The sequence below is a fragment of the Lissotriton vulgaris genome, chromosome 7, assembly GCF_964263255.1.
Source record: "Lissotriton vulgaris chromosome 7, aLisVul1.2, whole genome shotgun sequence".
Classification (NCBI taxonomy): Eukaryota; Metazoa; Chordata; class Amphibia; order Caudata; family Salamandridae; genus Lissotriton; species Lissotriton vulgaris.
Genome location: NC_141695.1, coordinates 1,214,815,187 through 1,214,887,275, shown reverse-complemented (window position 1 = coordinate 1,214,887,275; position 72,089 = coordinate 1,214,815,187). Strand labels below are relative to the sequence as shown.

Here is a 72,089-nt window from a genome sequence, read left to right as displayed (position 1 = left end):
AACTGCCATGTTGTGCAGCATGCAGCACACGATGAAGATGTGACACACCTTGACCGGGGCGTATGGGAGGGATCCGTCAGTCTTATCGAGGCATCAGAATCGGCTCTTTAGGAATCCAAACATCCGCTCTATCACTCGCCTGGTCTGTCCGTGTGCAGTATTGTACCACTGGTCTGCAGCTGTTCTTGGGTTGTGGAGCGGTGTCATGAGCCACAGCATGTTGGGATATCCTGCGTCTCCTACAAATATACATCATGTAAATAAGTGTGTAATGAAATGCCTTCAGAGCAAAACACAAACGAGACAAACAGGAAAAACAGAGTGTACCCACCAACAAGACATGCCCGATCGTTGCGCAGATGCATCATCATCTGTGGTACCCTGCTACACCTCATGATGAATGCATCATGGCATGATCCTGGAAAACGTTTACAAACATGTAAAATCAGCATGTTAGCAAGACACACCACCAGGGCATTTATTGAGGGGTAATGTTTCCTGTTGCGGTAGGCGTGCTCCTGAGCCTGTGGTGGCACCAAAGCCACATGTGTTTCATTAATGGACCCAATGACATGTGGCATCCCTCCCAGGGCATAGAATTCACCCTTAACATCTGTCAACTCTTCAGGAGTAGGGAATTTGAGGAATTCTTCAATGTGCTCCAACATCGCAGCTAAAACATCACGTAGTACATGGCTGAACATGGTTTGTGACATACTCCAACATCAGCAATGGTAAATTGAAACGTACCTGTGGCAAAAAAATGTAGGGCTGCCATCACTTTCAGCTTTGGTGTCAGCGCAGTTGGATACCTGTGTCGTGGTTGGAGATGTGGTTCCAGGCTGTCCGTCAAGTCCTGAATCAACTCTCGAGTGAATCTGTAACGTCGGATGCAATCACGTTCCCTCATGGTCTCCAAGTCTGGAAAAGGCCATGGTAGAGGCTGTGGCCTGCAGGACATATTTGGGAAGAATGGAGAACAACCGTCAGACAAATACAATACCATTGTCCATAGCCCATGCAAAACTGCAACTACACTTCAAGTAACTATGGGGTCTGGCGTGTGTAATACATCCAGGACACATATGCCAGCTTGCTGGCACTACGACAAAAACCCAGATACACCTGTCTTTTGTCAAATGAACATAAAATGCAAGCAAAAAGAGCTGCTGCGCTGATCTGAATGAACTGCCTGAGATATAACTGGAGTGACACCCGTCACCAGACCTGTATTAGAAGGTTGTCATCCCATCAACACAACTAACTGCATGGCACACGCCCAGGTCACATGGTATATGTATTGTACATATCAGACAAATTGCTAATAAGCTTTTCATCTGGCAACACAACACCACAGCCGTTGTCACGATGCAGACATGTATGCCTGGGGATAAATGATGTATGATGCCATCAGACACAAAAACCATGGAAATGCACATGTTGCATGGTGTGTGTAAATGTTAAACCCTTTTAATCACAACACAGACCCAGTACACATGCACCAACAGCACATGCAGTTAACAGAACACAAACAGACACCTCAATCTTTAAAATGATATATTGATGACTGTGCCATCCCAGTGTTTATGTGCATGACAACATGTGCATGATTATACATATGGGAAAAGTGTAAAGGTGATGTGTACCACATAGTGCCCCATCACACATGACATGGGTCAACAGGTCATCACACATCAATTGCGCAACAAGATTAGATGCCCTGTGCTATATCACTGCCTGACACACCTAGGGCCAGCTCCTGTAAGTATGAAATGACAGAAACTTGATAGACATCCTTGTTTTAGCCGTACCCCTACATCCCTGCCATGTGCGCGCCTCGTATCACTATTGTATTGGTGCCATACGTGTGCGTGTGAAATGCACCGTGTAAAATGCACCGTACCCCTGCATTGACTACAGCATGTGAAACACACCGTACCCCGAAATTACGTATGTGTGTGCGCAGCTTCTCACAAGTGTAATCGTGCCATACGCGAGCGAACCGTACCCCGACATTGCGTGCGTGTTTGCGCCTCGTTTCACAAGTGTAATCGTGCCATACGCGAGCGAACCATACCCCAGCATTGCATGCGTGTGTGTGCAGCGTCCGGTGCCATATGCGAGTGAACTGTACCCCGACATTGCGTGCATGTGTGCGCAGTGTCTCACTATTAAAAAGTTGCCATACGCGAGCGAACCGCACCCCGACATTGCGTGCATGTGTGCGCAGCGTCTCACTATTAAAAAGGAACCATATGCGACGTCAAACGCACCGTACACATGTGTGGGTCCCAAAAAATACATAGGGGACTCCTAGGGGACGTGTAGTAGGCTCAGAATGCAGGCTGGTTGTCATGGATACTGAGATTTCAGTGTGTGCTACAGGTATCCAGCAAAAGTCAGTTGGGCAAAACTATACAATGCTGCAAATGTGTTGTGGAGCTGAAGCTCAATTTTTGAAACATGCAAATATGTGTCAGGGCCTTATGTTTGAAGTGATTGGTTAAAACGTAGGATGCAAAGTAAACACTATACTCCTGAGACTGAAAGCCCCTCAACAGCACTGATTTAAGGCTGCATATGGCTGTGAGAGAGCACTTGCCTGTACAACTCTGGGGTGGACCACACTGCTGCTGTCTCTGCATTACCTGGACTCTTATGTCACATATGATGGAGAGGGCACCAGCATTCACTGAGGAGGAAAACCAGGCCCTGCTGGATGCCCTCCTACCACAGTACAGCAAGCTGTATGGGAGACTAGGGAAGCAGATGAGTGTTGACTGCAGTACCTTTGACTGTGCACCTGTTGTGTGAGTGTCACAACAGGCATTGTGAATTTGTGGGACAGAGATGCAATGTGGTTTTTAGAGTGTCCCAGGGGGTGTACATGGTGGTGTCTCTCAGGCAGAGCATGATGTAGTTCATGTGTGTTCAGTCCTCACTAGCATTGTGCTTTCTGTGACATTCACTGCATAGTGCGTGACACATTCAGGCATGCAAGACCTTGGTGGCTTTATTCCAAATTGCCCAGAGGTATAACAGTGTTTACCCCAGAGTGACAGCTGACTGTACTCACAGCTGTGTATGACTTGTGGGGACATGTGGTGATATTGTACAAATGATGTGTTTGATCTCAAGGACATTGCAGTGTGTGAATGTTCCTTGTCATGTGGGTGAGTGTGTATGTGAAGTGTTTCACCACAGATCCATGGTGTTTGCAGCAGCTATAGCCATCTGATGTGACTAGTAAGCACGACACCTGTTACACCTCTTTGTGAAGAGGCACATGTGCAAAGTGAGGGTTGTGTACACTGTTGTCAGTGATGGGCAATTGATCTGTGTAAGGGTGTGTCTGTCTGGTCTGCTGAGGGTTGTTAGTTGGAGTCAGACATGTGACTGCTTGCCACGTGCTGTCCACACCTTGCAGTTGCATGTGTTCTCCAGTGTGTGCCATGATGAGTGTGTGTGTTGCATCTGTTACACCATCTGTTGCCTTTTACTGCCATGTAGTGCATTGGGGTTGGACCACAGGCCTAATTCACATGGACAATGATGCAAGTCCTGTCAGCATTCCTATGCCCCGTTCACTTTATCAATGGTGTTCAAGTGTGTGTCGCCCGGGTCCAGCTCCAGGAAGCTCCACGCTGGCATGTCGGCAGCCATCACCTCACACCCCACATGCTCCGGGTCCTGGCTGTGGTCTTCCCAACCTCAATAGGCAGTTGCAGGAGTTGCAGCAGCAAGGAGGGGTAGGTACATGCCTGTTTGTTGTGTTGTGCGTCCCCTGCTTCTTGGGGTGCTCAGAAGCCTGGAGACACTCCCACAGTTGGGGTGTCTGGTCAGACAGGTCAGATGTGCAGTGTATTTTAAATTCCCCATAATCAGCAGGTACTCGTTTTCATCACTTCCCCTCTTTCACATGTGTCCCCTGGTCAGTGTGTATTCAAAAATGCACATGCTCATCTGGGGTGCAAGTTATTTATACTGTGGATTGATTAGCGCTTCATGTGGGAGGGTGGTCTGTGACATGTGAAGTGACCTTGCCTGTGCCATGACCTGTGCACTGTGTTAGGCCTTCACATTTGTTTGCACTGATGATGAGTCTCAACATATGAGTGTGAGGTATCAACTGCACACCCTTGCAGCATGCATGACCCATGTTGTGTTGTCAGACATGATATACATTATTTAGAAGATATGCATAGTGCCAGGGCGGTTCTTAATGTTACAGTCAGCTCATTCCAGACCCATGGATCAGTGTGCCCACCACAGCCCCCTGACATAACCTGGCATCCTAATCATCTCTGTCATCCAACACTGTGCCCATTCTATGTGTTTTCTGCATAGGTCTGCCTCAGTGGCATTGGTCCCTGGCATGGTTTGTATTTATCCTGTGTCTGCTACGTGTTCCCACTGGACATGGATACACAATTTGGTTGGTGCATACTCACACTGGGCAGTGCCTGTGTGCCTACTCACAACAATCTGTAGTTCGTTGTTAGTGACTAATATGTATTGTCAGCCCCACAAGGTGAGCTTGGGTTACCTTTTACAATGTTGCTGCAAAGTTTTTGTTACCCCGATTCAGAGTTCTCACTTCTTGAGCTGTATATGACACATTGACTGAGGGATGGGGTGTTGTGCTAGAGAGGTCCAATGGGCCTGGCTGATTTGGCATTGGCAGTTGTGACCTGTGTGTGAGAATGTTCTGGACCATGTTTCACCATGCACTTCCTCTGTGATGGTGGGCAGTGCTTCAATTTAGGGCTTGACAGCCTATGTCATTTGTTTCCAGACATGATTGTGCTTGATTCATTTTTGCCACATGTATGTAGTTCTGGTGCAATGCTGTTTTGTGTTATTTTGCACACTTCTGTGTTGCCATTTTGCATGGGGATCATGAGGTGTCCACGATGCAGCAAATATTTTTGTTCATCACAATTGCAGGCCCATTAGCTTGAGCATTGTCCTGATTTGGGACATGTGGGCCACTTCACATGACAGCCAGTGGGTCTTATGTGCTAGCAACTGTTTGATCAGGTAACAGATGCCCCTGTGAGGACTGACACATTTGAAGTTGTCTCACATTGATGAATGTGCCTTGGCACTCCCAACACTTGTTATGAGTTTTTGATGTTTTGAATGTGTTGATATAACAAAATGTGTCAGTTTCACTTATGTGCCTGCATTATAGATTTCCCTCAAGGTATTGCACACAAAACAGCATTTGCAATTTTCAGGCAGAAGCAGGCAGCTTTTGAAGGAGGCCAGTGTTAGTGAATAATATAGTGCCTTGATCTCCATATACATGTCCCCAAAGTGGTCATGAGTGCTTGAGACTCCTTTGTTGTCAATTGTACAAACTAATGTGTCTCAAGCAATCAAGACCTCCGTTGGACCATGTATATGGTATATGGTCCACGCCATTTGTTTCTAACAGTGTTCCATCTGAAAGTGTGCCAGCTGTTTCAATGAATGTGCCTATGTTTTTGGTGTGTATTTTCTTGTGAGAGATTTTTCATGCATGCACATATGTGTTATCTTCACAAGATGGCTAGTTTACACATTCAATACAGTTGAAGGTGTGAAGTATGGTGATTACCAAGATGACAACAATTTGTGACATTAGTTTTCACCAAAATGTACTTACAGGGCTCTGAGTGTGGTGTAACCTTGGGGAGTGAGGTGTGTTAGTTTGCCCTGAGGGGAAACACTACTGTTTATTTCTTTGTGAACTGGAGGTGGCATCACTTCATTGTATAGATTCTCTCTCTCTCTCTCTCTCTCTCTCTCTGTTCTTTGGATACTTGTGTTCAAGTAGCATTGTGTCTATACCAACTGGGCAGTACTAGTCTCAAATATGTGCTGAGATATCTGGCTGTTACTCATGATGCATGCCATGATTTGCAGTGTGTCCATGCATTTTTCTTTCTTCTCCATGCCCACAGTATCATCAACCAACACAGGAGGAGACATGAGCACGGACCAGGAGGAGGGACCCATCCACAGTGCCACCAGCACTGAGGAGTCGGAGGGAGCCAGTGGCACCGAGGGTGAAGGGAGTTAGGCAGCCGGACCTTTGAAAGGCGACACTTCTCACCATGTGGACGGCTCCGCTTCTGACTCCCGGGAGGAGGGGGAATATGCGGCGACACCATCTTACATCACTGTGTCTGTCCCCGCCTCCTCCAGACCTATCTCCACCTTCCCAGTTGCTGGAGTCCCTTCTGTCCGTGCTGCCCACCATGTCTCCTTCGTCCCCGGCACCGCAGCTCCTGCTCCTGTCTCCCCTGCTGTCCTCAGTGCCGAGTCTGTGGACTTACTCTGGCAGATTTATGTTGGTCAGACATCAATGCTGACTGTCCTCAATGGCCACACTACAATACTGACACAGTTGTTGTCATTCATGGAGGGCATGTCAGCTACGATATCTGCCCAATGTCGGATTCTATCGTCTATGGACTCCTCACTGACGGCAGCTGTTGCCCTCCTGCAGGGGTCCGTCCCACCCTCCTTCGGACCCATCCACACCCCCCTCTCCCATACCTGTCCAAAGCACACCCAGACACATATGATCACACACACCATCAGACACAACCAGCACACCACCACGGGAGTGTAAGAGCAGATCTCCTGGCACGCAATCTCAGGGGGATGCAGGCACACCCACAGGGACTGAGGTCAGACAGAAGGCACTCAGACACAGACAAAGTCCACAAGACTCAGAGCCCTCTACCTCCACTCCCATTGTGTCCCCAGGTGCAGGTGGTGGTCTGGCTGAACTGGCAGCAGTGTACAGCATTGAATATATTTCCAGCTTTGGCGCTGCACAAGCCATTGAGGAGGCTTCCCCCCCCCTGCACCCACATCACCTACCCTTTCCTCTACTGTCCCTGTGGTGCCAGACCCTGACCCAGATGATGCCCCCCATGGGTCACCAACCCTTTAACTCCATCATGTGCAGGCAAGTTTGGGGTCGTGAACCTCCCCAACATCCCCCTAACAGACTTTTATGTGGACTGGCCATTGGCCTTGTTTGAGCCACGACTCATTTTTCTAATCATTTTCCTTTGGAGCTGAATAAAGCATTTTATTTTTCATTCAGAACTATTGCATTTCAGGTACTTGCTTTAGGTGCTGTGTGCCTAGGAGTTGGGTCATGCTAATGTTTTGGGACTGTGAAAGATGTCTATTTTATGATGGTGATGAGTTGGCCATGGTATCTATGTGCAATCACAATGTTGCAGCAATTACTCTTTGTTTGTGTGGGTTCACTATGCATACAGACATTGTCCCAAAGAGTGTCCCTACCTCACTGACACATGAGATCTTCACTACAGACAGTTGCACAATTGTTGTTCTGATATGTGTGCAGATTTCCTATTTTGTTGAACGTTCCCTTCAGCAATGTCCATGCCAGCTCACAGATGACTACTGCTCATTAGTCTGTGCCACCCATGCTACTCACTGTACTTGTGTTTTTAGTATGGAGAAATGCATTCTTGGACACATGCTCCCTTTTTCCCGCTATGCAGATGTATATTCACAGCCTTACCCTTATGTTTGTATTTGTTATGCAGGGTATTTCTGTACATGACTCACAATTGTGTGCTTTGTATCTAAGGGGTTTCAACCCTATTCCTTCCATGAGAGACTACATCTTGGTGGTCTGACCACCGCCTGGACATTTATATCAGGCCAGCGATGTACATGACAATGTGTGGGTTCCCTTTTGCTATATTTGTTTAATGGCCTGTTACATGACTATACACTGTTGTGTCATGATGGCAGGGTGTGTAGGTTTCATGCAACCTCCATGGGTGGGTATGCATGTGGGATTTGACATCACACCCACATGTGGTGTGTCGCGCAGTGTGTGACAGAAATCCTTCTTCCTTGTAGTGGGACACTGCTGTGAGTGATGTGTTGCTATGGCAATATCAGGACTCTAAAAGGTTAGGGATGTAAACATGACCCAATGTAGTTGTGGTATGCAGATGAAAATGCCCCCCCATTACTGAGCATAGCTGGGAGTCATATCCACCCACGCCTCTTATGTCTGGGGACTGCTGTGAGTCATACACACCCACCCCTCATATGTCTGGGTACTGCTGGGAGTCATATTCCCCCACTCCCATACTGTCCTGGCACTGCTGGGAGTCATATCCACCCACCCCTCATATGTCTGGGCACTGATGGGAGTCATATTCACCCACCCCCATGTGCCTGGGCACTGCTGGGAGACATGTCTACCCACCCCCATACTGTCTGGCCACTGCTGGGAGTCCTCTGACCCCACCCCATACTGTCTGGGCACTGCTGGCAGTCATATGCACCCACTCCATACTGTCTGGGCACTACTGGGAGTCCTCTGCACCCACCCATCTTATGTCTGGGCACTGCTGGTAGTCATATCCAACCACCTCCATACTGTCTTGGCACTGCTGGGAGTCATATCCACCCACCCCTCTTATGTCTGGGCACTGCTGGGAGTCATATCCACCCACCCCTCATATGTCTGTGCACTGCTGGGAGCCATATTCACCCACCCCTCCTATGTCTGGGCACTGCTGGGACTACACTGCACCCAGCCCTCTTATGTCTGGGCGCTGCTGGGAGTCCTCTGATCCCACCCCATACTGTATTGGCACTGCTGGGAGTCCTCTGCACCCACTCCCATACTGTCTGGGCACTTCTTGGAGTCATATACACCCACCCCTCATATGTCTGTGTCGTAAATTAGCAGCAATGGGTTAGCGTTAGCAGAAGCCATTTTGTATTTCTGGCAGCCATCTTGTCTGCCATGTGCTGCCATGTGCTCACCATGTGCTTTGTCCTACCTTCCTGTTAGCTGCGCCTGAAGTCTGCCCAGTAACAGGATATATTTAGCCTCCTCCACTTTAACGCATGCTCAGAAATGCCCGGTAGGGTCTGCAGCTGTTACTGATTAGTTTCAGATAGGAATGTGTTTACTACGTTCTGAAAACTGTTAGCTACTCCCACTTGGTTGAGCAAGTTGAACTTGCATGTCCATATTAGGAATTTTTGTGTGCTCGCATGAGCCAGGACTGCCCCTTGCATTTATGCTTACTATGTAATTCTAAAACATATAAAAGCCCCAGGCTTCTGCATTCTGCAGACTGCCTCATTCAGTTGCTATGGCTTCTGTGTGACGCAGCCTCAACTCATGTGAGTTTAATAAATGTTTCTTTTGATATTGCAGCTTCTGTGCCAACCTTTTGTTCAGCTTTTGAAGGACTAAGTATCAGCAGGACCCCTGAGAAGGAGTTTTGATTTCCTCAAATGGTGCGCCAACGTGGGGCTCATCAGAGAGGTGGCTATCTGAAGGAGTGATCTTGTCAGGAGACAGAAATCTACGGAGGAAGACAAGACAAGTTTCTACTAAGAAGGTACTCTGTGCAGAGGAGATTCTGGGGATTCTTTGTCTGCAGCCCAGTGTGTTTCTGATCTTCCTGATTTTGATCCTCCACATGATGTCTCCCCTGACTGAGAACATTTTTGGCGTGAGTATTAAAAAAAAGAGAGACCGTTAGGTCATTCAGAACTTGGCAGTTAGAACCTGGACGCTCTGGACTGGTAAGAACTGTTCTACGGTACCTGCTGCAAGCTTTTGGAAGTCTGGATTGGCAAGGCAGTTTTAGGATACGCTTGCTGTGGCTATTTGGTTTTGTGGGGCTAGTCATATTTGGTTTTGGATTTGGGATATATGCGTTGCAACACATATAGGCAGGTAATGAGGAGATTGTTCTCTACTTTGTATGAAATTTGAGCGGTGCACGTACGAAGGGTACTTTAAGCACTACTTTGGGTATAATATTGTATATTCTGCAATATATTTGGCATGCCTGTTTTCAAGCTCACATGAAAGAATGTGTTCCTTTTTGAAGGTACCATAGTGAGATGTGAATTAAAATTAGCTACCTCCCTCAGAGGGAATACCTAAAATAGGTTTAGGTATCAAAACATATTGTTTCCTTGGTGATTTTGTATCCCCAGGGAAATAAAATATGGACATAATACATATAAGGATCTTTTGTTCTGTGCAATTTTATGAATGGTGAAATGCAGAGCGATTTTTGGTGCTCTGCCAGTCAAAATTAGTGAATTGAGTGTATTCTGGCCTCTTGGATACACAGCAGTCTGTTGGACTGATTTTTGAAGTCTTTTGGAACACTATTGAGAAGCTTTTCTTGTAAATATGACTTACAACTAGTATTTACAAATGGTTTGGTTTAAGTACAGTCTGTGGGCTGTCCTTTGTTTCAGTCCTATGTGTTGGTCTGTGGGTTAAATGTGTGTTTAAATGTCTATGTGGTTTTTCCCATTAGTGTAACTTGTGTATGTGAATAACGATGGCACAATTTATGAAACAAATGGCTAAAGAGCTGTATTGTGTGTCCTGAGTGTTTGAACCCTCTCTGTTTATGTCTGAAATTAGCTCAAATGTGTGTTTGTGGGTTCTTGATGTTTTCAGTCTGTTAAGTAAAATGTTAGATTAATTAATATTAGGTAGAAATTAAATAAAAAAGCAGCAATTTACCATGTCACATGCTAAAATCGCTATATGTTGTTATTTAATTTATAGACTAAGCAAAAATGCATATGTGCAAACTGTTAAATGCTTAAAATAGATTAAGTTAAAATTCACATTCACTAGGAATATGAAAGGCCTCAAAAATATATTGTGTGTTTTGTAGAAAAACGAATGTATAGCATTTTTTTTATTTACATGCATTGTATTACATGTAAACAGGCAAATACTTCAGCTAAAGTGAATTTTTGCTAGATTTAAATGCATCTTATTGCACACGCATTTTAAAACTCAAAATGTCTGTTTTAAGTAAGATTGCCAGCGTGATCAGGTTAAAACACTGTGCAGGGCTCTGACTGCCGTTAAGGAAACAGATATTGTTTTTTGAAGGCCAGGAATAACATCAGAATGTTTATTTGGCCAGGACTTAGACGTTAGTTAATCATGGTTCGAATTTTGCATTTCAGAATAGTGTTTTACAGGGTTACAAATGCAAGGTTCATTATTTTGTATCACAGGAAGACATTTAAATTGCAATTTTCCTCTCTTTAAGCATTTTTTTTTAAGCATTCTTGGTTCTCCTGCTAAATAAGAAAAATCCTTTTAAAAAAAGTGGCGCGAAAATCTGTAATTTTTTAAGTTAGGCTTTTGTGCTTAGGCTCATAAATGACTCAGTCTAAAAATGATAGGCAAGAGATGCAGCTTGTTTTTATATGTGGATTTATCACAAATGATTGGGTTTAGTAAAAATAATTATTAATTATGAAAAATGATCATTAAAAAATAAGTGCTTCTAAATTTGTTTTTTGATATTTATAAAGCTTAATACTCATACTATGACCAGCATTACATTTTATTTAAGTTGTGTGTTACTGCATAATCAGGACATTTACATGTTGATTTTCACTTGGCGCAGGAGTAAAAACTCATTTTTCTAAGGAATTACATGAGATGTGTCTAATGTCCAATGTTTGCAATCTGTTAAGAACATTCTGAGGATGAATATAAGTAATGCAATTGAAGGATTTTTATTTTTAAGTGCCCCAGAGATCAAAGTCGAAATTGAGTTAAATGGACTTTTAAACAGTATTCTTGCCATTTACAATAGCTTTGAAGTGTCTCAGGCTTCAGTAAATGCATACATTTTTGTATAATACAAACTTGCGGGTTGTTAATATTCGAGTTTGCTTTTCATAAATCAGTGAGCCAATGTGTCCGGTGCAAGGGTTTGTGTTTAATATCAGGGTTGAAGGTTGTAACTTTAGCTGGGCCTATTGAGACGTTTATCCATTTAAGGTTGATAAAATGAGTACCATTGCATAGGGTGGTAGCAAACATTTGTTCTAAAGCTGGTATGCTATGTTATTATGTTCTGCAAATTATTCACAGTAAATGTTTTAATAATCTAAGAATAAATGAATTTTAGCCCCTAAAAAAAGTCATTTATATAACATGTGTTTTTCAATAGGGTTGATTATTGTAGGTTAGAAAGAGTTGGAAGGCTTTTTGTCTTTGTCAGCTCGAGTGAGGGAATAGAAAGGGGGGCTGAGGAGCGCGGAGTGCGCCAGGCAGATTTTGACCTTAAGGTCAGTGAGATGGGGGTTAGAAGTAAGTGAAAACAGATGGAGAAATCACTGCTTGGTAAAGCTTCTCTGAGGAACAGAAATTAAAGCTTGCACATAAGAGTATTGTGCGAGGCTTTCACGTTGACATCTGCAGCTTATTACATTAGGGCTTTGTCTCTGAGAAGTGCATTCCTGACCAGCCTTGAAGAGAGAAAAATAGCAGGGCCTTAAAGGGGGTTGGCGCACAGGACACGCAGAGTCTCTGTGAAAGAGTTTTATTTTTGCACAGTCAAAATTAAGGTGGTTTAGCATGTATAATAAAGATGGTTGGTTAACAGTTGAGATTTTGTGTATTATGTGCTGTGTCAGCAGTATGTTGAAAAGAGATGTTTTTTATTATGACTTCTTTGAAAAGAAATGTTTGTGTATTTTTTCATGATTTTGAATTTTATCCTTTTTTGAATTGTTCCTGCTTTTCCTGTGTGTCAGAAGCGGCACAGTGTTGTATTTGACAGCTGATCTCCACTGACTGGTGATCTGCTGTCAAACGGCCGGTGAGGAACGTAAAGGAAAGAGATTTTGGTGTAAGTTCGAGTTTAAGCCTGACAAATTAAGCAGGCCAGAATATTGGGTTTTGGGCTGCAGGTTCATAGTGCATAAAGTGCATGCCATGGTGTTGTGTGTCACCGCTTATTTACATATGCTTTTGTTCTTTGTCTATGCTTTTTGTGCTCGATATACAGCGCGTATATCTGATGGCTTGGCATGTGTGTGTTTTTTATGTTATTGCATGTTTTTGTTTTATGTTGTTGCTTTTGATACTATTACAAGTTCCCCTGTGTTGTGAAGGGATTTTTCATGACGATGCATAATCGCTGCACAACAGTTGGGTACATTTTCGTTGATACTAAATCTCACAGATATGATTTTTCATATTGTGAACAATACAGACAACACCTCACCAGTGTATGTCAAATGTGGCTATAAGTATTGAAGAAACATAAAAAAAGATATACAGGATCAAATTGTGTCACCTGTAGTCACGTTACTGCCCTCTCCCTCAAGGAATAGGCAGGCCTAGATTTATATATCCTTGATTGGACCTAAGGATGAAATTATAGATTTGTGGCTCTTGCTAAAGGTGACCTAAACTTTTCATTTTTTTCCCTTGAAGAAGGAACTGGACCATTAACTGAGATTACCGTATATGGTGTAGGGGCCAACGGTAGATTTCAAATTTCTGCACTACTGTGACTTTTGTGTATTACCCATACTCTTGGTATTATGTCACAAACTTGACTATCACTTGAGTAATTGTTTTGTTCTTCCTATAGATTTTCCTTTTGCCACTTTTCCCCTGACTGATGTTGCATTGTGCCTAGTTATTGGGGATTTTAGCTGTGTCCTACTCCTATTTCCCTTTTCCGTATTCCTTTCACCAGTCAACTCATTTTTTTTATGATTGATGTATTGTTAAGGTTCACACTTCCAGACTGCAGTGATGTAACAGGGACCACCATATTATGTATAATTCCCTTTTGTATGACCAGACTGGTTTTCAAGAGATTTCTTTAGGCCTACTTTGATGTTTTCAGTCTAACTGTCAGGGTAGTGATAGACTGGTTAACTGAATTAATAGTATAGTAAGACAAATTTTCCATCTCAATAGGAGATACCTTATGTTTATTTTTTTCAATATGACAAATGCAATGCCTATGCTAAATTGGTTCTCAGTTCTTTTTTCTGATGCTTCAATCTTGTATAGACCAATGTGTTTTAATAGTGGAAGCACCAGGACTCTCTGGTTCTTGTCTTTTTGTTTCCACATTTTGATAATTAGCCTTTGCCTAAATGTCCATGATAATCTGTATTATGCAATTTCACTTTTGAGGTGTTCTAAATAGGGAATTTAGGAACACTTAGACTTAATCATTGACAGAGAAAAATGTTTACCCCATTAGACGATGTCACTATGTGTGAGGACATCCATTCATATAGAATTCTTTTGTAGTTATCTACCCTTAGGTGGTAGAGGATATGCTCTCATATGGAAACCCAATTGAATAGGCTGGAGTCACTTTTGCCTACTGCCTTTGTCTTTGTATTCTTTGAAAATGACAGTGTATTTTAGATCATAATAGTTCCATGGCGTATGGCCACACTTTTGAAGATTGCAGGCCACCTGTTTGCAGTCCCCTTGTTAAATATTGAACTGTTTTTTGTACTAAATTGAAGAAAACTAACAACTGTGTCACATTTCCTACATCACTAGGTTCTGCAGGATCTTCGAGAGTCAAAGGGAGAATGATACCCTGCAGAACAGGTGATCAAGACGAATCCTAACTCCTATCATTGACAGCTACAGATGAAAACAGGAGGTCTTGGCCTACAGTCCCAGCACCCAGAAAGTAGCAAGGTGCCTGCAAGCCATCAATGGTATCTTCAAAGTGTTGTGTTTGCTTCATCACACAGCGTTGAACATCAGAGAAGAAGGAGGATCTGGTTTTGCCACAGAACCAGAGTTTCAGTGCAAAAGAGCAAAAGCTACCTGTCAATTGCTGGTAACCTCTGACAGTGTACAGTCCCTTGAGCCTCTTGGCCTGAGTTTTGGCCACACACTTCCCCTTTTTTCCTTTGCTCCAAAGGAAGGGCAGTGCACCACTGGATCCAAGATTGGCAAAAGAGGCACTATAATATGGTGTCCATGAAAGAGCAGGCTGAGCGTCCTCTGACACTGAATAATGAGTGTTGAAGCTTGAGAATGTAGACCCGAGTTTGCACGAGATGGTCTGCATGAGATGGGGTTGCACAAGATGATCTGTGCCCATAATCAATGAGGAGCACCCTATCTGTAGTGTCTGCCACAGAGGAGAGATACTGATGCACTGCCTTGAGACATTGAGACTTTCGACTGAGCTGTGAGGGTTTGCCAGGAGGGCACTCCAACGGATACTGAGACACATTTCCATGGGAGGCCTGAATCAAGAGGCCCATGCAACAATGGGAGCAGATTTGATGGACGATAGAAGCCTGCCAGAGAGGCTTGGAATGGACTCTGGGCACAGTTGTGGTTGTAAGTGGTTTTTCGTGCGATTGCATAAAATGGGTGTTAGGAGACTGACTCTTATTGTTTTGCTGGCATTGTTTTAGAGTAGTATTCTGTTTAGTAAAGGCAGAAAAAAGCTCATTCTCTGTGGACGAGTATCCCTGTTCAACCTGAGAGCATTGAGGATTGCTACTGTTTCACCTGAGTATATAGTGTTTACTGAAAGATTTTAGGATTTGCTTTTGCTTAGAGTTGTGAAAAATGCTAATTTTCTTTGTAATAGTGGTCATTACTTTCTCCTACTGTCTGTATGTATGTTTATGACCAAATTTTCCGTTCTATTTTGTATTCCTGTTCTTACCCTTAATGAAATGTTTAGAATGGAAAATGCTTATCTAGCAATGAATTAGGAAATTGATAAAATTGTGAAAATTAATGAGCACATGCTTTCTATGTTCCTACTGGATCATGGGAATATCTTCAGCTAACGCTATAACGGCCGTCTGTCGTGAATTAGCAGCAATGGGTTAGAGTTAGCAGAAGCCATTTTGTATTTCTGGCAGCCATCTTGTCTGCCATGTGCTCACCATGTGCTTTGTCCTACCTTCCTGTTAGCTGCGCCTGAAGTCTGCCCAGTAACAGAATATATTTAGCCTCCTCCACTTTAACGCATGCTCAGAAATGCCCGGTAGGGTCTGCAGCTGTTACTGATTAGTTTCAGATAGGAATGTGTTTACTACGTTCTGAAAACTGTTAGCTCCTCCCACTTGGTTGAGCAAGTTGAACTTGCATGTCCATATTAGGCAGTTTTGTGTGCTCGCATGAGCCAGGACTGCCCCTTGATTTATGCTTACTATGTAATTCTAAAACACATAAAAGCTCCAGGTTTCTGCATTCTGCAGACTGCCTCTTTCAGTTGCTATGGCTTCTGTGTGACGCAGCCTCAACTCATGTGAGTTTAATAAATGTTTCTTTTGATATTGCAGCTTCTGTGCCAACCTTCTGTTCAGCTTTTGAAGGACTAAGTATCAGCTTGACCCCTGAGAAGGAGTTTTGATTTCCTCATCTGGGCACTGCTAGGACTCCACTGCACCCACCCCCATACTGTCTGGGCACTGCTGGGAGTCCTATCTAACCACCCCCATACTGTCTGGGCACTGCTGGGATTCCTCTGCACCCACCCCCATACTGTCTGGTCACTGCTGGTAGTCATATCTAACCACCCCCATACTGTGTGGGCACTGCTGGGAGTCCTCTGCACCCAACCCTCTGATGTCTGGGCACTGCTGGGAGTCATATCCACCAACCCCTCATATGTCTTGGCACTGCTGGGAGTCCTCTGCACCCACCCCCATACTGTCTGGGCACTGCTGGGCATCATATTTAACCACCCCTTACTTTCTGGGCACTGCTGGGAGTCCTCTCCACCCACCCCTCATATGTCTAGGCACATCTGGGAGTCCTCTGCACCTACCCCCAGACTGTCTGGGCACTGCTGGGAGTCCTCTGCACCCTCCCCCATACTGTATGGGCACTGCTGGGAGTCATATCCAACCACCCCTATACGGTCTAGGCACTGCTGGGAGTCATATCCATCCACCCCTCTTATGTCTGGGCACTGCTGGGAGTCATATCCACCCACCCCTCATATATGTATGCACTGCTGGGAGTCATATTCACCCACCCCTCTTATGTCTGGGCACTGCTGGGACTCCTCTGAACCCACCCCTCTTATGTCTGGGCACTGCTGGGAGTCCTCTGCACCCACCCCCATACTGTCTGGGCACTGTTGGGAGTCCTCTGCACTCCCCCATACTGTCTGGGCACTGCTGGGAGTCCTCTGCACCCACCACCATACTGTCTCGGCACTGCTGAGACTCATATCCAACCACCACCATACTGTCAGAGCACTGCTGGGAGGCATATCCAACCACCCTCATACTGTATGGGCACTGCTGGGAGTCATATCCAACCACCCCCATACTGTCTGGGCACTGCTGGGAGTCATATCCAAACACGGCCATACTGTCTGGGCACTGCTGGGAGTCGACGGCACTCACCCCATACTGTCTGGGCACTGCTGGGAGTAATATCCAACCACCCCTCTTTTGTCTGGGCACCAACTCCGACGACACCCTCGCACCCGCCGAACACCTGCACTTCCAGATCCACATCAACCCCAAGACCACCCTCAGAGGCACCCTCATCTACAGACCCCCGGGACCACGCACACAATTCAGCGAAGACATCGCCGACTTCATCAGCCCGCACGCCCTCCTCTCCGCTGACTACATCCTCCCGTTTCTCCCCTTTTGCTGCCCTCCCCCTTCCTTGAAGACCGCTCCCGGCTGCCGGATGCCCCAGCCGCCGCTGAGCCGTCCTCAGTCCCCCTTCCCGCCCTGACCTTCGCCGACTCCGCCCACCTCCCGACCATTGGCCGCCCACGCTCCCGCCACCCAGCTGACCCACCCTCCCGGCTCCTTACTTAAGGGGACCGAGGGCAGGGACAGGGAACGACCGCTGAGCCTGTTCCAGGCAAGGTCGCCCCCACTCCGCTGCTCCTGCTCACTGACCTCCTGAGCTGCCCTGACAAGCTGCTCTGCTGCCTCGCTGCTTCCTCCCCACCCAGCTGCCTCGTGGTTGTCTTCGCCGCCGCCTCTGCTGCCGCCTTTGTCTCTCCCCCTTCTTGGGTTCCTTTTACTCGTGTTGCTTGTGCTTTCTTTTACTCGTGTTGCCTGTGCTTTCTTTTACTCTTGTTGCTTGTGCTTTTCCTCTACTCGTGTTGCTTGCGCTCTTCTTTTACTCGTGTTGCTGGTGCTCTTCTTTTTACTCGTGGTGCTTGTGTTTTTATTGTGCCTCCCGTTTCCCCCCCTTCTGCTGCCCTCCCCCTTCCTTGAAGACCGCTCCCGGCCGCCGGATGCCCCAGCCGCCGCTGAGCCGTCCTCAGTCCCCCTTCCCACCCTGACCTTCGCAGACTCCGCCCACCTCCCGCCCATTGGCTGCCCACGCTCCTGCCACCCAGCTGACCCGCCCTCCTGACTCCTTACTTAAGGGGACCGAGGGCAGGGACAGGGAACGACCGCTGAGCCTGTTCCAGGCGAGGTCACCCCCATTCCGCTGCTCCTGCTCGCTGACCTCCTGAGCTGCCCTGACAAGCTGCTCTGATGCCTCGCTGCTTCCTCCCCATCCGGCTGCCTCGTGGTTGCCTTCGCCGCCGCCTCTGCTGCCGCCTTTGTCTCTCCCCCTCCTTGGGTTCCTTTTACTGGTGTTGCTTGTGCTTTCTTTTACTCGTGTTGCCTGTGCTTTCTTTTACTCTTGTTGCTTGTGCTTTTCCTCTACTCGTGTTGCCTGCACTCTTCTTTTACTCGTGTTTCTGGTGCTCTTCTTTTTACTCGTGGTGCTTGTGTTTTTATTGTGCCTCCCGTTTCCCCCCCTTCTGCTGCCCTCCCCCTTCCTTGAAGACAGCTCCCGGCCACCGGAAGCCCCAGCTGCCGCTGAGCCGTCCTCAGTCCCCCTTCCCGCCCTGACCTTCGCCGAGTCCGCCCACCTCCCGCCCAATCACCACCCACGCTCCCGCCACCCAGCTGACCCGCCCTCCCGGCACCTTACTTAAGGGGACCAAGGGCAGGGACAGGGAGCGACCGCTGAGCCTGTTCTACGCGAGGTCGCCCCCACTCCGCTGCTCCTGCTCGCTGACCTCCTGAGCTGCCCTGACAAGCTGCTCTGCTGCCTCGCTGCTTCCTCCCCACCCGGCTGCCTTGTGGTTGCCTTCACCGCCGCCTCCTCTGCCGCCTCTCCGCCCACCTCCCGCCCATTGGCCGCCCACGCTCCCGCCATCCAGCTGACCCGCCCTCCCGGCTCCTTACTTATGACGCCCCCCCGAGCAACCGCGCAGCAGACGCGCGCAGCGGGAGCGCCGATTGAGCGCCGAAGGTGCGCCAAAGGTAAGCCCGTCCGCGCCTGTCCGTGCCTGGACCGCGCCCAGTGCCAGGACCCCTGGTTCCCGCAGACCCCAGCCCACCCGCCGGACCTACGATGTCACCGAACTCTACGCACTCAACGCCGGTCGATTCCAGGGCTGCTACCGGGCCACCCCGAGACGCACCCACGGACCATTCTGCTGCCATTCCTGCAAGTTCACCTGCATCCGGACCTGCGCTACACCAGTTCCGACCAAGCCGGGCACAGGCAGCAACCACCTCAAGTGCATCCTACTCAACACCCGCTCCATCCACAGACACGCCATCGAGCTCTGGAACCTGCTCAACACCACAGCCCCAGACGTCGCCTTCCTCACAGAAACCTGGATGAATGCTTCCTCAGTGCCCGACATCGCCATCGCCATCCTGGGCGGCTACAAGATCATCCGGAAGGACCGCGTCAACCAGACAGGAGGAGGCATCGCCATCATACACAGAAACACCATCCGCATCACGACCAACTCCGACGACACCCTCGCACCCACCGAACACCTGCACTTCCAGATCCACATCAACCCCAAGACCACCCTCAGAGGCACCCTCATCTACAGACCCCCCGGACCACGCACACAATTCAGCGAAGACATCGCCGACTTCATCAGCCCGCACGCCCTCAACTCCGCTGACTAGATCCTCCTCGGGGACCTCAACTTCCACCTGGAGAACAACAACGAGCGCAACACCACCACCCTACTGGACAACCTCGCAAACCTCGGTCTCAAGCAGCTGGTGACCACCCCCACTCACTACGCCGGACACACACTCGAACCTGCGTTCTCATCCAGCAAGGACATCACCTTCAGCCACTCCACCGGACTCCACTGGACAGACCACAGCTGTGTCCACTTCAGCTTCAGAAGGACCACGATCCACCACCACCAGCAACAGGTCGCACACAGAAGCTGGAACAAGATCACAGCGGACCAGCTCGCGACTTCCCTGAGCATGAACCCTCCCACCAGCACAGCGAACCCAAGCCAGGCGGCCACCAACCTCGCAAAGTGGATCAGCGACTGCGCAGACGACCTCGCCCCTCTGAAGACCCCGCCTAGCAGACCCTGCAGCAAGAAAGCCCCATGGTTCACCGACGAACTCAAGAGCTCCAAGAAAAACTGCCGTGACCTCGAGAAAGCCTGGCGCAGAGACCCAACACCGAACAACATGGCTGCCCTCAAGCTCGCCACCCGAAAACACCACCAACTGATTCACGCCACCAAGAAGTCTGCATTCAAGGAACGACTGGACAACAACGCACACAACAGCAAGGAACTCTTCAACATCGTCAAAGAGCTCTCCAACCCCAACGCCGGAAACAATGACATCACCCCATCACAAGACCACTGCAACTCCCTCGCCTCCTACTTCCACAACAAGATCGCGGACATACACAACAGCTTCAGCACCCAACCGACGCACGCCACGACTGAACCACCGCCCCCACCACCACCCTCCGCGCCTGGGCCGCCATCAACACCGAAGACACCATCCGCACGATGAACTCCATCCACTCCGGATCTCCAACCGACCCCTGCCCTCACCACGTCTTCAACAAGGCTGACGCTGTCATCGCACCCCACCTGCGGGACATCGTCAACACCTCCTTCGACACTGCCACCTTCCCGGAGAGCTGGAAGCACGCCAAACTCAGCGCTCTACTAAAGAAGCCATCAGCCAACCCCTCCGACCTCAAGAACTACCGCCCCATCTCGCTGCTCCCGTTTCCCGCAAAAGTCATCGAGAAGACCATCAAAAAGCAGCTGGCCGCCTTCCTCGAGATGAACGGATCCCTCGACATCTCGCAGTCTGGCTTCCGGGCCAACCACAGCACCGAGACCGCCCTGATCGCAGCCACCGATGACATCCGAGCCCTGCTCGACAACGGAGAAACAGCGGCCCTCATCCTCCTAGACCTCTCCGCGGCCTTCGACACTGTCTGCCACTGCACCCTAGTGCAGCGCCTCAGCAACGTCGGAATCCAGTAGAAGGCACTGGAATGGATCATCTTGTTCCTCGCCGGAAGGACACAGAGAGTCCGTTCAGATCAGAAGCCACCAAAGTCATCTGCGGCGTTCCTCAAGGCTCCTCGCTCAGCCCAACCCTCTTCAACGTCTACATGAGCCCCCTTGCGGCCATCGCACGCCAACACAACCTCAACATCATTTCCTACACCGACGACACCCAGCTGATCCTCTCCCTCACCAATGACCCCGCAACCGCCAGAGCCAACCTGCACGAAGGGATGACAGAAGTAACCAAGTGGATGATGAACAGCCGCCTGAAACTGAACTCGGACAAGACGGAAGTCCTCATCCTGGGATCCTCACACTCCACCTGGGACGACTCCTGGTGGCCCCCCGCCCTGGGCAGCACACCCAAACCAACAGACCACGCACGCAACCTGGGCTTCATCCTGGACTCCTCCCTCTCCATGTCCAGACAAGTCAACGCCGTCTCCTCATCGTGCTTCAACATCCTGCGGATGCTACGTAAGATCTTCCGGTGGATCCCCACCAAGACCAGGAAGACGGTCACCCAGGCCCTCATCACCAGCCGCCTGGACTACGGCAACTCCCTCTACGCCGGAACCACCACCAAACTCCAGAAGAGACTCCAGCTGATCCAGAACGCCTCAGCACGACTCATCCTGGACATCCCCCGTCGCAGCCACATCTCCGGACACCTGAGAGATCTACACTGGCTCCCGGTCAACAAGAGAATCACCTTCCGTCTCCTCACCCACGCACACAAAGCCCTGCACAACCAAGGACCAGCATACCTCAACAGCCACCTCAACTTCTACGCTCCCACACGCCAGCTTCGATCGACCAGCCACGCCCTCGCCGTCGTCCCCCAGATCCGAAGGGCCACCACAGGAGGAAGGTCCTTCGCCTACCTGGCCGCCAAGACCTGGAACTCCCTCCCGACGCACCTCCGCCTGACTCAGGACCACCTTGCCTTCAGGAAACAGCTCAAGACCTGGCTGTTCGAGCAGTAGCGGACCCCCCCTCCCCAAGCGCCTTGAGACCCTCTGGGTGAGTAGTGCACTATATAAATGCATTGATTGATTGATTGATTGATTGATTGCTGGGAGTCATATTCACCCACCCCTCTTATGTCTGGGCACTGCAGGGACTCCTCTGCACCCACCCCTCTTATGTCTGGGCACTGCTGGAAGTCCTCTGCACCCACCGCCAAACTGTCTGGGCATTGCTGGGAGTCCTCTGCACCCACCCCCATATTGTCTGGGCACTGCAGGGAGTCATATCCAACCTCCCCCATACTGTCTGGACACTGCTGGGAGTCATATCCAACCACTCCCATACTGTCTGTAAGGCACAAACTTCTCTGCGAGATATGAGGGGCCCAAGTTGGTCATCCCCTTATGGATGATACAACATATTTTAAACTGAATCCTTTTGCAGATCGGGGGCCAGTGCAATTCTCCAAGAGTTGGGAGTCATTGAGCCCTCAGAGAGCCCTTGGGCCAGTCCTGTAGTTCTAGTGCCCAATCCTCACACCCAAGATGGTAAGAGAGAGATGAGGTTTTTCGTAAATTACAGAGGCCTCAATGCTGTCACTAGGACAGATGCCCACCCAATACCAAGAGCAGATGAGGTCATTGACAGATTGGCTTCTGCCAAGTTTTTGAGTACATTTGACTTGACAGCTGGCTACTGGCAGATCAGACTAGCTGCTGATGCAAAAGCTAAAACAGCATTTTCAACCCCAGAAGATCATTATCAATTTGTGGTGATGCCCTTTGGTCTAAAAAATGCACCTGCCTCATTCCAAAGGTTGGTGAACCAAGTCCTCTGAGGTCTGGATGACTACTGTGCAGCTTATCTTGATGATATTGCTGTCTTTAGCTCCACTTGGGAAGATCACCTGATCCACCTAAAAAATGTTTTGGAGGCCCTGCAATAGGCAGGACTAACTATCAAGGCTACCAAGTGCCAGGTAGGGCACAGTAAGGTTGTATACCTGGGTCACCTTGTTGGTGGAGGTCAGGTTCAACCATTGGATAGCAAGATCCAGCCCATAAAGGACTGGACTGCTCCCACAACCCAGACTCAGGTCAGAGCTTTCTTGGGCCTGACTGGGTATTACAGAAAGGTTGTCAAAAGTTATGGGTCCATTTTGACACCTCTCAATGACTTAACTTCCAAGAAAATGTAAAAGAAAGTTCAGGGGACAGTAAGCTGTCAAAAGGCATTTGATAACCTGAAGCAGGCCATGTGCACTGCACCTATTATGCAAAGTACAGACTACTCCAAGGAATTCATTGTTCAAACAGATGCTTCTGAATTGGGTGTGGGTGCTGTTCTTTCACAACTGAATAAAGATGGTCAAGACCATCCAGTAGCTTTTATTAGCAGAAGACTGACCCCTAGAGAGAAACGTTTGTCAGCTATTGAGAGGGAGGCCTTTGCTGTGGTTTGGGCCCTGAAGAAGCTGAGGCCATACTTGTTTGGTACTCACTTCAAGATTCAGACAGACCATAAGCCCCTCTTGTGGCTTAATCAGATAAAGGGTGAAAATCCCAAACTGCCCAGGTGACCTGGGAGTGACCATGCCAATGCAGATGGACTCTCCAGATATTTCCACTAAGAACATGAAGACTCAACTGGTCAAGGTTAGTTTAATGACCCTGCGTTTTGGGGGAGGTGGGGGGGGGGGGTTGTGTAGGAGAGTAGAGTCTGCTTCATATAGTCACTCCCACTTTTTGCTGTGATTTTCTGGTTTTTCGACTTTAGTGTGGCTGTGGGCTCTGTAATCAGACCCACAGCCCAGCTGTTCTCTCTCTAAATTGATACCATGTACATTAGGTACATACCAGATTGGTTACTGGGTCACCCTTGTGAGCCCCTGTATAGTGCACCCTAGGTACCCAGGGCATAGGTGCATCCAAGGCCTGCCAGGGGCTGCAGCATGTATTATGCCACCCCTGGCTGGCCATCTAAACTGACACCACAGGCTGATCGCTCAGCTTGGGCAAGGTGGTGTAATCACCCCTTACTGAGATATAGTATATCTATATCTACCTTATATATAGACACATATACACCTATAAGTCAATGGAGGCAGAGTGCTTGGTTTTATGTGAGAGGGTGCCCTAGCATGAGCTGAGCCCCTCTGCAGCTTTCGGAACCATCACCATCTCCTTATAGCTGTTCTATGATATAGCCATACCATATTCTCTTAAGTGCATTAAAATCCTTGCGGTTAATGCTAACTTTGGTTTGGCTTTATCGAAACATGTCGTGTAAGGTGTCAAACACTTTGGAAAACTACTCCCCCACCAATTTTGGTGATGGGGGTAGCATTCCACCATTCTAGAGGGATAAGACAAGTATGTACTGCTTTAACCGGTTATAGTTAAACAGAGCCTCAGCATCACAAAATGGATGCTGCTGCCACAGACACGAGTCTGACCTCCTGCTGCTAGATGAAACTCCGGCAGGGGAGGCCTGGACAATAGGTTTCCTGTCCAGGGAGGTGCCAGCTCCTTCTCAGACAGGGTTTTGTGTATTGGGGCAGGGAGGGCTGCATCTGAAAATGCTTTTCCAGACACTGCCTGGAGCACAAAAGGTGCTCCATGCATAGGCCTGTTGAAACCATTTGCTGGGGCACTCCTGTCCGCTCTGGCGCAAAACTGGACAAAGGGAAATGGGTGTAACCACCCCCTTCCCCGGTCCACCCATAGGAGGGACCTAGCAGATAATCCAGCCCCTTTTATCAGTATAAAGATAGGAGCTGTGTCTAGAGACTTTAGATTATCCTGGACTTAAACTCTGAAACAAACACTCTTGGACCTTCAATGTTCTATATTGACTAGAAGACTGAATATATCCCCCTTGTGGTCAAGGAGTGACTACCCTGTGCAAACAGGCACCACCAGTTACTTGCCAGTTTGCTTTTTTGATGCTCCTGCCGGAATCAAAAGACTCAGCTACTCAGAAACTTGACTTCCAGACTTATTTGACTCTGATCCACATCCACAGCAAAGCTGAGACCCATGGCGGACACGAGAGACGTGGGACCGGACACCCTGGCCATCCTGCATTTTGCTAACTGCATCGACTCCTGAGGAAACTCAAAGTTGTGCTTTGGGGAACGAGAAGCCCCAGACCAGAGCACTAACTGCACCGAAGCACAGCCCTCCACACTCCACTAGTGCCAGGTGGGGCCTGCCTTTGCATTTCAGCTTGACGTGTTTTCCCAGTTCCTAGTTTGTTGGTTAGTGAGCCCCCTGAAGACTCCATTTTGAATAAACTCCACTTGACTGGTTGCTCCAGGCTTGCTCCTGCTTCCCTGCAAAGGAGAAGCACCCCAGACCTTGCAGGGCTGAACTGAAGCCCATCTTCACTTCCTGTGTGGGTTGCGTTTTCCAAGGCTTGTTGGGTCTAATCCGGATTCCGACACCGCACTCTACTAGATCCTTTGTGGTACAGCTGGAATCCTGCTCCTGGTCATCGTTGATGCCTCCTGGTCCTCGTGGCTGAAGAGACAAGCTTCACCTTCTTCACCTGATTTGACGCAATATCGCCTGGTTCCTTCCTGGTTCCTTCCTGCTCACTGGCTAGTGATCCAGACACTGTCTTCTCTGCTTTCAGGTTCTTCAGATCTTCGATCCACCCTTGGATCCACCTGTACACTTTTTCTCTGGTCGCCTGCAACACTTCTTTGCAGATCTCCACTGAAAACGACGACGAAACCCAACACGAAAAGACACCTATGCACCCGTTTCCCTGGGTGAGGTAACTCGAGTACTCCAGTACTCCCGTGGGTCTTGACTCTCGAAGTGTCCTATTTTAAAAGGGTTCCATCCAAGTCCATCTGGAAGTGTCCTTAAATTGTACTTTGTAACTTCTTCGATTCCCATTCTAAGTCAATGGTAACCAGTGGCTGTGTTTAGACACTGCACGCGTCTCCCGCGGGCCTCCTACTTCCTAACCTTTGGTTGTATAGTGTAGCCCCAGCAATTCCCTAGGCCCTAGGCCTATTCACTATATGTGTAGTGGCTCTTATACCACTATTTTAGTATATGGTTTGTGAGGCCCCTAGGGCAAAACTGTATTTGTGCAACTTATAGTATGCTAATTGAGTAACTTGTGCGCTTTGCCATTTTCTGCGGCTGACTGGAGCCTTTTGAGACACGGACCTGCACGTTCCTAACTCAAGGAGGGGGCACTTACCCTGAATTCCTCCAGTATTTCTTTCTGCTTGTGCCCGGTTCCCGGGGCTACATATTCCAGGCTTCCCTGAAGGGCTTGCACCATTGACGTCATCTGAAGTGCCCGGAGGCGCTTAAATCACCTCGGCGCCTCCCGCGGTGCGGGATGCTGTGCTTTGCAATTTTCTTCGGCTGGCTGGAGCCTTTTGAGACGCGGACTTGCACGTTCCTAGCTCAAGGAGGGAGCCACCCACCTAATTCTTTTATCTAGATTTAAAGTAAGCGAAACTATCTCTTATGACTTTGGACTAAGGGGACATTACTATTACTCTTCCGCAAGTGGGGGAGTTACTGCTGGATAACTGCTGTATACAGTACTGTAATTTGGTGGTTGTTGCTGACCAATATTCATAGCCTGTTTTTACTTGTTTGGAAGTACATCCATAAGCATTTTACATCTAGTGGGCCTGTGAATCAAAAATCCACTTTAAGTGCAATACCAAGCGGGGTTATGGCAACTAAACATAATCTAGTGGGCCAGCCCAGAAGGTAGGGGGGGAAGGGACATTGGATGCCTTTTTGATCAGGGCTGAATCCGTGCTCCAGCATGAGATACAGCTCCTGGAAAAAAGGCTTTCACTAGGAGTGTATGCGAAACACATAAGATCATCTATGGGGGCCATATGTTTGGCCAAGTCACCTGTGGTAGCCGCACAACTTGGAAATTACTTAAGTAAAGACCTATCGGAACGCTCACAGGGGGGCACGGGGGACATGACCCAGAGACCGATTCTGGAATTGGAAAATGGGCATGATTTTTGTCCGGTGGAGGGTATCACCGTTCTGGGTGAGTCCGTACATGATGCTATACACGGGCTCACGGTGGTCCCTAATAACCGCAGGATCCAGTTTCCCCCCTGGTTTAAGACTCACCCCATGTCAAACCCCACACCCCCACTGATAAAGGGGGAGTCTGTGACAACCAATCAACTAGGCCAAAGAGACCCACAAGGGATAGTTTTGGTGTTGTGGGTGGTTTGGGGGAACCATTGGCAAAACGAACAAGGGGCGGTCTAGCTACACAGGACCAAAATAAAGATAAAGGGAAAAGCAGGCACCAGAAAGGAAAATCGACCTGTATACCTGACCCTGGTGTGGTTCAACCTGTAAACTCTAATGTGATTGAGCGATGTGACATGGGGGTAATCAGGCCTACTGGGAACGCATGGAAACCCTAATATTAACTATCCTTGCACCATTCTGGACTAAGTTAGGGGCTATTGAAGACAAAGTTGCCCGTTGAGCAAAAGCCTATGAAGCAAAGGATAATACAAATTTATTGAAAGCCTCAAGGGAAGGCAGTGTACTTAGCACACATTTGGGAAGTAAGGGAGTAGGTGTGACTCAGGACAAGCCGATGACCCATGTGGTAGCTGACAGTTTGAATGTAACAAAACGTATCCCAAATCCATCACCCCAGATTGGAATTTTAGACATGGGGGGTAGACCTCATCACCTAGAATCACACAGCAGACTTTGTTGCCTTGTATAGGTACTCAAAATTTGCAAAGGCTAAATGATCTCCCTGAGTCTCTAAAATGTTCCCACAGTATGCCAAGGAGGTGGCTATAACATGATAAACAATCTAACAAATAATGTACTGCTGAAACCTGCCCAAGATATTATAGATCTCCCGCCTGCGGCCAGCCCCTTGGTTGTTGTCCTGGCTGGTTTTCCTCCGCTGAGATCAGACCAACCGGAATCCTGGACTCAATTAAAAAACAAAACCTTGAACTGGTTGGCCAGACATTAAGGCTTTTGAACTTCAGTAGCTTACAATATTTTCATGGCACGTTGAGTTGGGTGGCTTGGTAAATCGCAAAAAAGGATAGGGAGGGATTGCATCATTGTCAACTTTCGAAGCCCTGTAAATGACACAGAAATTATCCTTGAAGTTCAAGATCATTTTTCCCCCGCCACTTCTATTGTGGCCCTCCCGTTGGGGTATTTTTACAGGCCCCCCTTGAGATCACATGGGGAGTTCACCCCGTTTATTGCGGTCTCAAATAGATTTGAGACCTTGTCCAATTTAGAAGACCAGGGTTGACTGCAAGTAAGGAATGTATCTATAAAGAAGCCACTAATAAAGAGGACACTGGGAGAAAAGGAATAAAGGAATCCTCACTTACAATGCCTTATCCCGTATTGGTAGCTTTACCTTATATTGCAATGCCCAATCCCGGGACTTCAGCAGGCATGGAAGGAAAACAATCGGGGCAGACTGTAACCAGGCCGAAGTTAAGATTCTTTCATGGAACAAAGCCGGTTTGCGGTCAAAAAGGGGGGACACGAATTGGGAGACTTTCCTCTCAATGCACCATATTATCGCCCTGCAGGAAACCTGGGACCCAAATGATTCTTATTATCTGGACGGGTATCGCTCTTTTAGAAGAAACGCAGTACCATCAACAATGGGGAGACCTAGGGGGGGACTCTTGTTATTGATCCGCCTTAAACTACTGTATAAGACTAAGCTGATAGCGACAAGCTCACCAAATATTTTAGTCATTAAACTTACAGGCGATTTTCCTTCTAGGTTTACTGGTTGTAAACTGGAGCATTTAAGATCTCTGGCTACCTTTTGGATGATTATGAGTCCAACAATGACACGCCCTATCATCTATTAATCCTTGGTGATTTTAACATTCATGTTTGTCAATAGAATTGTATGCAAGGAATTGAAGATGAGAACGGCCCGCAGGGGATAATCCATTTTGAACACACAAAGTATGGGGCCTATCTAGAGAGTTTTTTATCTGTTTATAACTTATTCTGCCCGGTACAATCAGAAACCTCTTTCCCGGTTCCAACATATAGTGGGCAAAGACATCAAAGTATTATTGACTACATTTTAGTCTCATGCCCATTGACGGACCTACTAGGCGCTTTTTGCGTAACACATCGTAGTATGAGTGATCAAAACCCTCTTACATTGGCTATTTTTATCCAGGCCTTTGAAATTGTGAAACCTCTGGCACTCATCTCTAATTCCAATATATCCACGAAAGATCAACAGAAGAGGCTAAGATGGGAGGCAATCACCTCGGAAAACTTCCTAGATAATTTATACAAAAGTCAATCAGAGGATTACAGTATATGCTCGAACTTCGATTCTGACCCATCAACAATTTTAGGTGCTTTTGACCGCATAACGAAACAGGTAGCGGACAACTTGACGCTTCACTGTAAACTAAGGCCCAAGAAATATAAAAACTGGTTTGTAAGGATCCCGCAAGGCTTTTAGTCAGAGAGCAACCGGGTGCACAGCCTATGTGAACGCACTGGATAGAGGTATGCTATTATCAAGTGGTGCACTTGGGTGAGTGGAGAGCCCTTGGAACCACTCAAATTATGTAGCTAAGCTACTAGTTGTAGAATTACGTGGTTACCCTATGCACTCAAACAACAGTAGAGCAGTATGTTAAGTAATATTCAAATGTAAAGTACAAAAACAAAGCAACAGAAGATTTTCGGAAACTCCCGAGGTAGAGGTGTCCGTTGGAGTCCTTTATTGTGTTAAACAGCCAACCGACACGTGTTTCATCGCTATTGCGAATCCTCAGGGCTATAGTGGCGGTAGCATAACTAGAAGGTCGCACAGCTGGTGATAATTCCAACCCATCCGGGCCCGGGACCATCCAGGTAGAGAAGAGAACAGGCCACTCTTCTCCGAGCAGTGTGAGGAAGCTGTGAGCAAATTTTTCAGAGTGAGATGGCACGTCGATGGAGGGAGTAGGCTTAAGAAAAGTGGAAATGCCACGTATTGCTGGAAGGAGGTTGCAGTCTTAAGGGATATTGGTCTCTCGTTCCCCAGCCTGAAGTTGGGTACGATGTCAGTTTTAGATGCGATGACGCCAGAGCCTGAGCGTTCTTCAGAGCGGCGTGCAGCGTTTCCTCTCCTGTTTGGACTGGTTTGATCAAGCGTGCGCTACTGCGCTGACTGCACTCCTGGGAGCATTGAAAGAGCCCAATATGGTCATACAGGCTAGGAGGGCCTATAAAATTGCATTTAAAACAAGAAAGACTCAGTTAAAAGAAAAGGCTTGGGACAAACTCAGTCAAGCGAGTGTCTTGTCTAGTAGCACCAGATTCTGGAAAGTGGTTAATAGCCCCAGTTTGACGAGTCAACCAACTCTGTTAAAGACTGTCTTATTTCTCCAAAAAGGTGGGTTGAACACTTTAGTGGCTTATACGCTGATGTGAGCCAGGAGTTGTCTATTTCCCGAGGGGAAAATATCTATGCCTCAAATGTGCTATTTACAGAGGAGGAAGTGACTGAGGCGATCATGTCTACATTAAAGGGAAAAGCACCAGGCCCAGACGGCGTACCAGTCGCTCTTTATAGGGCAGACTCCCCTGTATGGGCTGGGATTTTGACCCTTGTTTTTAATGCCGCGACTAAGGTCGGCTTTCCGATGTCTTGGGCTAAAGCTGTCATAATCCCAATATTTAAAAAGGGCTCAAGAGAGGATACGGCCTGTTATAGACCGATCCCACTCTTGGACTCTGCAGCCAAGATAATGGGGAAGGCCGTACTTGCCCGTCTAACAAGATTGGTTGGACAAAAATAGCATCATCTCGGATCTGCAGTATGGGTTTAGGCCGGGAAAGGGCATGAAGGGACAATGCCTTAATCTACACCTAGTAATAGGGAATTACCGTTTGCTAAGCATGGGGACATCCATTTAGCTTTGATGGATTTATCCACTGCTTTCAACCTTGTAAATAGGCAAAAACGTTTGGCTTCCCTCTACAGTATTGGGTTAGAACAGGCTTTGATCTTCTTCCTGGCAGCCATCCAAGAAAATACTTCGGCGGCGGTTCGCTATAATGAGAAAGGCAGCCTAACTGAGGCATGGCCAGTTAAGCGAGGGGTGCGACAGGGGTGCATTCTTGCACCCCTGCTGTTTACACTTTACATCAGTAAATTGGGAGACACTCTAATCTCCTCTTGTAAGAATGTCCCTAGAGATGGTACAAAAATGATCCCTGCATTATTGTATGCAGATGATGCGGTTTTGTGGCAAGGACGTCGTGAGGGTTACAATCTCTTTTAGATTGTTTTATTGATTTTATGGACTCTCTAGACCTAATTACAAACCTCAAAAAGTTGCATTCTATGTCAATCGGTAAGGGACGGTCATAAAAGGCTAAATTTTATTGCAAGGGATTAGAACTTACGAAAATCCCTGCTTTCCCATATCTAGGCGTCCTTTTTGACAAAAGACGATCATGGGTTATGCAACGTGCAAACAAAAAGAACACCATTGCTAGGGCGACTGGGGCCTTATTAGGGTTTACAATAAGGATAGGCTCTAAACCACTCAAGGCCCTCATGAAGATTTACAACGCTAAGGGCCTCCCAATGGTGATGTACGGAAGTGATGTATGGGGTTATATAGAGACTAACGATATACAGACAGCAGAAAAAAAAAATCTGAAGGTTGTTATCGCTTCCAGCCTCTGCTCCAATTTTTTGCCTTCATGAGGGGCTTTATTTCAGATCAGATTGCGGTTGCCCCATTACTATGTTGGTTAAGAATCTGGGCACAGCTGTCACCTAATCTGAATCAGTTGATCATTCAGGACTGTGTGTCTTTAGACAAAGCACTCAACACGTCGTGGATCTGTTCTATCAAGACACAAATGGACTCACTGGGCTGTTCTGACTTATTTTCAAGTCCTAGGGCTCTTGGCAAGGTGGCCATTAGAGACTTGAAGTCCCAGTTCCTGAATAGATAAATGTTAATAAGGAAGGAAGTGGAACTAGCCAAACCCACAGTGAGGAGTTTTGTTATGTTGAGTTCAGGTAGAGAAATACAGCCATACCTGACGTACATAAACAAACCCTATCACCTGTTTGTGCTAATAAGGTTCAAGTATAATGTGCTCCCCTGGCTATTGTCATTCCCAAAAGGCTTTTCTAAAGAGGGGTCTTTGGGCCCTTGCTCTTGTGATGATTTCACAGAGCAGAATACCCTTCACATGGTATTTTTCTGTGATTTTTATGTAACATTACGCAGGAAATTTATATTACCATTGTTAAGAGGGGGAAACTTTGAGCAAGTCAGGCCAGCGTTAGCCTATTTGCAAATGCTCGGTTCAATGGTCATGTGTTTTGGGGTAGCTAGCTATATTTCAGGGGCTCTTAGGCGAAGGAACAAACTTCAATTATAGTGCCCTCTCTCTTCTCCTTTTTTAAGTATTTTATGTAAAATTTACTTTTTAAATGTTGGTTTGCTGTGTGATAAACTTTTTAATATATTTATTTGAATGCCAAGGGTGTTTCTTGATGGAAGCTTATATTAGTGTGTGGCAAATGGATTTTCTGTAATTTGAATTTGAATTTTGAATTTAAAAGCATTTGTACAGCGCTCGTTTACCCAGCGGTTTCATGGCGCTAGTGGTGAACACTGGGCGGCAGCAGCTAAACAGATTAAGTCAGGTAGGTTTGCGTGAAGAGGAAGGTTTTAAGATTCTTCCGAAACAGAGGGTAAGAAGGTGAGGTGCGCAAGGTAACCGGAAGGGAATTCCAAAAGGTTGGAGCCAGGACAGCGAATCTCGCTCCGCCCGCCTTCTGCTTTTTATAGCGAGGGATGGTAAGGAGGGCCAAATGAGCCGAGCGAAGTTCTCTGCCTGGACAGTATGGCTTAATGACAGAGCAGATGAATTCAGGAGCAGTGCCCGATCTGGCCTGGTACGTGAGGCAGCCGAGTTTAAACAGAGCGCGCTCTCTCACAGGGAGCCAGTGCAGTGTTTTGAGTAGTGGGGTGGCTCGGTGATATTTAGGTAAGCCGTGGATCAGGCGGGCTGCCTGGTTCTGCACCAGTTGTAATCGATGAATCGCGTATGCAGGGGCCCCATTATAGACTATGTTGCCATAGTCTATACGGGACAGTACCATGGCCAACATGATTATTTTTAAAGCTGAAGGAGAAAAAAATGGGAAACTTTCCTAATTACTCTCAGGGAAAAGAAGCAGGAAGAAACCACGGAACTGACTTGTGAGTGGACAGTGAGTTGAGGATTGAGAAAGATTCCCAGGGTTTTTACTTTGGGCACAGGAAGTGGAGGGACACCAAGGGAAGGGGGCCAAAAGGAGGGGGACCATGGACTGCATGTAATCGGCATATGAATTGTACTAAATGTTTTATTTTGTGTCATAGGTAGTATGAAATGTGATCTGTGCTTTGATGGTTTTAAATTTTAACCGAATAAAGTAATTTTTGACTTGACTTTGAGTAACTTGTAATGTACTTTTGCCTCTCAGCTCATAAAGAGTTAAGAGGGGTTGTGTTAGTAATAAATACATATATATATTTGATATATACCTTGTGTGGTGTCCTTTCATTTGGTATTCAAGAGAATATAATTGGTAAAACAAACAGCTTCACATGCTCTTTGGAGTTTATCCTAAGACTGCTTGTCCATGCTACCACTAGGATAGCTTATCTATAAGGTTGACTTTACAACCACCATCAATAAGGGTCAATTTGGACTGGTACAAGGTGCCACTAGAACTAGTGACACCATATGCCAGGCTAACATCTCACAGAAGATACATTTGTTAAAAGACTATTATCAGTCCCTCTAGCATGCAATACATTTAATTCACATAAGGAAGTAAGGCTGCCCTTTACTACTGATGTTATTAAACTAGCCCCACTTTCCCTTTGGCTATCAGTGTGAAAAAGAAATACTATTGGCCTGAATCAGTAGATTTTGAAAGACATACTGAACTCAGAACAGGCTCATAAAATCGCCTGGATACTATACCTCAGAAAAACCCTTATACCCTTGGGGCTTGCAAATGTATCCAACACTCCTACTCTCTGTGAACATTTTCCAAAACCAAAACTAAAAGATATTTTTAACAAGAAAGCAGCCTTAGATAGGTGCGACACATACAGAGAGAAACAATCTATAAAGGTTTATGAATGTTTACCTCAGATACCCAAAGGCCCTTCCACTTACCTTGCATTCATAAAGAACAAACAGCACCGCTATATTCTGATTAGGTTTTGTCTAAACTACATTCTGTCAATGTTGGGGCACCCAATTAACTTATTCTCAATAAGCAATCTACAGTTCTGCCCATGCGATGACAAGGCAATTCAAGCAACTTCGCACCTCTTATTTTATTGCCCTTTTTACACAGCAGAGAGAAAAACATTTATGGTTCCATTGCACAAAAATTCACCTTGTGCTCTCCAGCAATAGCGCTTTCCCTATTATATCAACTAGAAACTCTGTTTTATGTTTTGCACTGGCTTCCTTTTTACTGGCTGCTATAAAAACCTGTCAGGCTTTTAGCATGACTCCTGCTGTACCTTAAAGACAATTGTTTTAACTTAAGTTTTAAAATTTATGATTGTCGCCTAGTGAAAATATTGTTTTTTTATTTCCTAATATGAACGATTACATTTTCATTAAACATTTTTTTTGTATTGTAATCACTTTTATGATTGGCTCTTGTATGCAATGAAATGATTTTTAGATATACTTGTATGGATTTTTTGAAGTGCAAAATAAAGTCTTTGATTGATTGAATGAAATACTACTCTTAATATTATTTTTATTTTGGAGGGAAACCTGCTTCTAACATAACAACATCATAAAATATAATATTTATTTTCACCGGCAATATTAAGAATAATACAATTAAAGCATTTATTTAATCTGTAATACTAAAATCCTAAAATACTTCAATTGATCTTCACCTTATCCGCTGAAGCCTATAGTAAATTGCTTGAAACCAGAAAGACAATCCGCCCAGTATTATCTGTTCTTGAAATTCAAATTGCATCTGCATAGCATCTCATGCCCAAAAGCACCAGATTGGGAATAACCAGATCTTCCTTGAATGATGATAAATGGAACAGAAAAACAAGAAATGCACTTTCCTGACTCAGGGAATACTTTACATGAAGGACAAAAGTGTAAAATGGTCAGCTCTCGACATTTACTGCAAAATGTATTCCCTGCTAAAATCCCACACTTAAATATGAGAAAGCTCAATCTCGCTGTTCGGTAAGATCCATAAAAATTTCAAATTCCTTGAAGTTGAGAAATCCTTCTGTCAGGGTACTTGCTGATGTCTCCACTATCCAGCTATTTAAAGGACCCAAAATCTCCTTAGTGATTTGCTCAAGGTTGTCCATGGCCACATGCATGTCCAGCTTATACATCCAGGAATTAATGTGGTTAAACCATGTTATAGATCAATTCTAATCTAACACTTTTAAATCTGCAAATGCTAGTTTGTAGGATCCGTGAGTCTTATTAAATAGATCAGTGGTTGGAGCATGGCAACATTTACTATGTTCCTTAAACCCAACTCCAAGCGCATAGGTGTAAGTGGGGTACTTTGGGGCAACTTGTGAATTGATTCCATTAAGTTATTATCTGTTTTTACCAAATTCTTAATTTCATCTACCCCAAATATCTGTGCCATGCAATGCTACACCAAGCCCTTTTGCAGGATAGAGAGCCAATGCAGGAAAAATAGTTGGAAAATTAGATGAATTTATTACCTTCATGACCGCTAACCCTGTTTGCTGCAGTGGCATTTGGCTTTGTATTATTTGGGGGTGCTCATGACAGTGAGTTAGTAATCCGCACACCCAAATGATCAAAGTCTCCGACTTCCGCCAAGTCAGAGGATCCTAACGTCACCTTCCCTCTAAAGGACCTACTTCTTGCAGTTGTTAGATAACTAATCTATTAACTTTTGCAAGCCCACTTGAGTTCCAGAATAGTGAATCCTTAACTTTGTACAGTGCATGATTAAATGAAGTGCTATGTTTCAGAATTTTCTTTCTACTTACCATTTTATCATTCTCTGCAAATATTTCAAATGTTTATACTGTGAAATAGTACTTTTATTCCTGCAACCTTCTGTCGTACATATAACGCTTTCATTCACAAAGGCCCTGTGGTAAATGTTTCAATATATAGCTGAATTGGCATTTCCTATACCAGTGACATCTTTTTACCAATTTCCTTTTATTCATTCATCTTACTGTGGACTCACTCTCCAGAGAACAGGACTGGTGTAGAGTATGGCGGATTGGTACTCTATCACAGATGTGTCCTGTCCTGTTCAGCTAACCTGTCCACCTCATCACCAGTGTATTAGGATATAATGATGAAAGTCTATCAGCTGCCTTTGTGATGGAGTACCCACCTGCCAAACTCTAAATCAGGCCCGAAATTCGCAGTTTGTTTTCGTCCGTTTATCCCTCTAAACTCCTTTTTTGGTGTATGTTTTCTGGTACCCAATGTACAGCGATTAAATTAACTATTTTTTTATGATCAATGATATTGGTGATCAGGTGGCAATTGTCTGAAAATTGCATTTTTGCCCTGTGCTTTCATTAAAAAAGTTATTTGCAGTCAAAAATTGTGTTGCATGGGTATTACAGAGCAAATCGAAAAACAAGTGCATTTTGATTTTATCTTCTTTCAGATAAGGGCCTAAACATTATAGTTAAGCATTCATAATACAGTCCTCTGTGTTCTTATACATAAGAAAAAGGAGACATGCTTTGAGATACTTAGGTACTTTATTAGTAAGTGACACAAGGGACAATCACGATTCTAAAAAAACCTTTGAAGAACCTTGATTGAAGAAAATTCCTTGCATGAAAAGGTGGAAAAGGAGAAAATCCAATTAGCTGTCACCAGCCCTCTGTGTGATGACTGAAGTATTACAAGTGCTTGACAGCCACATCCTTTAAAAGAGAAGAACATAAATGCTTAGAAGGAGATCAGAAATCAAACACCAACAAAAAGTTAATTTCCCCAAATGATAATCCTTCTCACAAGCACACAGAAGGCATGGTTCTACTCAATAACACCCAGAACAATCATTTCACTCATCACCTTATCATATAAATGATTCCACTCAGTCACCAATACGGGACTCCTATCCATACAAACACTGAATGGTGAAGTGGCTATTCTACTCAGGCAGTTACCATACACGTTTATTCGTCTTAAGACAAACCTGTTCACGAACATAAAATATTCTGTTAGAGTCTCAGTTTAACGGATCATTACACATCCAGGCCACATGAAGAAATGTTTTCAAATAAAACCCACGCATATTATTCAACTCAAACATCAGCTAAAGAGATCAAGTACCAAAGATTGAATGATATCACTTTGTATAGTGCCAGAAAGTGTCATTGTACTCACAATCCACTCAATCAGTAACTGGCCATTGACAATAACCAGCTTTGATCTGATTCTGTGATTCAAGCCAATGAGAGTGAGCGTGAAGTCTCCTTAAACTACTGATGGTGCAATTGAGAAGTATTTTGAGATTATGATGTAAATTAAATCACTAACCCAAGATTATGCAGCACATCCAGTCTAAATGCAAAGCACAAAACTTTGCAATGAACAAGACTCAGTTATTGATCCCAGACAAGGGGATATCTAAAAATATCATAGCAAAGTAATTCTTTTGTGTGCAAAACATAATGGGACAAAGTATATGTTCTGAAACAATCTGCTGGCATATAGTATTATACAGAAGAGACAGCTGTGCATTCAGAGGGTCCTGGCTAATGATACCTAATCTGGCAGAGAGTATTCCCAATCCAATAGTCTGCTGCTGATGGTAAAAAGTATCAGAAACGGAAGTGGCATCTGCAAGTTTAAAACATATTCATAACTCAGTGCAGGAGATAAATATTCTAGTTTAACATCTGTTCATACAACTGATGCAGAATATTTCTGTAACTATCTCAACAATTTTCTTGGATCAGGAGTGAAATTAGCAAGCATTCTCAAAATAGAAGCTATTACCTAAATTAACGTCCCAGAGGACCACCATCAAGTCCACCTTTTTCTCCTCCAAGAAGACAATTAAAAAGTCCACTGTGTTCTCCCCCGCCAAGCAGGCCTTCAAGAAGCCCACCGTTTCCTCCAAGAAGACCCCCAAGAAGCCCATTCGGCCCCAAAATCGTGTCCTGGGCATAAGAAAATGTTATTAATAAGATGCAATCTTTTTTCAATTCTAAAATTGTATATTTAACAATGTGTCGCTTTGACATTACGATGACATCAATACAGAATTACAATGTAAAGTTACCATATAAATCAAAAAGAACATTCCGATAAGTTATCTGGGACCGAATGTACAACCATTCATTTTTGCTAGTCACAAATTGCGTCAATTTACGACTTGCAATTTGCGACTCGCAAAAATGAATGTACAACAGTGTCTCAGGCACTGTCTGCGATCTCCAATGAGGAATCATTAATATTCATGAGGTTGTCACAATTTGCGACCCAATTGGGAATGAGAAACACCCAAAAGAGCAGACCAGGTCTTTGGAATGGTGTGTCGCTAAATAAAGAAACTGTGAATAAATGAGATGTGTGTGTGAGCGAATGCTGTCAAAGACATAGGCTTGAATAAATCCCATCAGCCCACCTTGATGGCGGAGTTAACGTCATGTGGGAGTTACTGATCATCCAGTGCCACAACCGGCCATGTATTACCGGTGCGGGATTGAATGTCAGTGATCTTTAGCCATCTTGTCTGTGCTAGAGATAGAATTGAATGGAATTGCAGTGCTCTGGTAAAGGTGAGTATAAAATTGACTACATAGACTTAAAGAAACATTCAAAAGAAAGTCAGAGTGCCAAAGGTTAAAAACACGCTAAGTAGTAGGACTACGTTATGGCGCCAATTGGGAATGACCCACACTCACAGGGATGGTGGCCTGCTGGGGTCAGCAGACCACCATGTCTGTGACTGGTTTTTCAATAAAGCAGTTAAAAAAAAATCCATCCCATTTTCCTTAACCCCTTGGCAACGGGGTATTTTCCCCCCGCTGTGTGGGGGGGAGAGGGGCCGCTAGCAGCGCCACTGTCGTGTTGACGAGCTCGGCTCGTCATGAGGCAGAGCGGAGCAGAGCTGCCCTTGTGATGAGCTGAACTTGTCACACCACACCCGTTTTTCAAACGTTCAACACAGCAGGGAAATTATCCCTGCGTCCGGACATTCCAACGGCTGTGACGAGCTCAGCTTGTCATGAGGGCAACTCAACCTTCCCTCATGACGAGCTGAGCCTATCAACAGCACTCAAGGGGTTAAAGGAAAATGGGATGCATTTAAAGAAGAAACATTTAACTTTTCATTATTATTTTTTAAGGACAGGGAGTTGTACCTGGGTATTTTCACACCCATTCCCATTCGCGAGTGGCTTACCAACCTTCTGAAAAGGGTGGTAAACTGTAAATGTTTTGCTTCCGCAAATGCGGACGCAAAACAATGGTAGATGCCATTTACCCTCGCTATTAGGAAGGAACGCCCTTGGCACGTCCCTTCCTAATAGCGAGTTGCAAACCATATTTTGTGATTCGCTAATAGGTTAGCGACACGCAAAATATGGTTTGTACATAGGCTTGGCCTTTTTAGCGGTTGCAAACAGGCCAAATTCACGTTTGCCACCGCAAAAAACTGTCGAACGTCCGCCCCTCAAAGTGCTAAATGAAACTCATTGCAAGTCAAAGGAATGTGCTGATGACAAGGAATGTGTGCAGCGAGCCAACAACATTTTTTTTATTCATGCATTATAAGGTTATCAAACAGACAAGGAAAATTGATAATTTGCCTCTTTCAGCATTCTCTTTTCATAGCTCAGCCTAGCGTACACACATTGTAAGACTGATAAAAGAGCTAAATACAGGATGCATATTCGCACGACATTTCTCTGCCCTTTCATTGCTGGCGTGGGAAATTGTAAAATTAAATATCTGAATTCAATGTTGCTGAAAGTCATGTTACCTTTTCTGTTAGATTCTCACTATTAATTCGGATTGTATTAACTCCTACCTCACTGTGTGTTTGCTTCGAAAATGATAACAATCTCCCCTGTCTGAACTGCTCTGCACACAAATGTGATGCCATGCTCAAGTTTCATGCGCATTTCGTCCCAGAATGCCAGGTCAAGCCATAAAAACCGGTAGTCCATTTTTTATGAATTGCATGCAGTTAATTTCTTTTTTTGTAAAGACATTTTGACAAAATTCAGTATCCCAATGGTTCTCGTTTCACTGCAAACACTGCACATATGAAGCAACTGTCAGACTTGCGTGGAGTGTCAAAGGTTTCCAACATTTGTATGTGCTGTCAGAAGCTTCTAACAGTTTTAAGCATGTTTTAAAAAAGTAGTCTCAGCGACTTGGCGATGTGGCGAGTGCAAGGTAAGTGGTCTTATTTAATTTTTTATTTTACTTTCCCTATCCCGCCATCTGTTCACGTGCCCTTCACCGCCCTGCCCCATCCCACTGCCAGACTGTAATTACCTTACCTGTGCCATTCACGCCTGATTCCTGACCTGTCCTTGCCACGCAGCGCACCAAGGTGACTTGCTGTTCTGCACTGCATGCCTTCCTCATAAATGAGGCCCCTAATGAGCAATTTTATCTGGAGTACTTTTTTCAGTAAACATTTTTAAAATGTATTCAGACTTATGATTTAGTAATTGTTTAAAGTTACAACAATACTTTCTCATTTTTATATTTCACAACTTTCACTGCACTTTAAGTGCACTTCCTTGACAAACTGTCTTTCTGAGGAATCCTTTTTCCCAAATCAAGGTGTGATTAATCATATCTTTGTATTCACAATGCTTGTCTGGGCAGTTTGTTTCCTAAGGGTATTTTAGTTGTTTACTTGTGTTTTTTTCCTGGCCATTCCACGGCTTCAGAGTAATTTAGTAACAGAGAAATGAAGAAAATGGATTTACCAGTAATCCTGATAATGTACCAAGAAGAGGTCCTAGGAGATTTTTCTGCACATAAACAAGAGCAATGAAAATGTTATTGATAACACTCACAAGGAGAAATTTTACAGTTTCAAGAAATACAAAGTAAATTCAAAGTAGGTAGTAACAGCTTCTATAAATATTTACAGATTAGAAGTTACCTGGCAAACAAAAAAGGAGGATCGCTAGGTTTCGGGACCTGTCGCATAATGGATTACTTAGAGACCAGCCCTCAATGTACGATCCGTTTCTTATATGCAGAATTATGCTCATATAAAACTGATGACAGAGAGAAATATGCCAGGAAGTGGCTGGATAAATTAGAGGTACAGTTAGAAGATTTCCAACTATCCCTGGATATGGGGAGAACAATTTTATGTTCTGCTACCCTTCAGTCGCAACATTATAAAACTATATACTCGTTATACCATACTCCTGCGAGACTCGCACAATGGGGATGTAATGCAGGAATTACTTGCCCACGGTGCGACTCCGCAGAGGCAGATATTTTACATATGTTTTCACGGTGCCCACAACTGTTTTCCCTGAAGAAAGAGATTGAGAAATTCTCGGATGAGTCATTGGGATGCAAAATTAAGCTCACAGATGAGCTATTATTAATGGGGGTTTCGGGGAGTACCGAGATTGTATATCCTGAATTTATGTTTATGTTAGCCGCAGTTTTTCGAATATGTATAGCGATATCATGGCTTGATAGAGTCCCACCAACTTTCCAGATGTGGATAGCTCGGCTTTTATCAACTTATAATTTAGAAAAAGCGATATATGACAGAAAGGGAAAAAAAAGTAGGGCTTTGGGAAAGAAGATCTGGTACCCAGTGACAAAGTGGAAGAAGGGAGGGATAAATGGGGTAGGATTGTCTGAGGGTACTGAGCAGGTAACTTGAAACTCTGTTATTGGGAAGAATTATAATTAATGCCATATGTTGTTAGGAATATTGTAATGTAGTGATCATGGTCGTCAAATTGTATACAATGTGCTGTAACATTTATTGGTTTATGGAAAATTCGCAAAACATTTTTAATAAAAAAAAAAAAAAAAAAAAAAAAAAAACGAAAATGTTATTGATAATGAGATATAAGTTCATACCTTAATATTCATGTCTATTAACAGTGGTGGCAGTCATGTGCAACTTACAAGGGGGCAGTGACCCCTTGCACACATGCACACTCCCTTAAACCCATGCATTCACATGCAGACATTCACCCACACATGCATTCACAACATTCACTCACAAATAGACATGCATTTATGCATACATGCATGCCCCAAACTGTCAATAAAAACAACACTTAACTGCTGCAGCTCTCGGGCAGGAAGCCTTGTATGTGCCAGGAGGGTTGGGACTGCTGCTTCCTAGGTCAGCCAATGAGGGCAGGCAAAAGTCCTTACTTCGCTACAGGAGTAGGATGGGGTTTGAGAGACTGCTTACCGCACGCACTCTGTGATGAAGTGTCAGCGATAGACATTCAACCCTGGGCACTTCAGGGCTTAAAGCTGAAGTGCCCACGCAAGCGGCTCTGATACTCTCTCTCATCATGAGGGAGATTGCCTCAAGCACCTTTGTGGAGCTAAGAAGGTAATGCCCACAGGAGCTGTGAAATCCTCTGCCCAGCAAAGTTCAGGTCCGGCAGCCCGGGGCATGCGCATTTAGTCGATGTATAGCTCCTGGCTGCCCAACCTGAAACTAAAGAGTGATCCCTCAGCCTGACAGACACTCTTTATGTCCAAAAGGCGCAAAGGCGTCGCCACTGCTGTTTATTAGTAATGACAACATGTGGACAGAGCAACTTATTCATTACAAAAAATGCATAGCCATGCAATAATGCAAAAGTATGCACTGATTGACAGTATTACACATCACCACAATAAAATGTAAATTAGAGAGGGTGTTTTTACCACTAATTTGAGAACTCCACCCAACAAGCTGCCAAGAAGGGTTTCACATTTCTTGGGTTCCATGTTTTCAACAGACCCAGAACCCTACATCAGAGGAGAAAAGTTTACAATCCAATTGAGATTTCATGATTGTTTACAAGTTCAGACTCTTATGGTTGTGCAAGTGTTTTTAATTGGACCTTGTTCCTCAGAATACAGTAATGTTATAATTTCGATGTTACATTTTTTAGAGTGAGAAATGTATATGTAGAAATGTTTAAGAACAGCAACACTTTAGCAACACTAGGTCTGCTGTGGCTTTAAGTTAAAACTAATGGTAAACATATTAAAACCTGTACATAAACATGTTGTCTCTCAAACTATGAATAGAGATATAGGGTTAAAGTAGAAAGGTATGCAATTGGGGTTCTTTATTTTAGTGCAACAACAAACATTATGGTGGGATTTAAAATTTGGCAAAAAATGGGGAATTGCACAAAGAAAACAAAAGGCAGGCACCTGCCATATTCAAAATTAGAGCTGTTGCATGTTCTTCTATTGTGAATACTTGACAGTGTGTCTATGAGGGGTATACATGAAAGACATAACAGAGTTAAAAAATTAAGTTTAAGTAATACAGAGACTAGTTTGAGTCTCTTGGATGAGAAATATCACAGAAGAGCACACCAAATCGCCAGAAGAATGATCCAAGCTATGAACGATCACAATGCAACACATTGGGGTAACGATGGTATTCTTTCTAATCAAAATGAAATGCTCCTAGAAAGTTGTTTGCATATAATATTATGTGCAAAAATGCAAGAGAAAGATAAACTGGATATATTTTGCATAATTACACTCAAAGAGATTGTATAGCTGCAAACCTATGACATTTTAGAGTTAAAGAAATGGCTTTATGACATTTAATTGCAAAAGCGTAATTCATCTAAAACACAATTGGTCCCTCCATTGCAGAGAATATAACTGATAGATTGCCTTCAAGAATTTGCATTTAATGGATTTGCTTTACCTGAACTATTGCCCCCATTTCTTGGATCTGCATCTGGGAAAAACCCTGGAAAGGAGATTAAAAAGTGAGGAAGAGGTACTTCTTTTATGGGATGAAAACACAGACAGACAAGGAATGCTAGTGTATTGTAGCCTTTGCATGGAACAATGCCTTCTTAAAGACTTCTATTCCTGCTAATACAATTGTCAGTTCAACATTTATGTAAAAGGTCACCTGACTTTAAATCTATCAAAGCCATTTTGATTTCTTAAAATCTTTTCATAGTTCTTTTATGAATGTATATTGTAATTATGGTATTAAGTGACATTTTAATCTTTGCCCCATTTTTATTTTCTATAAATATTTATTGTTATTTGCCCACAGTTTACCTCGCATTTTGAACATAAAAACATAGCAATGAACATATGTTTGTGATATGTACAGCAGTACAAAACAAAGACTTGTATTTTGTTGCCTAAAGTACGAACAAATTTACTTTGAATAACATAGCAGTGGAGATGCAAAATAAGAGTCTATTTGGAATATAAAAATATGACTAGTTATAGGAAGTATCAAAATAAGCAGGTGTGGGTTGCAGAGAGTAGCAATAGTAGGCTGAACAGAGTATATCATTGCAAAATTCTTTCAGTCACTATTTAGGAGACAGAGAGGCACAACCAACAGTTCTGAAGTCCTTTTGTGAAAGGGTTCCCAACACACTCTGAATGACTCATTTGTCAGTCCGCTACCATATGTAGGTCCTAACAAAGAGTAAATCACAAGAACTACAATATTATTAAAGGAGAATGTATCACACTCTGGAGATATGCCACTACAACAGTGTCTTTAAGTAGAGATATTTGTGGATAGCATTAGTACAACATTGCTGTTTTGTGATTTATATTTGAGGTATATGAGTCCTTCAACATCATTTTGAATGAAGCTTCTTTTATTATAAATACTGCTACATCATCATACCTGTAGTCACTTGACACATTATAGAGGGTGAGAATGAAAGTAACAATGAATTTCTGTAAACAGTACTGCAATATACTATAATTTTATGGAGCAGGAGGGCAAAGAATTTGTAAGCACAAAAAACATGATGTACTACAAGATGCTGTGAGTAGGTATGTGGGTCAAGCGGAAGTAATGCATTTCTTCATGGCTACAGTAGACCGATTATGGGAGAGAATGTTTTGGGAAAAGTTAAGCATGTTTTATGATGCTGAATGATTTTGCTTCGTTATCCATTTTATTTGTTGTCCATTATTATCTTTACTGGCATTCTATATTGTTTTATCTTCTTTGTCTCATAAGTGATGGCAAATTCTAAATATGATAAAAGTTCACCCATTTTTACAATTTTAACAGAATCTGAAGGAGAGATTTGACATCAGCAAGGACTGCGGGATAATGGAGATGTTTGGCAACTCTTTGGGAGGAAAGGAACAATTGTTTAAATACATAAATTGAAAGAAGGAAACTCGAAGATACTTCATCGTTAGACGCTTCATATTTGAATAACATTAACATACATCACAGGCTGTAAAATGTTAAATTAACTAAGGAAGTGCCAACTAATCCACTAAAGAGGTTTCAGGGTATTGAGAACCCTGGAAAAAATGAGTACCTTTAAAACCCCCTACAGGGATCAACGCTTCACAGATGAAGCCCTGGAATCATGGATAAAATGCACTGTTAGACTTCTTTATGTTTGGATAATTGAGCAGATAATTCATCAGACAGGTGTACGGTACAATGACTACGAATAAGTTGTGAATGTCCCAAATTAACAGGAGCCCAATGACTCACTGATCTGAAGGGAAGTAGGTATGGTGTACATCACACTCTGCAACTGACATTTATATTATTTATTGATTAGTAAATAAATATTGTCTTACCATCTGCCCCATCACATCTTCAACAGAGCACCCCAAGTCATCAGCCAATTCTTCCTAAGGATCAATTAAGAAACACAAAATCTAATTTATACATGTTTTACTGAGAAAACCAGCAGTGAAAAACTTGCAAACAAGTGTCTATTCCTAATTGTTTGATTTTTTTTGTGAAGACTGAGTCATATCTAATTGGCTAAATTCCGCTCATTCATTTGTCAGTAAATTACCCAAATGCATCTCATAAAAGAATTGAATTTTAGAAGTCTTCAATGCTGTTAATCACTGCAAATGATCTCATCCCACCTCTGCCTCACTAGTGTTTGCATCAGGGCTGTCTGTAACATTTACATCAATAATGGAAGGGATGAATGTATGAATTACACAACAAAATCCACTATTTTTTGTAAATAAATGTATTTCTTCATTGACACTAACACATATAGAATGACATACTCAAGGGGGTATATATATTAAATATTAAACCAAAGGCAGACGCACATATTTATAGAGACAACAAGATACATTTATTAGTTGACAGGCAGATCACAAACAGAACTAGTGTACTGTTTCAAATGAATAATTTGTTATAATAACACGTATTCAAATCATAAAAGAAATAAAGTATCTGTTTTACCAAAACAGTGAGGAGATTGTGCAGACTACATTTCATTTCAAATGTCCTGCCCTTTGATGTGCTTTTCTGAAAAAGAAAAAGAAAGTTGTGATAAAAACATTACATTTTGAAAAAGCTGTCTAAGTGAGACCACTCATCAATTGAGTATAATAGGGAGCAGTTTTTCCCTATGGCTTTGGTTATCCTCTCGGCCAGGTAAAACCAATATTTGTATTTTATTTAGTTTGGAAAACATTTATCATAATAACTGAGGGAAACATTCAATCTAAAGTAACATTTGAAAATAAACATTGCCAGTGAAGCAAGTTGAGCCATTGGTTATAAAATAGTCCTCAGGCCATTTGTTCCTACTGGAAGTCCATCCTAAGGTATCTAGACTGAGGGTTTCACACTAAGTAACTGTAGAGTTGTGGAACAGCTTTTATTCTCAGTGAGACACTTTGAAGAAAGAACATATCACTGTACTACTTGTTTCACTGTAAAGGGTTAGGAATGCATCATTGCTCTCATTGGGTGATTTGCAACTTGCACTGGTAGAAATGCGTCAGTACATTCCCGGTTACACTGCACAGTTGTAGAAATATGATTTATATTCTGACTGACTATACTCTCCAGGTTTGGAAGTGAAGTAATTTTATTAGGGCTCCTGTTCTTGGGTCTAAATTTCACAGTACTGCACACCAATACATTTAATACTGGTAAAAAGCTGATAAAGAGCCATCACCTTCTGATGCTGTTCAGCATATCAGTTAGTTTTTTATGTGTGTATGTGGACATGTATGCATATAATATTTTGTGGAGCAATGTACATGGTCAAAGGCAAGCTTAAAATCTGCAAGTAATAGAGATAACTGAGTTGTGGATGAGTAATGGGTCTTCAGTTCATTCCTAAAATGGAGCAGTGTTGGGTTTCTCCTAATAGGTATGGGGATGCTGTTCCAGATCCTTGGTGCATAGATGGAAAATGTCTGCTGTCTTGTTTTTGTCTTTTTTTACATTTCTTTGTCTATAGTCTGATACTGTCCTGGCTGTGAGTGAGCCAAGGACCATCAGAGATGGTGAGCTTGTCTGCTAGTGGAGTTGCTGGTTGTGATGTTCTTGTGAATGATCCAGCTGGTTTTAAATATAGTGCAGACTGGGAAGGGGAGTCAATGGAGTTGTTTAAGGATGGGGTGATGTGATCATATTTCTTCATGATCTGGATGAGATGTGCTGGTGCATGTAGGATTCTTCTTGTGACTTGCTTTCCAAGTACTCCCGTTCAGGTATGTTCTCCCTTTGGGTAAGTTTCCTCCACCCCCAGGCCTTATTGTCATTGACAAGTTCTGACATGTTCTTCCCCTGTCCACTGATTCACCAGTGAGCTTGGCTGATGTTGTTCAGACCCTGGCTGACTTGTTTGGTTGGTGATTTGTGGAGTGCAATTGAACATATTCTTGGTGTGTGTGCAGAGCATAACGGGGAGGGATGTGGAGAACATTGATGATTGTTTTTGTATTTACAAAATAGAGGACGAATAAACAGAACCCATACTTCTTAAAAAGAAATGCCCGGTTTACAGCCAATGGTATGAATTCAGGCTGATGCATTTTAGGGGCTTAAATAAAAGAAGAAGATCCCAAGGCTTTTAGTCTGGTCTCTGAATTTGTTATCTGTGTCTCCTAAGCGAGTCTCGCTGAAGTGTGATTGTTTCATTTTAACATCTACGTATGTGTTATGATTGCATCTCTGGCGGCAACAGCAAAATATAAAAGCCAGGAATACAGTGCTAGATTGATCTCAGGTTTGATGAATGATGATTATATTTTTAGAAGTGATGACCTTCAGTATAATTGCACAGATTATTCAACTTGAAAAAAGCTAATCAAATTCTTCAGGAAATTCTTCATGAAGATGACGGATATCGAGGAATATGAAAAACATTTGAAAAATCCCACAAAATGTATTGTAAAAGGGTTTGTCTAAAGCCCTATAGAGAATGTGGATTTCTGTAATCGAACGAACCTCCCTTTCTAACCTTATTTGTTAGAATGTATGTCAGAATTCACTTGGAACTATAATGAGTTCTTCGTACCCATGATATGTATGCTTTGCTGCTAAACTCTTTTATGTGGTACAAAAGGGGGTGGTGATGGACGGAGTATCTGAACCAATCAAACACTCACACCCAGTCAACAGATCTGGGTTTAATCCATCACCATTCTTTAGCCCACTCTGCCACCCCAGTTCAGACATGGCCATATGCAAATTTGTCTGACCTTGTGCCTCATGGGAGCAGTCCAGCCCGAACTGCAAAGCCATGCCTTCCCTGGACCGGATTCAAGCTTCTTCGGACCGATTTCTGGCATTATAGCCATCTTCAGCCAGGCTTGCTTGAATCCAGTGGCAAAGTGAGCAAGGGACTCACGTCTGAGCATACCCTGCCAACTTAGGGTGAACAAAGCGGTACAAAAGGGGTGGTGATGGACGGCTGTCCCTTGCTCACTTTGCCACTGGATTCAAGCAAGCCTGGCTGAAGACACAGCCATCCTTGTCTGTCATTCTTTTTTTTTTTTTTTTTTTTTTTATTCAGGCATAATAAGTAGGACATCATTACAGCAGTACATCAATTCAAATTTAACTCAAATAATACAATGTTATAAATAAATGAATCGCAGGGTTTGTAATCCAAAGAGACTAAGAATCAACATAGATAGAATTTTAGATAATTATAAATTATACAACAGTATAAACACACTCTAAATCAATTATAAATATGGTCAATAATCACCCAATACCACCAGGGACGATGCTATTTTTCCATTCAGTTATTGGGCACCAAAGCGTATCTCCTCGTAATTTGGATCGTATCCCTCTTGTTTTAAATATTGCAGATTCATATCTATAAGCTGCCAAAAGGCGTGCTAACCACATCTGAAAACTTGGAGGCTCTGCGTCTTTCCATCTCGCAGATAGGATTATCCTGAAAACAGCCATGCCAATAAAAACGAATCTTTCTTCAGCTTTTTCTAATTTTAAGGTAAGGTCATAACCAAACAGAAATAGGGTTTCCGATTCTGGTATTATGTGTCCAAAAATTTCCTCCCAAAAGGAATTTATCATGGTTTTCAATAATGTCAAACTAGGACAAGTATACAACATATGAGTAAGAGTTGCCGGCCCTTGAGTACATCTTGGGCATAAATCATTGTCTCGTTTACCCCATGTAAATAGTTTAGCAGGAGTAAAGTAAAGGTCAAAGATAGTTTTGTACAATTGTGCCTTAAGATTGCTTGCCATCAATAACTTTTGACTCATATTTAACACCTGGTCTAAATCCACGTTTGGGTTATTCAATTTTAAACACCACTTTTTTTCCGTTTTATCAAGATCATCTTTCTTCATGCTTAAAAGAGTATTATATAGAGTTCCAATTCTAATATTTGTCCCAAAAATGACATCCATAATTTCATACTTATGTAGGCAAATTAGTGATTCCTTGGCTTTTAGTGTGGCAAATATCTGTGCAAACTTCAAAAAATCCCCATTCGGTAAATTATATTTAATTTTTAAATCTAAAAAAGTTGTGTCATAGTCTTTTATTAGAAAATCACCAATTGTCTTAATTCCTATCTTAGCCCAATGTTTTAAAAAGGCGTCTGAATCCCGTACTTGAATAAAATTAGTGTAGAGAAGTGGTGTATAGCGATTAATTTTCTCAACTTTACTATATTTAGCAATTTTACTCCAAATTTTCCAAACATTGATCATAATTTCACCTTTAAAAGCTTTATAGTTTCTTGTCTCAGTTTTTCGGAGTAACAAGCCTTTTGCTTCCCGCCCAACTATAAGTTCATATATTGACGGTATTTCAACACGCCCCTCTAAATTCCGTTCGCTATAGCCTCTGAGCAATGGCATAAGTTGTTTTAGTTGTGCTGCCCAATAATATAGTTCCATATTAGGTATAGTAAGACCGCCTTTCTCGATAGGCAGAGACAGTAGTTCAATAGACCTCCTAATTTTTCCATTCTGCCACACAAACTTAGATATAAGTGAGTTAATTGCTGCTAAAACCTCCTTTTTAATGGCTAGCGGTATTGCTCTAAATAAATAGAGACATCTGGGTAGCGTATTCATTTTAACATAATTAACTCTCCCTATAATAGACAGATGAAGGCTATTGACCCTTTTAAAGTCGTTCTCAATTTTTTTCAGTAATGGATCAAAATTAATTTGTGAGATTGTTTTAGTGTTTGCACAAAGTTCAATGCCCAGATAAGTAGCTTTTTCAACTCTTCGAGGATCAATGCAAACTGTGTCGGGTGTGCTTATTATAATCGTCTTTCCTTTGTTAAGGGAATACCCAGAGTAAGTCCGAAATTCCGACGTAATTACCTCTATTTCATGAATAGCTTCTGTAGGATCAGGTGTGACTATCGCAATATCGTCAGCATATGCCAGTACTTTTGTTTCAAACTGATAACTAACAATCGGTTTAATAATAGTGCTCTCTAATAATTTCACAATAAGAGGGTTGATATATAAAGCAAATAACAGGGGTGAGCATGGACAACCTTGTCTAGTACCTCTTGTTATATTAATAGATTCAGAGAATAGTCCGGCCGCGAGGACTTTCGCTTTGGGGCGGTGATACAGTGATTTTATTGAGTTAATAAATTTGGGGCCAAAATTATTGCGTGCCATAACTTCCCATAGAAATTTCCAGGTGACACGATCGAAAGCTTTCTCAGCATCCAGTAAAATCATAGACATTCGCTCCCCCTTAGCTGTCATGACGTCAAATAAGGCAATTGCCCTACGGATGTGTTCAGTGGTTCCCTTTCCAGGGATAAAACCATGTTGCCATGGGGAGGCGAGCTGTTCTATGACCCCACTGAGCCTGAGTGCTAGGACTTTTGCATATAATTTGGAATCCGAATTAATAAGGGATATAGGGCGATATGATGTGAGGAGCTCTGGGGATTTTCCCTTTTTTGGAAAGACGATTATATTAGCTTCCTCCCAAGAAGTTGGAGGTACACCATTATATTGTATTCCAAGAAATAAATCATGTAGGATCGGTAGTAACTGATGGCTAAGTATCTTAAATAGCTCAATCGGTATTTTGTCTGGACCTGCTGCTTTGCCAGAGGCTAATAATGATAATGCGGTCCTAACTTCTGCAATTGTTATTTCTTTTTCAAGGTCCTCCCTTGTATCAGTGTCCAATGTTTCCATAGCCTCGGAGTTACTAAGAAAATTATTTATAAAAGCTTCTATTTCTTTATCTGATCTGTTAATATCCTCTGTATATAATTTCTGGTAATACCCTTGAAACTGGGAATTGATTCCAGCTGGATGAGTAAATGTCTGTCCATTTTCTATTATAGTAGCTATGTCCCTTTTTGTAATTTTCTGGCGCGTACTAAGTGCCAGTTGTCTGCCCACTTTCTCTCCGCTTTCATACACTTGTTTCCTATGTGATTGATATGTCTCAGCAGCTTTCTGACTGAGTTTAGAGTTTAATTCTGACTTTAGTATAGCTATCTGCATCATCACCTGGCTTATATCTTGTTTTAGCCTGATTTTACTGATATGCTCTTCTTCGGCTTTAGCTAGAGCAGTTATTTTCACTCCAAATTCTTGTTTTTCCCCATTCCTAATTTTAGTTTGATACTTAATAGTTTCCCCCATTAGAGCGGCTTTATAAGTATCCCAAACAATATTCCTTGAAGCACTAAATCGATTCATGCTAAAAAATTCTTCAGTCCAGGCTTTAATAAAATCAATATATTCTTGGTTGCATAGTAATTTCCTATCGAAAGACCATGTAGTTTTTTGACTATAATTAGTTTGATAATTAATTGATAATACTAAGGGATTATGATCTGATAGTGTTTTCGGAAGTTTCTTTATTTGCGAAGAGGAAGTTAAATCTTTCGAAGTAAAAATGTAATCTATCCGTACATATTTTTGATGGGGGTGTGAGTAATACGTGTAGCCAGAGTCTGCAGGGTTATTTTGCATCCAAATATCAGTCAGCCCTAGGCTACAAATTAAATTACTAATAGCCTGATAAACCTTTGGTTTCCGACCAATATATTTTAATCCAGTTACCTGCGACGACAAGGATGGTATTAAGGAAATGTTCAGATCGCCGCAAAAAATTAATGGCCCTTGCCAAATGGCTAATTCTGTTTCCAATTTTTCAAAAGTTATAGGATCATCCTGGTTGGATCCATAAACAGTGCATATCGTAATTCCGTTAGCTAATTTGGCAATTGCCCATCTTCCATATGGATCTGATGCACAGCGTATTCCTTGTCCATGACAACTCTTGGCCAATATTGCAACCCCCCTTATATTTGTCGTTTGAGTTGAAGCTACTATCAGATGGTATCCCCTTAGTTTTAATAATTCTCTTTTGCTCCATGGAATATGGGTTTCATGTAGACATAAAATGTCTACGGGGTATAGTTTTAATAATTCTTCAAGTCGTATTCTTTTATCTCCAGTCAATAATCCTCCTATATTCCAGGTTTGTATATTAAGCTTACCCATTATTGATATGGTAGTTTTGTCGAGTAGTGTTGCTCAAATCATATTCCATATACATACCCTGCTTTATGTTTTCCAAAATTAACTCTATTCCTGCTATTATGCCTGATTTTTTTCCCCTTTTTCCCATTTTCCCCTTCCCTTCCCCTCTCCCTCTGCGTCGTCCCTCCCTCTTGCCCACCCCTTCTCCGCTTCCTCCCTTCTTGCTGAGGCATCCAGACTCACCCAGAGTCTGTGTGATGAAGTTGCTGCACTTCTACTGAGCTACCAATATAACATAAAAGAGCAGAAAAAAAAGAAATAAGACAAAGTATTCTTACAAGGATTCTACATCACATTCAAGTATATCATATTATATCATATTATTTCTCAAAAAAGAAAAAAAAAACCTTTATATACAGTCTATATCATACATCCTTAGGTTAAACATTTCCTATTTTTATATACTATCTCCACAAAGAGAAGCATCTTTAATTCACCCGTCTTTAATTCACCCGTCAAAAGATAATGTCAAAACACGAAGATGGAGGCATTCTCCGTATCAATTGTTAGAATGTTATAACCCAAGTGAGTTAGATTCTACGACATTTCGTCTAAATATGCTTTTGCCTTTATCTCTGACTGAAAAAACTTAGTCTGACCATGGTGGACAACCTTGAGAGTCGCCGGGTTGTTCAAATAGGCCTGAGCACCCTTCTCTTGAAATGATTTAATAAGCATTCGCAACCTCCATCGTCTTTCGACGGTTGCATGGCAAAAATCAGGTCTCACAAAGAAAGAAAAACCATTACAAGCTATCTTCCGGTCTGGTCTTGCTTTATCTGCTATCGCCTGCCTTAGTAAAAAATTACCAAAGTACACTAGAACAGCTCTTGGATATGGTCCTGGTTTCGGTGGAAGATTAAAAGGGAAACGATGTACCCTTTGGATTTCAGCTTCCCAATTCCAACTCTGTAGTTCAGGCATTGCTTCACTAAAAAGTTTAATAATGAAAGCTCGTATGTTCTCTCCCTCAACTTTCTCTGGAATTCCCAGGATGCGAAGATTATTGCGGTGTTGCCTATTTTCGAATTCCTCGAGCTTCCATTTGATATCCACCAGTTCTGTTTCCTGTAATTTAATTTTCTCACAGTTTTCGGAAGAATCTTTCTCTGCTGCCATTACCCTTTGTTCCATCTCAGTTACCCGCTCTCCAATCCTTGTGCATGTCTTGGATAATTTCTTTACAACCCCCTGCATTTTACGCAAGGCTATGCGAGATCTTTTGCTATCCTGGGCCGTCTCTTCTCTGTGAGCTGCTATAGCCTGGAGGATGGTCTCTAGTGCAGAGGGGGTTACTTCTGAATCACCTGGGATGTCTGATGAAGAAGCCTTATTATATTCAAGTTGGCCTGCTGTTACTTTCTTTAACATAGGTATTGTATTACCTTTGGACTTAGTTTTCACAGTGTTTGATATCTGTCTCCCCTCATCATAACTGTCTTCTGAGGAATATATATTTATTTCTGATTCATCTTCAGACGATTCAAAGCTCTCAGACCATTCTCCTAAATTGTCAGCTCCAACCTCTTCAGTATCATCGGAAAAAGAATAGAACTCCGTGAGGTCTTTTTCCCCTTCTTGCAACTGTCCCGAATGTGTAAGCAATTGTAAAGTGTTATTTGAAATCGGATCATTGATCTCTTTATTTGCACTTGGTGCACTAGATATCTCCTCCGCAGTAGTAGTTGTTTTACCTAGCGCTGGAGTTGTCACTATTACGTTAGGTACAATCCGGTTATTATTTAATATAGGAAGAGACTCCTCAGGCACAGAGTTAGACAGTTCATTTTGCATTCCTAGAATATTGCCCCCAGGCCCCGAGAATTACATTGCCCGGTCAGCCCCAACCTGCTTTTCTTCATCCAGTATTATTACTTTAGGCTGGTCAGTTGAGTTGCTTTTTAAGACCTCGTCATTTGTGATGTTATTTATATTGGGAATCTCCACATTCAGAGCATCACTAATTGCTATGTTCTCGGGGTTTTCAGGGTTAATAAGGGTATTGGATGTTCCCTCCTCAGGATCAGAAATGGCATTCTGTTGTCCCTCAATTGCAAGACTCTGATCCCCATTCAGTATTGGAGTAGATACAGTCTCGGTTTCAAGATCAGCCTCTAATTGCGAATTATTCTGATTTGGGGTCTTTCTAAACATTAAGTCGTGCACAGTTTTCCCTCCTACGCTGTTTATTCTTCTACGGGTCACTAAGATTTCCTGTCTTGACGACCCCGAGGGAGAGCCAGTTGCAGTTACTTGTTTTTTAGATTTTGCCATCTTTACCTGTAGCTGGTCTTCATCTTCCATCAGCCCTTCTCGCTGCTGTCTCTCTGCCTCCTTACGCAGCACCCTCGCCGCTTTTGCAATCCTGGCTCTGGTGACTGCAGCTGAGGCACTTTTTGGCGGCATCACTGTGTCTTTCTCCCCTGGCGTCTTACTTCGCAAAACCTTCCCCAAACACCAAGCAGAGCCGCCCAGAGAGGAGCTGGCGTTTTGCCACGTTAATTCTTGGAGCTGACTCGGCTTCCGTAGAGCTGCTGCTGCTGTCTGTGTACACACTGTTTCCCTGGAAACGCCACCGCGTAAAGGAGCCGGGTTCCACCAGAGGGTGAGTGTATCGAGTATTTCGCAGCGTTTGAAGGTGTTCAGTACATTATAGCAGTATCTCATTATTAGTGTGTTACCAAAAGAAGCTGCAACAGTATCTTACTTCCAATTTTAAAGTGTCAAGTGTCAATTGTAAGTCAGTAGTCGGCGCTTTCCTTTCACGGCGCCGGGAGCTTTCCCGCTTTCCCGCTAGAGCTTGCAACTTGCAACTGTATCTCGCTTTCGGCTCAAATGTGTCAGTTACATTTCATTTCAACAAGCGGCGCTTTTCCTTTTCACGGCGCCCAGAGCTTTTCCCGCTAGATCTTGCAACTGTATCTTGCAACTGTATCTCGCTCACAGCTTTCTATTCAGATGTGTCAGTTACAATTCAGCAGGCGGTTTTCCTTTCACGGCGCTCAGGGTTTTTTCCGCTGTTAACCAGCAAGGGTATCGACGTCCTTCTCCTTCTCTGCTATGGTGACTTTTACCTCTCCTACTTCAACCCTTCTCTCTGATGTCGTGTAAGCATTTCTTTGCGCTCCATGTAGAACCGCCGCAAAGCGTTTCAATTGATCCTCGTCATCAGTATCGGAGCTCAGTAGAGTGCTGCAGTCAGCTTTGAAACGGCCATCCTTGTCTGTCATTCTTGAGAGAATATTTCCGCCTATTGGTGCAAAATTACCTTTCTAGAAATAGTGAGAGTTCTAGTCCTAATCATTGACTTGCTCTATTGGCTATAATTTGAGACTAAATAATATGCCGACAGCAGTTGTAAGGAACACCTACAGCATGCTCCTTCCAAATACCAAATTCATGTGGGCATGCTATTTCTTTTTAGAAGCTGATGGAATGCGCTGATTTCTAAAATCAGATCAGACCACTTTGCAAAGCATGTTTACGGTTGCAAACACAGAATATGAGGTTTTTGCGACTTTATAAATGGTTAGTATATATGACCAATAATCTTGCCCTGTTTGGAATACATCTTTGAGCATATACTGTATTGGAAGGTGTACGATTAAAGTGTAAGACTACCTACAAATTTGAAGTTTCCAACTTTGCTAGGGAAATCTGGCCCTGGATCGCTCAGCTATCACCCCCTAGAGTGTGGTCACTGACTCAGATTACACCATTGTGGGCTAATATGAACGTGTTTCAAAGATGTATGAGTATGTAAGCTTTCTGTGAATACCTAGCTCTCAGAAAACGAATCATTTGAATCTGATTAGAAACACAAGTAGCCCTTTACGTCGACAATATTTATAACCTCTCATAACCATGCCAGTATAACTTTAAAGACCTGCACTCTAATTCTACCACTGAATAATCAGGACTTACCAAGGAAGTAATGCACATTTTCACTGCAGGGGCATGATGACCACCCATGCAAGTGCTACAACATCCCTTCTGCTTGATTTTCTGGCTACTTAGGAGAACTGCTGATTTTATCCTGAAGTTCAGTTAAGATAAGAAATGAGAATTTTACCATGATCATTTGGTAATTCTTCAGGTTGCTCTTTATGCATCGTGTGAAGTAATAGGCATCTTCTTGCTGAAAAAAATCAATATAAGTAGCCAATCAGTTTCTGCAAATAAAAGGAATGTAAGAAGAGTCTATCTGACCCAAGGGCATATTTACAAAACAATGGAGGAGCGTGCTTTAAGCTAAAATTGATGCCACGTTTTGCCATTCTGAAAACGCAAGGATGCACCATATTTACGAAGATTTGGCACACCCCTGTTTTTTCCTTTGTCTGGCACTAAATTAAGCTGGCTAGCACCAATGCAGGCCCCCTTGCACCATAGTGCAAGGGTGCCTGCATTGAGGGATTTAATGTTGATGTGCAGGAAGGTGTCCCTTCCTGCACATAAACATTCACTAATGGTGATGTGTAACTCCTATGTAACTCCTATGTAGGCTGCATTGTGCACCTTCCTGCACATAAACAATCATGCATGGTGATTTGCGGTTTCTACGTGTGCTACACTATGCAGCACACAGAGAAAAAGCAAAATTGAGGATAATATAAATATTTCTCCTAGTTTCACCATTTTAAGAACCAGGTTATTTTTCATCTTAATTTTGGTGCTGCCCCATAATGAAGCCATCCTTTTAAATAGGGGGTAGCGTCAAACTCAATGGGTGTTGTGGCAGAACGCCCACTGCAACACCTATTGCCCACCCTTTTACACATAGCATGAAATGCGGCCTTATATACAAAGCGGTGTTAAGGCACGTTAAGTGACTTAACCCCTTCACTGCGGCAGCTATTCCGCCGCAGTGCTAAGGGGGCGGGGTGGCTTCGTGGCGGCCGCATGCTGGTGACGGAACCGCTCCGTCACCAGCGTCGGTTGAGCTGTGCTTGTGACGGAGCGGTTCCGTCATGGCCCGCCCCGCTCAATAGAACGCTCAGCCCAGGCGCGAAATTCGCGCCACGCAGGCGCGCCGAGCGGGCCATGACGGAACCGCTCCGTCATCAGCAAAGGTGCACCCGTAGCTGATGACGGAGTGGCTCCATCATCAGCACTTAAGGGGTTAACACTACCTTGTAATTAAGGCGAAGGGTTTATTGCTACAGGAACATAACAAAAAGTGACATTCCTGAGGCGATAAGCCCTTGTAAATATGCATTCCAGTGTTCGATGTTTGTTATGGTGAAGGGCAAGAGAGGGCAGTCATCTCTCCTTTCCACAAGAATCTTCCATGTATGTGGCCTTTCATATTTTAGATGGATATAAGAATCACTCTAGTGCAAGCCTGGCTACACTCTATTTTTTCCCAGAAACTGTGAACTGAAACAGCAGTAATATTTGTTTTGCTTTTCTGTACAGAGCGAAATGTTCCACAATTAACGTATTTGCTCAACAATAACCTTTTGCTCAAGGCCAAACATGGAACAATATAGTTCACTATAGTTTAAATCCGAATGATAATAGAATCTGAAGCATAGGTTGTAGAATAATAAAGCCTAATTAGGTATGTATACACTTCCCTTAGATATGTAGTGAGGGGGTGAACTACACTGCATGGAGCGGCCTTGAATCTGGCAGGTTCATGTTGCTAAGGTTTCAGGAGAGCAGTTAGCTGATGATCTTAACCCCATTGCCGCTGGGCTAATTTCTCCATGGCGAGGGGGGGGGCACGCGCGGCACCGCAATGCTGATGACGAGCTCGGCTCGTCATGCAGCACGGTGGCGCTGTGCTGATGATGAGCTGAGCTTGTCATGGCCCGCCCGCTCAATGGAATGCCCAGCACAGCGGGGTAATTATCCCCGCATGGGCGTTCCGCAGAGGCCATGACGAGCTCAGCTCATCATCAGCACAGCGCCACCGTGCTGCACGACGAGCTGAGCTCGTCATCAGCATGGAACAGGTTAAGATCTCAATAGCTAGCTGTTGAGCCCATGAAGAAGTACCTCTTAACCAACGGAGACATACCTTCATGCTTGAAGATTTCTGCTGCAGGCTGTAGTCAGAAGGGATTGCTGTAAAAGATAGATATGTTAACCATATGTCCTGGCCCTGGCTCACTCAGGATTCTTTAACATATTATGTTTTCCTGATGGCACAGATAGACTTTGACCCACCACTGCATTTGGTCAGAAAGCAGCACAGTGCTGAATTTCTGAACACTTATTACAAAATAAACAATCCCTAAGGGATACTTTTTCACGATTATGGAAAATGCGGGAAGTTAATTCTCTTTGCAATCCAACTCACATTTTAACGCATTTGCATCTCTAACCCTGACAACTTCACTGTCTAACCATTTAGTTATTTTAAATTTTGTGTAAATAATAAAAAAATCCTAATTTAAGCGTGTTCCTGCCACCACTTTTTAAATCCTCAAATGTAAAATTAGCTGAATGAAATCCTTTAAATAGGTTAAAAACATTTAGCCTGACAGTCTGAATGTAGCTGTAATTTCAAATGCATGGGTACGTGAAAGAATCTTTACAGTACAAGCAACAATCATATTCCACTATGGAACATGCTATGAAGAAAGCCTATTTTTCCTCATTGTGCAAAGAAATATTGTGCTAGCGAGAAACAGTGGAAGAAGCAGGAAAAGGGAGGCCATACACAGAACACACTTGGAACGAACACCTGATCAGACAACACAATGTCGGATCCAGTTGCTTACCATCCTCAATCATTTAATAAAAAGAAGCCTGAAATGAAAGTCGTCAGTTTCAGTCACTGCTTCTTTACTCACAGTACCTAGGGAGAATGGCAAAATGACTAGCAGCAGGAGTTAATAGGTCAATCCATTAACTGTTTGTGTCATACTGCCAAAATGACTCATTAATAACTAGTAGATCACGTCAAGACCGAGTTTCAAATTACAGATCATCCAGAAAAATAACTAGAAATGTTTTCCCATTATCGGGTGCCAGATCCTCTTGGAAAATGTTTTCAATTAATTTGATTGGTTCTCTCCCCTTTTGATAATTGTATTTCATTTTCTGAATTGATGTTGAACCTTTTTAATGGTTAATAATAAGATGGAATACATATGGATTCATTAATATGATGTCTTATAAAGGTACTGATATATCCGTGGGAAACCATGAAAAGGGGACTGTGATTGGCTAGGAAGTGAGCTAAACAGATTATACTGCAATGTTAGGCAAGAGTTCAAAAAACACCCACCACACTGCATAGAGAATATACACTGCTGCAATAAGTAAATGTGGCGTCCAAATCCCAAACATCCAACCTGGAGCTCATCATGTTTGCCTTCGTATGAAAGTGAATTGAACCACTGTTTAAACATTATTCTGAATAAGGACAAAATAAATTTATTTATAGGTGACACAGCTTTAAACAGTGAGTGTTCCCAAGAATCTTTATACGAAAGTAGTTCTCTCAAAACGTGGCAGACTTTGGTATACAGTCCCTTAATTCAAGGAACCCTTACTTACCCAAGCATCCACCGAGAGCCACGAGGAGGAGGGCAACAGGCAGCATCATGTTTGCTGTAGGCCTGGTATTTGAGCCTTTTGCAGAACTGCTGATCACTCAAACACCTGTGAAAAGGTCCATGCCTGAGGCCTCTATTTATGCCGATAGCAAGTGCCTTAGGAGGAAGGATCTTCCCAGAAACATGCGCTATGGTCATCGCCTGGGTCCCGTCAACCAGAACATCAAAGAGATTTTCCAAACAATGGGCGTTTTGGACCTATTTGAAAAAGATTTAGTGGATTACTTAGATAAGGACTGCGAGGCATGAGAAAGTGGCTGGGACTCTTTGCAAATAATGTGTTTTTTTGTTCTTTGTTTACCTCCTTAAGGGCCTTCTAGATCCTTCTATTGATAGAAGCATGAATCTTCCCACCTGTATTAGCCCTCAGCTGCTACTAAGTCAAATCATATTCCACTGCGACTTGGAAAAAGCGCTAAAATGACTCCTTTGGGTGGGAGCCTTGTGTCCGAATGCAATTGGACAATAATAATACAATAGCAAAGCTAAAATGAACATTGAGAACTCAGCAATATATAGCAAGCTTGTTATGTTGTGTCTTTCTAAAACAAAAATATAACAAAAATACAGCAAGGGATACGTTTTATGTTGTTCTGATGTATGTAAGTGAATGTCTTTCTAATTATTTGAACTTACTAAACCTACCCTCGTCAACCAACATTGAATTGGTTCTCTTTGGCAATGGACAGTAGTTGACCTCCAGAACTTGCATGAAGATGTAAAACATGTACAGTGCTAAGAAGTGTTAGCAGATGTTCATACAGCTACAGCAGATATAATGCAGTGAGAGTGGTGGTACTGGACACTGAGAATCATTCTAAGTGTTGAAACAGCTGGCCTATAAGACTCACTTCCTCTAAGTATAGGAAAACTCAAAAACATATCATCCTACTGACTCTCAGCTCTTGGTCCTGGAGAGCACAAATCAAAAGCAGCAAACATGAAATCACTCTTCGTATTTTATCAAGGTAATTTCTTGTGATTTGGGATGGTACCCTTGCTTAATAAACAAAACAGGCAACCTTATCACAATGCAAGGTAATTTTCATCTATACTCGTTTCCCCATTTACTATTTACGGCACATTGGACAGCCAGATTAGTCACATGACTTTGTAAATGGCCAGAGATTGGCCTGGACTGAATCAAATTATTCCATTTAAACTATTGTGGAGAAATCTCCTTACTTGGCTTTTCATATCACTGCATTTATTCAATGGCAATATCTGTATTTTACTTACATATTCAATCACTATCATGTCTATTTTAAGAAATATGTGCAGCTAGAATTTATTTCCAACTTTAAATGAACAGTAAATCTGGCATCCATGCCAACAAGAACAACGGACTCAAGCACATTTTATACCAGATTAAAGAGAGAAAATTTAATATCTCTGGTTCAACTAATTGAATTTTTGTCATTGTAGTCTTCTTTTATTTATTAAAGAAAGGGTTCTATTTTTCTAACTTGACGTGGAAACCTTTTTTTGTGGTGTTTTTACTTTATTACTGTCTGAAGAGTTGCACAAATTATTTACACATTACCTCTAAGTTAAGCCTGACTGCTCTGTGCCAAGCTACCAGAGGGTTGACTACAAGTTAACCTAGGGTTGGTTTGTGCCACATCCCGATGAGGCCGGTGGTTTCTGTTTGGCAAGGGCTCACAACCCAGTCAACCTAAAACCCAATTTCTTACTGTAAAATGTGTAATCTCTGCATTTACCATTAATTCTTTGCCAGGCGTTGCAAAAATCGAGTCTCTATTTGGGGTGCCTATTTGAGGAGGTTGTGATGAATTGTCTAGAGAATTATCCAGCAGAATGGCACGGTCACATACAAGTATTAAAATGCCCTTGAAGTATAGCTAGACACCAGTGCAATAGGTCAGTGTCATCAATATTTGGTCCATAATAGCTAGCTAAGGTTAGTGCCTTCTGTCCTTCGTTAATTTCTGAAATCAACCACTTGCCCGTTCAACTAATTTTTACTTTACAAGTTCTATCTCTGAGTTTGATCTACTTAAAATAGCTACTCCTTTCTTGCAGTGTTGTTGATAGGTAGCTATTATCTCCTCCATCCTACTGAACCTTGTCATAAACTCTCTGCACTGATGCCTTTAATAGGTGAGTTTCATGCAACATTATTATATGTGCCTTTGACTCTTTAAAATATTGCTATTTAGATCACTGACTCCTTGCCCCCTTTAACAAAAGAATAGGCGTTTTGGTCCTATTTGTAAAAGATTTAGTATATTACTCAAATAAGGAGTACAAGGCATGAGAAAGTGGCTGGGACTCTTTATAAATATTGTGTTTTTTGTTCTTTGTTTACCCCCTAAAGGGCCTCTTGATCCTTCTATTGATAGAAGCATGAAACTTCCCACCTGTATTACCTCTCAGCTGCTACTAAGTCAAATCAGATTCGCACTGTGACTTGGAAAGAGCGCTAAATGACTACTTTGGGTGGGAAACTCGTGTCAGAATGCAATGGTACAAACATAGCAATTGCTAAAATGAACAATGTAAACTCAGTATTATATAGAAAGCTTGTTATGTTGTGTTGTTCTAAAACACAAATACAGTAGGGGATATGTTTCATGTTGTGCTGATGTATGTAAGTGAATGTCCTTCTAATTAGTTGAACTTACTAAACATACCCTTGTCAACCAACATTGAATTGGCCCTCTTGGACAATGGAGAGTTGAACTCCAGAGCTTGCGTATGAAGATGTAAAACGTGTACAGTGCTAAGAAGTGTTAGCAAATGTTCATCATAAGAAGGAGAGAGGATAGGTCACCTGCTAGTCACCCCCTTCTGCCATATTTCCAAGTTTGTATCTCTCTACACTGATTCAAACTGGACATTCATTTGTAGATCCTAGAGTACAATATTTTTTCCTAAATGCTCCATACCTCCCCCGCCCACCCATAGAAATCCTCCCATTTCTTATTTTTGGCATCTCTAGGAATGTCTAAGGGCCAGATGTAGGTAACCAAATTCCGGTCGGTAACGGCCGAAAATCGGTATTTTCGGTCGTTACCGACCGGTATTTGGTATTTGAGATGTAGAGAACAGAAAATCGTCCGAATCGGTAAATATACCGAATCGGTAAATTTACCGAATCCGTAAACTTTCAGAATCGGTATATTTACCAAATCGGTAAATTTACCGAATTACAACGGTTTGCGATTCGGTAAAATTACCGAATCGGTATATTTACCGAATCGGTAAATTTACCGAATCGGTAATAAACAGAATCGGTAAATAAGAAGTGGCAAAAATGAAAATCGAGAAGTAGGTAAGCTCTTAAATACCGAATTTGCCTGAAATTCGGTATTTAGGAGTCGGTATTTACCATGGATTGAAATCAGGTGGTAACCAGGTGCAGACTATAAAAAAGGATCCAAAATGCAATACTGTTTGCACAATGGCGGCATTCTATGTCATTGTGAGACGGCTACGTCTACAGGAGGAAGTAGAGAGTGAATGGCAGAGACAGGAGCAGGTCTTCAGGCAGAGGATCACCTTGTTCATGCTGACAGAGGCAGAGATTCTCCAGATGTACAGGTTGGAGTCAGACACCATCTTGGACCTCATCAGGGACCTCCTACCACTGTTGGAGCACACTACCCCAAGGGCACATGCCATTCCACCCCACGTGCAGGTGCTGTGCAGCCTACACCTGCTTGCGTCAGGCAGCTACCAGAGTGTGGTTGCTGCGGTAGGTGGGGTGACCCAGAGTAGCCTGTCCCGCTTCTTCCAAAAATTCCTTGACGCCATGTTACGGAGGATGGACCATTATATATCTTTCCCTGCAACCCATGGCGGACTGCTCCAAACTAAAATTGACTTTTACCAGATGGCGCATTTCCCCAATATAATTGGCTGCATTGAGGGCACCCACATTCCCATTTGTCCCCCTGCTGCCACTGAATACATATATCGGAATCGTAAGTCCACCCACACCATCAATGTGCAGGTGATCTGCAATGCCAAGTGCGTCATCACTGACCTGGTGGCCACATTTCCTGGGAGTACCCATGACTCCTACATATTCCAAAACAGCGGCATCTATGCACGGCAGACAGCAGGGGAATTTGGCAAAGGATACCTCCTAGGTAAGATACATTGTGCGACCTCATTGACACCAATTGCAGTAAGAAGTACATGTATGCATGTGAGTAATGTATTCCCATTTCCTTTTAGGGGACAGTGCATATGCCCTACGCCTCTTGATCCTCACCCCCTACCTCAACCCCTCAACACCCAGCCAAAGGAGATATAACAGGGCCCACAAGAGCACAAAAAATGTGGTGGCGCGTACCTTTGGCATTTGGAAGAGCAGGTTCAGGTGCCTGCACAAGAGTGGAGGTGCCCGGCTGTATACCCCCTGACCTGCTGCAAAATCATTGCTGCCTGTGCTATGTTGCACAACCTTGCTGTGAAGAAGGGCACAGAGGTGGAGTTGTCAGACTTTGAGGATCATGACGACGAGACTGCTGTGCCTGAAACACAACCTGCTGGAGTGTCAACACCAACTGATGGCAGATACAGACGTGAGGAGATTACACACAACTATTTCTGAGTGAGTAATGAGACACAGACAGGTTGTGTATGGGACCAACGTATTTTAATGTTGCCACAACGTTCAAGCACTTCAGTGCAACAAAATAAACATTATACACGTGGGGACTGTATGTCCCGGGTTACTTAACCCATGACCGGTAATGTCACTTGCGCCCGCACTTCCCAGAGCCACTAGGGTGTTGGTCACTTGGTTCAGCGTGCCCTGCAGCCTCAGCTTGGCGTCTGGTACTCCTCGGTGGCTCCACAACCGTGCTAGCCATGCTGCTCCGGCTACTAGTGTCCTCAGCCTCTGCCACGTCCAGGTCAGGATTATGTGCTGTTTGGGAAATCAACAGTGCCTCTAGTGCACTCGTAATTCTGGCCATGCCCCTGGTGACCTCTGCTGTATTTTGTGTCAAGGCCTCCTGCATATTTATGCCCCTCCTGCATAGCAGGGATGTGGCAGTGGCCAATCGATTGATGGCCGTATTGTGGGCACGGGCATCCCTGCGCCTTGTGTGAGACTGACTTTCAAGTTTGGAGCATAGCTGTGTAATTGAGTTGCTCATCTGCTGCATTCCTGCTGCCATATCCGTATTAGTTTTGTCAACCTCTTTATTTGACTCCACAATGTCTCTCATGCCCTTCCCCATGTCTCCTATTTGCACATTCAGGGCTCGGAGTTGGCGTTGGCAGGCTTGGATGGATTTGCCCTGCATCCTTTGAATGTGCACCATGCTCCCCTCCAGCCCACAGAACACAGTGCCCCCACCACGCCCACCTGCACTGCTGGGTCTGCGTTGTCTTCTGCGAGCAGTGACTTTCTCATTTGTGTTCTGCAGTGCTGCAGAACTCACATCTACGGTGACTTGAGCCTCACCCTCACCCTCTGCTGCCCCCATTAATGGTAGTGGGGCCACGACATGCCTCCTGGCTGGTGGGCTTGCAGGAGTGGACTGGAGCAGTGATGGTGAATTTTCTGGTGAGAATACTAAGGGAGGGGATTGGGAAAGCAGTGGGGAGTGCAGCAACTCTGGGGTCTGTACATTGTCATCTTCATGGGAGATGCCAGTCGTGTCACCTTCCTCCTGCGAGGCTTGCACTTGGCTTGGACCTGCTTCCTCACTCTCCTCCCTCGCTGGTGCAGTCCCTTCTGAGTCATTGGGTCGACTGCCTACTTTGACCCCTAGGTATAAATAAGCATATATCAACTGATTGCTACTGTGTCACAGTCACTACAAAAAATGCTTAACATATTTCACTTTCTTTTATCTGCATTCACTTCACTAACTTGCTGCTGTCTGCGCTGTTGCACATGGTCTTACATTTTCTGACTACATTTCCTATAATACTTTGCTCCTGTATAGTGATAGCAGTACTGGACTGGGGTTTGCTTGTCCACAAAGGGTATAGGGAAGCGGGTTGGTATGGGGTGTTGTGCAGCACATGCATCTTACCTTCTTTGTTGCAGCTCTGGCTGAGCTGTCCACATCTCCCAGTCCGCAGACGCTGTCTGCCTCAATGGTTGAGGCCACCAACTCCTCCAGGTCAGTCAGGGGGGGGCGCTGTGTTCCTGCCTCCACCTTTTGGCCCATAGGAATGAATGGGAAATACCGAATCGGTAAATACCGAATCGGTAAATTCCGATCCGGTAAATACTGAAAGTCCGATACCTATTTTCACCGATTCGGTAATAAATACAGATTTTTACCTACATCTGATTTACCGATTCATAAATACCGATTCGGTAATATTCGGTATTTATGAATCGGTAAATCTGATTTACCTACATCTGGCCCTAAAAGAGTTATTCTCCCATGTGTCCAACTACTTCCATGTGTTTCCTTTCCATTCTCTCCCTTGATACCTGCAATACATTAATGAACTGCTTTTCAAAAATATTATGCATTTTATTCCCCCACTTTACTCCTAGGAATGCTGGGAATCACAGTTGGACACTTGCTGCAACTTTACCTAATTCCTCCATATGTTTACCTAATTCCCACTGTCTATCTTCTGTAGCTCAAGAGATACCATACCTAATGAGAAAAGAGAGGGACCACAGCCTGCAAGGACTTCTCCTTAAGTCACAGGCTCACAATTTAACCAGGATTTAACAGGGGTTCTTCTGACCTGGTTTAAAGTTAAATGGGTCTCTGTGTGAGGCCTGCATTACTTGCATTAGTTCAATAGAAGGCACAATGTGGAGTAAGGCTGATTTCAGTAATTTAACCACAAAAAGTTTCATATCACTTCCCTCCAATCTTTATTCCACTTTTAGGATTTTGTGGTTAATCTTGCTGTTGTGGTTTCAAGTCCTTCTTTTATACACAGTTGTGCCTACAAAGTAGGGAGAAGCTTTTAAAGGCATGCCTGTAAAGTGCACAGATGCCCTTCCTTCATGGCCCTGATTACAGACTAACTATGCAGCCCGTTGTGTGGAGACACAATACATCCTATTCAAGTGTAAGTGAGACTGCCCCCAGCTAATTCCTCCCATCCTGCAATGTATGGCCCACCCAGGCACCCCTAAGCTCCACATTGTGTGTGGCTGCCTAGTAGGAATGTACAAAACCCAACTGTCACCTATACCCAGCCCTGTAACCCAGAGACAGGCTGCAGGCACCAAATGGCTAAGGCAAATAAATGCCATGGCAGAATATCTCTTAGGCCCCAAACATTGTGCTGTCTGGAACAACAGAAATAATTTCCTCTTTAAGAAGAGTTGGTACTTTGCTGGTACTCTCTATTCTCTATAGACTATCACCTAACACCCTGCCTTGCTGTTGTAGCCGAGTTATTTCCTGTGTGTTTAGGGTCACCTCAATGTATGTTTAACTCATCTACTTTACTTTCCAGAGCCCCTATGCGCTTAGCCAAACTCTCTATTTATTCCTCCAGATTTAGGCAAGTCTCCTAAATCTTTTTCTGATTTGATTCAGAAATAGCGAACCTACACCTTACTTCTTTTGTTAAGGCCCTAATCATCTCCTAAAAATGTTACCACCCCTGCTGATCCTGACTTTCTATGTTGGGGTTCTGTGAAGGATTCCTCTCTAGCTCCATTGCCTGGCCAACCTTATTGAAGGTAGTGCAAGATGTCTCTCTTGTTCCTTTCGAGTTTGCTGACGTGATATCATCAGGGGCCACCGCTGCAAGTAGGGTAAACCTACTTCTCACTTGTAAATCCACCAAAATATCTTCTTTTCCTGCTGATTCAGGACTCAGTTTATCCTCTGGTGACACTGCACCCTTGCAAACTTGCTTTGGGACCACGGCTACTGGGGCTACTGCCCAGCGGCCTCCCCTTGACTTCCCAGACCTGTGTGGGCTCCCAAGTCCATTTTTGCTTTAAGAAAGGTTAGTAGCGAAGGAGTTTAATAAAGTATTGCTTCTCCTGAGCTTATTGAATGTCTTGATGAGGATTTGCTTGTGGATTTGTCCCATTTGAGAAATGAGGGTTTCAAATAGTTTTTCCCGAAAATCTAGTTTTTCTTTATATATTTGTTTTAGCTTTCTGTTGGCCTTCCTTATTTACAGTCACTACGACCAGTGTAGATTTTAACATATAGTCCCCAAATTAAATTTCAACTGATATCTAAGAGTATTTACTCCTCGTGCAAGCCCCCTCACTTTTGTCATAGCTTTAGACCCAGCTTTTTAGGGGTTTTGAGCCTAATGTAGTCACCTTACCTTCTCTTACAGGTTAGGGAGTCTCTTCTGGCTTCCCCCATGAGCCAGTTATAACACTTTCCGTATCCCAGCCTTCCACAAGCTGCTTGAGGATTCCTAAAATGGTCCTGGATTTCTCTCTGGGGCCATGAGGCTCATCTGTATACCCAGGAGTGTGCTCAGCTTCTCCCCTGCTGCTGCCAGCAGTGCAATTACTGATCCCCTCAGTTGATTCGATGACATGCCAGTGTTTGAGATTGTTATATCTTGCCTAGCTGAAGTGTGGTGTTTTGTATTTGTCTGAGCTCCCAGGCTACCAGAAACCACCACAGTGTGGTTCGCTGAAATGAGAGGAAGGGTCATCCGGGACAGTGAGAAATCCAAGGTCGTATTTTTTATTTACTGCATTATCTGCATGCAGAAGGGAGAAGGGTGGATAATTGTGTGTATTATGCTTGCGAGCCTAGAGGACAGCTCATGATTGGCCATCTAGCTGGCTGCCATGATTCCTCAAATTTCAACAAGAATTTCACATTCCTAGTAAAAAATTTCACCATCTCTCTCTTATCTGTTTATGGACTGCAAGGAGTCAGATAGGATTTCCACAATAGAACACCTCCCAATACACCATTCAGACCATGCAGCCCTACTACCTAAACTCAAGAATCCAGACCACTAAAGATGAGTGAGATGGACAATAGATAGAAAGCTACTCTTCCAAACTGAGGTAGTGAAAAAATAACAGAACGCGAGACAACAGTTCTTCTGTTGGAACTTGCCCTCTGTCCCAATCAATGAGACTTTGGACACATATATTCCCCTGTTGAAAGGGAACCTGCTCGGTATATCCGCTGCTTGGAACAAAAGGGAAAGTTTGAGGAAGGCGATCCTAGAGAGGGAGATCTCCAAAGTGGAAGCTGCCTTGAAAGAGAGCAGAGTGGAAAGGTACTCAGAGAAGCGTTAAGGAAATTATTGACTTCTTTCCAGTTAGAATTCATATATGGATCAGAAAGTGAGGCTTCAGTGGGATGTTAGCAGGAATAGGAATTATGAATATGTGAAAAGTGTAGGAAACTACTGGCATGGAAAGCAAGGTGAGGTAATATAAATTTTATGGTCATGTTGTGTTCCCTAGCGAGTACCCCACCGACTCCATGTACGAGTTAAAAGTGCATGTAACTTCCCTCCTGTACCAGCTATGAAGACGCAAATACATTTGCGTCCAACGTTAACTTGTCCTCTTTCAGATCCACCATGAATGGGTTTGATGGTCCGTTCCTAAGTATGCTATGCCAACGTCTTTTTGAAGTGTACTCCTACGTTTCTCAGCCTGGCTGAAAGTAGGCCCTGAATCTCTGCCACCGAGCCTCTTCTCTGGCTTCTGACTGCGAGGGCCTCTGCCCAAGCAGCCCCCGTACCCGTGAACTCTGACTTACTTCTAGCGCGGCCCTCCGTGCTCAGCTCAGCCTGCTGCCTGCCAAGATTGACTATAACCTTCGAGTTATCTGTTTTCCTCCCCGAAGATACATTCCAGCCTGCTAGCTTCAGTAAACATCCTTCCTCAGCGACAGGGCTAAAGGGCCGACCTGTCTTTATGCAAGTAATTCATAGCCTCTGTTGCCATGCTTCCATGGAAGGCCCCATGCCCCCACGCTTCTCATACAGACACTCAGGCGCTTATACACGCACTCACAGCAAGTATAGAATAGCTTCTGCTCTAGAGACCTTTCCGCCCAGATAGCTTAGTTCCTAAACATCAGATATCAGATATGATAGAAGCACAAGTTGATCTGACATGCCAGACTTCTGTCTCTTTCCGTCAGTGTAAATGTCAAGTCCCCTGCACCCCGTCTATCACACGTCATGCAGCTGCGCGCGCATCCAAGCTTCTGATTTCTGCTGACATTGCAACATTCTGTTAGCACCACCCCTTGGTGCCACCCACCTGCGTCACCTATCAGTGACGTTTCTAGCACACACGCCTAGTTTACGCCTAGTTTACGCCTCTTGATGATGTATTAGCACCACGTGTATACTGTTATCTTGTCTTCTCTCAGCTGTTACGCCTCTTACATTGAACATTATGATGTAAATCAAGTATATAAGCTATGTATTGTCAATAAACGACAGCGCGCTCATCTATCCCTTCTGACACCCTGTGTGGTGGTCAGAACATGATATCCTGATTCCTTTATGAGGAATAAAACCCTTAGAAACTCTTACACCACGGACTCTGTTTTCCTTCATTCTGATTGAGTTATCATTAATTAAGTACTTACCTGCATAGAAATTAAGAGAGTAAATTAATTATTTACATCATTTTGGCGCCCGAATAGGGACCCCTCCCCCACCTCACGCGCCGGAAGGTGCGTTGCAATCCGTGTCCCCTGCCATCAGTTAGACGGACCACACGTGTACTGGCAGGATTTCCTGCATCCCCCTCTGACACACGGAGGTGACGAAGACTGCGATCAGTGCCCAGACGAGGCGGTGAGGAGTGCGGAGGATCCCGACCAGAGCCCAGCCGAAGGAAGCAAGGTCCGAGGTGTGAAGAGGCCCACCAGTTTTCCGAAGTTTTCCGAAGTTTTCCGAAGTTTTCCGAAGTTTTCCGAAGTTCCGAGTCGAGTCCAGTCGAGTTTTCCGAGGCCTTCTGTTTTCCGTGCTTCCCGGTGAGTACCATTGCTGGGTCGTATCTAGACGGGTTTGGGTACGCAAGTCCGGTCTGCACTGTTTTTAGGCAGTGTATCTGTACTGTTTAGCAGTATATAAAGTATTCCGAATTTCTGCACTGTTACAGCAGTGTATCTGTATCGTTGAGCGGTACATTCAGAGTAGGGGGAAGTTAGCTATGTCTTTAAATGTTTCATGTGATTAATGTCGTGGTATGAATGTGATTGTTTTTGTGCATTATTGTGTTTTCTTGTATAAATAGTTACAGTCGACATTTAAGTACCAAGGATCAAGCATTTCAGTATCAAGTAGGCACAATGCCGTTTTTCAACAAATTAAAGCAGATAGGAACTAGGAAAGGGATGTTAGAGGAAGAGATTCCAATCCCCCCTAGGGACACTCCAGGTAATTTCATGTATAATAA

At 43.8% G+C, this 72,089-nt stretch overlaps 1 protein-coding gene across 1 annotated transcript; it reads right to left on the bottom strand.

The window, feature by feature from the left end:
- Window positions 1-38,196: 38,196 nt before the first annotated feature.
- LOC147703266 (uncharacterized) lies at window positions 38,197-60,792 on the bottom strand. The gene is made up of 9 exons (XM_086928902.1): window positions 60,702-60,792; window positions 59,215-59,261; window positions 57,262-57,327; window positions 46,608-46,673; window positions 45,977-46,030; window positions 44,094-44,138; window positions 43,085-43,168; window positions 41,146-41,190; window positions 38,197-38,355 (listed from the first exon to the last, which is right to left on the bottom strand). The coding sequence occupies exons 1-9, from the start codon at window positions 60,748-60,750 to the stop codon at window positions 38,197-38,199; spliced, it is 615 nt and encodes a 204-aa protein (XP_086785028.1). The 5' UTR covers window positions 60,751-60,792.
- Between the last annotated feature and the right edge of the window lie 11,297 nt (window positions 60,793-72,089).

Bases quoted from the DNA above. Each gene is read 5' to 3' on its own strand.
- LOC147703266 (XM_086928902.1), bottom strand. From the start codon at position 60,750: ATGATGCTGCCTGTTGCCCTCCTCCTCGTGGCTCTCGGTGGATGCTTG. The intron at 44,139-45,976 runs GTAAGACAATAT...TCTCCTTTCCAG, and splicing joins AAGATGTGATGGGGCAGATG to GGTTTTTCCCAGATGCAGAT. The intron at 43,169-44,093 runs GTAAAGCAAATC...CCTCTGATGTAG, and splicing joins AAATGGGGGCAATAGTTCAG to GGTTCTGGGTCTGTTGAAAA.